General features: G+C 47.2%; 2 protein-coding genes and 1 pseudogene across 3 annotated transcripts in view; 2 read left to right on the top strand and 1 right to left on the bottom strand.

Annotated features, from left to right (window-relative positions):
- Positions 1–9263: 9263 nt before the first annotated feature.
- LOC310635700 (NACHT, LRR and PYD domains-containing protein 3-like) lies at positions 9264–20997 on the bottom strand. The gene is given in 7 exon segments (XM_083354925.1): positions 9264–12258; positions 13767–13784; positions 13786–13932; positions 17144–17314; positions 17628–17798; positions 19080–19322; positions 19324–20997. Coding segments are annotated over 7 exon segments (2037 nt in total). The 5' UTR covers positions 20481–20997; the 3' UTR covers positions 9264–12128.
- A 15656-nt stretch (positions 20998–36653) lies between these two features.
- Positions 36654–38757, top strand: LOC310635686 (ribonuclease P protein subunit p25-like protein; annotated as a pseudogene). Its single transcript, XR_014494483.1, has 2 exons — positions 36654–36994; positions 37084–38757. The product of XR_014494483.1 is annotated as a ribonuclease P protein subunit p25-like protein (transcript).
- A 10868-nt stretch (positions 38758–49625) lies between these two features.
- Positions 49626–71388, top strand: part of LOC310635662 (ribonuclease inhibitor-like) — an 80012-nt gene continuing 58249 nt past the window's right edge. Inside the window, 5 exon segments of the mRNA XM_083354859.1 lie at positions 49626–49853; positions 51469–51639; positions 51916–52086; positions 55285–55455; positions 58560–58675. Coding sequence (XP_083210985.1) covers positions 49672–49853; positions 51469–51639; positions 51916–52086; positions 55285–55455; positions 58560–58675 — 811 coding nt within the window. The 5' untranslated portion in view covers positions 49626–49671.

The following is a 71388-nucleotide window of genomic DNA, read 5'->3' on the forward strand; positions in this document are numbered from 1 at the left end:
GTCAGTGGCCCCGGGGCCCGTGGGCGATAATCAATACGAGATACAGGAGATTCTAGATTCTAGAATACGGAGAGGGCGACTGCAATACTTGGTGCTGTGGAAGGGATACCCGGTTACTGAGGCATCCTGGGTGGCAGAGCCGAACGTCCAGGCCCCTAAGTTAGTTAAAGCATTTCATCGAAGGCATCCTGGCAGGCCCTCGGGTGGGAGACGAAGGGAAACTACTGCTCTCGTTAGTGCATGCCTAACTCCTGTATCTTGCCTTCCAGGAGGAGCCGTGGTGAGGGGGGCCGACTGTCAAGCCCTACGGGCTCGACACTTCACGGGGAGCCAGGGGAGCACGGTCGCGGTTACCCACGCTGCACCGGGAGCCCAGCCACGCCCACACCTACCAGCTGTCCAGCGGGCGGGCGTCGGATCCACGGGCGTGCTGCAAGCTGTGCGGCGGGCGAAGGCAGACGCCCGCGCTGCACCAGGAGCCCAGCCACGCCCACACCTATCAGCTGTCCAGCGGGCGAGCGTCGGATCCACGGCGGCGCCGCGGGAGGCCGCGCCGGTGCTGGCGGCCGGGGGACAGTCCGTCTCGGCTCAATCAGCTGGGAGGCGGATGGAGGCTGTTGCCGGGGCCCGTGGAGTTCGATTGGCTGGGAGGCAGCTGCAAGCTGAGCGGCGGCTTGAAACGGCTACGGCTGTGACTGCAGACACGCTGGCAGCGACGCGGGGCACTCAACAGCTGCGCCCGGACTTTGGGGACCACCAGGGGCCCGTGGGTGTGACGCAGGGGCTTGCAGTGGTGGAGGGGAGCACGGCCGGGACTTTGGGGGGGTGGACTTGTGTTTTTTCCGCGCTGGGAATCATGGTGGCGGTGGAGGGAGTTGGGCGTGGGGTGATGTAGTAGGGGGGTGGAGTATTTATGCAGGCCAGGCGGATGCTGGTCTGCATGGGGGAGGGGTGGGGCCTAAGGGTGGGGCTGCTGCCTTGTTACAGGCATAGAATAAAAGGCGCGTTGGAGAGTGTGACTCTCAACGCTGACTTTACTAATGCTTGGAGATCCTGACATTAAAGGTGCTCTTTGCAGTCATCCGTACTTCGTCGTGGTTTTTCCTGAGTGCCTGTTATTCCCGGCGGAGACGAGGGTTTGACACCGGTATTGTTTAAGCCAGAGCAGAAGACTTTAGAAAAGCCCAAGAGCAAAGTTGGCAATAACAGACGGAGAGCAACAGGCAAGTCTAGGCAAACTAAAGTCCAGATTTGCTCTGGTACCAAGACAGGGCTCTCTTTCCTCCCAGAGAGCAGCCGGAACCTTCTGGAATTCCACATCCAGTGGAAGAGAATCCAGAGTGCATGGGGCTTGCCATCAACAGTGCTAAAATCGTTGCAAGCTTTCGCCCCACCTCTCTTTAAAGCAGAGAAGATCACCGCAGACACTGTGACCAAGATTCCCCCACGTGATAGAGGAGAAGTGCAAATCCTCAGTCAAGGCCTCGATTTTCTCAGCGTTGAGGAAAAGGAACTCTTGGAGGCCCATCTGAGACATCGTACATCAGAGCACAGATGGGGTCTTCCAGAAAGAGTTCGGCAATCTCTGAGGGCCTTCCTACCACCCAGATCTCCTTCTCATCCTGGGATGACTGGATTCCAGCCTCTCTTGCCTTTACCACCCAAATCCTTACGGAAAAGTGGACCTGATTTGCAAACCACAGACATCTATGAACCGGTATTGTTTAAGCCAGAGCAGAAGACTTTAGAAAAGCCCAAGAGCAAAGTTGGCAATAAGAGACGGAGAGCAACAGGCAAGTCTAGGCAAACTAAAGTCCAGATTTGCTCTGGTACCAAGACAGGGCTCTCTTTCCTCCCAGAGAGCAGCCGGAACCTTCTGGAATTCCACATCCAGTGGAAGAGAATCCAGCATGCATGGGGCTTGCCATCAACAGTGCTAAAATCGTTGCAAGCTTTCGCCCCACCTCTCTTTAAAGCAGAGAAGATCACTGCAGACACTGTGACCAAGATTCCCCCACGTGATAGAGGAGAAGTGCAAATCCTCAGTCAAGACCTCGATTTTCTCAGCGTTGAGGAAAAGGAACTCTTGGAGGCCCATTTGAGACATCGTACATCAGAGCACAGATGGGGTCTTCCAGAAAGAGTTCGGCAATCTCTGAGGGCCTTCCTACCACCCAGATCTCCTTCTCATCCTGGGATGACTGGATTCCAGCCTCTCTTGCCTTTACCACCCAAATCCTTACGGAAAAGTGGACCTGATTTGCAAACCACAGACATCTATGAACCGGTATTGTTTAAGCCAGAGCAGAAGACTTTAGAAAAGCTCAAGAGCAAAGTTGGCAATAAGAGACGGAGAGCAACAGGCAGGTCTAGGCAAACTAAAGTCCAGATTTGCTCTGGTACCAAGACAGGGCTCTCTTTCCTCCCAGAGGGCAGCCGGAACCTTCTGGAATTCCACATCCAGTGGAAGAGAATCCAGCATGCATGGGGCTTGCCATCAACAGTGCTAAAATCATTGCAAGCTTTCGCCCCACCTCTCTTTAAAGCAGAGAAGATCACCGCAGACACTGTGACCAAGATTCCCCCACGTGATAGAGGAGAAGTGCAAATCCTCAGTCAAGGCCTCGATTTTCTCAGCGTTGAGGAAAAGGAACTCTTGGAGGCCCATCTGAGACATCGTACATCAGAGCACAGATGGGGTCTTCCAGAAAGAGTTCGGCAATCTCTGAGGGCCTTCCTACCACCCAGATCTCCTTCTCATCCTGGGATGACTGGATTCCAGCCTCTCTTGCCTTTACCACCCAAATCCTTACGGAAAAGTGGACCTGATTTGCAAACCACAGACATCTATGAACCGGTATTGTTTAAGCCAGAGCAGAAGACTTTAGAAAAGCCCAAGAGCAAAGTTGGCAATAAGAGACGGAGAGCAACAGGCAAGTCTAGGCAAACTAAAGTCCAGATTTGCTCTGGTACCAAGACAGGGCTCTCTTTCCTCCCAGAGAGCAGCCGGAACCTTCTGGAATTCCACATCCAGTGGAAGAGAATCCAGCATGCATGGGGCTTGCCATCAACAGTGCTAAAATCGTTGCAAGCTTTCGCCCCACCTCTCTTTAAAGCAGAGAAGATCACTGCAGACACTGTGACCAAGATTCCCCCACGTGATAGAGGAGAAGTGCAAATCCTCAGTCAAGACCTCGATTTTCTCAGCGTTGAGGAAAAGGAACTCTTGGAGGCCCATTTGAGACATCGTACATCAGAGCACAGATGGGGTCTTCCAGAAAGAGTTCGGCAATCTCTGAGGGCCTTCCTACCACCCAGATCTCCTTCTCATCCTGGGATGACTGGATTCCAGCCTCTCTTGCCTTTACCACCCAAATCCTTACGGAAAAGTGGACCTGATTTGCAAACCACAGACATCTATGAACCGGTATTGTTTAAGCCAGAGCAGAAGACTTTAGAAAAGCCCAAGAGCAAAGTTGGCAATAAGAGACGGAGAGCAACAGGCAAGTCTAGGCAAACTAAAGTCCAGATTTGCTCTGGTACCAAGACAGGGCTCTCTTTCCTCCCAGAGAGCAGCCGGAACCTTCTGGAATTCCACATCCAGTGGAAGAGAATCCAGCATGCATGGGGCTTGCCATCAACAGTGCTAAAATCGTTGCAAGCTTTCGCCCCACCTCTCTTTAAAGCAGAGAAGATCACCGCAGACACTGTGACCAAGATTCCCCCACGTGATAGAGGAGAAGTGCAAATCCTCAGTCAAGACCTCGATTTTCTCAGCGTTGAGGAAAAGGAACTCTTGGAGGCCCATTTGAGACATCGTACATCAGAGCACAGATGGGGTCTTCCAGAAAGAGTTCGGCAATCTCTGAGGGCCTTCCTACCACCCAGATCTCCTTCTCATCCTGGGATGACTGGATTCCAGCCTCTCTTGCCTTTACCACCCAAATCCTTACGGAAAAGTGGACCTGATTTGCAAACCACAGACATCTATGAACCGGTATTGTTTAAGCCAGAGCAGAAGACTTTAGAAAAGCCCAAGAGCAAAGTTGGCAATAAGAGACGGAGAGCAACAGGCAAGTCTAGGCAAACTAAAGTCCAGATTTGCTCTGGTACCAAGACAGGGCTCTCTTTCCTCCCAGAGAGCAGCCGGAACCTTCTGGAATTCCACATCCAGTGGAAGAGAATCCAGCATGCATGGGGCTTGCCATCAACAGTGCTAAAATCGTTGCAAGCTTTCGCCCCACCTCTCTTTAAAGCAGAGAAGATCACCGCAGACACTGTGACCAAGATTCCCCCACGTGATAGAGGAGAAGTGCAAATCCTCAGTCAAGGCCTCGATTTTCTCAGCGTTGAGGAAAAGGAACTCTTGGAGGCCCATCTGAGACATCGTACATCAGAGCACAGATGGGGTCTTCCAGAAAGAGTTCGGCAATCTCTGAGGGCCTTCCTACCACCCAGATCTCCTCATCCTGGGATGACTGGATTCCAGCCTCTCTTGCCTTTACCACCCAAATCCTTACGGAAAAGTGGACCTGATTTGCAAACCACAGACATCTATGAACCGGTATTGTTTAAGCCAGAGCAGAAGACTTCAGAAAAGCCCAAGAGCAAAGTTGGCAATAAGAGACGGAGAGCAACAGGCAAGTCTAGGCAAACTAAAGTCCAGATTTGCTCTGGTACCAAGACAGGGCTCTCTTTCCTCCCAGAGAGCAGCCGGAACCTTCTGGAATTCCACATCCAGTGGAAGAGAATCCAGCATGCATGGGGCTTGCCATCAACAGTGCTAAAATCGTTGCAAGCTTTCGCCCCACCTCTCTTTAAAGCAGAGAAGATCACCGCAGACACTGTGACCAAGATTCCCCCACGTGATAGAGGAGAAGTGCAAATCCTCAGTCAAGGCCTCGATTTTCTCAGCGTTGAGGAAAAGGAACTCTTGGAGGCCCATCTGAGACATCGTACATCAGAGCACAGATGGGGTCTTCCAGAAAGAGTTCGGCAATCTCTGAGGGCCTTCCTACCACCCAGATCTCCTTCTCATCCTGGGATGACTGGATTCCAGCCTCTCTTGCCTTTACCACCCAAATCCTTACGGAAAAGTGGACCTGATTTGCAAACCACAGACATCTATGAACCGGTATTGTTTAAGCCAGAGCAGAAGACTTTAGAAAAGCCCAAGAGCAAAGTTGGCAATAAGAGACGGAGAGCAACAGGCAAGTCTAGGCAAACTAAAGTCCAGATTTGCTCTGGTACCAAGACAGGGCTCTCTTTCCTCCCAGAGAGCAGCCGGAACCTTCTGGAATTCCACATCCAGTGGAAGAGAATCCAGCATGCATGGGGCTTGCCATCAACAGTGCTAAAATCGTTGCAAGCTTTCGCCCCACCTCTCTTTAAAGCAGAGAAGATCACCGCAGACACTGTGACCAAGATTCCCCCACGTGATAGAGGAGAAGTGCAAATCCTCAGTCAAGGCCTCGATTTTCTCAGCGTTGAGGAAAAGGAACTCTTGGAGGCCCATCTGAGACATCGTACATCAGAGCACAGATGGGGTCTTCCAGAAAGAGTTCGGCAATCTCTGAGGGCCTTCCTACCACCCAGATCTCCTTCTCATCCTGGGATGACTGGATTCCAGCCTCTCTTGCCTTTACCACCCAAATCCTTACGGAAAAGTGGACCTGATTTGCAAACCACAGACATCTATGAACCGGTATTGTTTAAGCCAGAGCAGAAGACTTTAGAAAAGCCCAAGAGCAAAGTTGGCAATAAGAGACGGAGAGCAACAGGCAAGTCTAGGCAAACTAAAGTCCAGATTTGCTCTGGTACCAAGACAGGGCTCTCTTTCCTCCCAGAGAGCAGCCGGAACCTTCTGGAATTCCACATCCAGTGGAAGAGAATCCAGCATGCATGGCCCTTGCCATCAACAGTGCTAAAATCATTGCAAGCTTTCGCCCCACCTCTCTTTAAAGCAGAGAAGATCACCGCAGACACTGTGACCAAGATTCCCCCACGTGATAGAGGAGAAGTGCAAATCCTCAGTCAAGGCCTCGATTTTCTCAGCGTTGAGGAAAAGGAACTCTTGGAGGCCCATCTGAGACATCGTACATCAGAGCACCGATGGGGTCTTCCAGAAAGAGTTCGGCAATCTCTGAGGGCCTTCCTACCACCCAGATCTCCTTCTCATCCTGGGATGACTGGATTCCAGCCTCTCTTGCCTTTACCACCCAAATCCTTACGGAAAAGTGGACCTGATTTGCAAACCACAGACATCTATGAACCGGTATTGTTTAAGCCAGAGCAGAAGACTTTAGAAAAGCCCAAGAGCAAAGTTGGCAATAAGAGACGGAGAGCAACAGGCAAGTCTAGGCAAACTAAAGTCCAGATTTGCTCTGGTACCAAGACAGGGCTCTCTTTCCTCCCAGAGAGCAGCCGGAACCTTCTGGAATTCCACATCCAGTGGAAGAGAATCCAGCATGCATGGGCCTTGCCATCAACAGTGCTAAAATCGTTGCAAGCTTTCGCCCCACCTCTCTTTAAAGCAGAGAAGATCACCGCAGACACTGTGACCAAGATTCCCCCACGTGATAGAGGAGAAGTGCAAATCCTCAGTCAAGACCTCGATTTTCTCAGCGTTGAGGAAAAGGAACTCTTGGAGGCCCATCTGAGACATCGTACATCAGAGCACAGATGGGGTCTTCCAGAAAGGGTTCGGCGATCTCTGAGTGTGTTCTTGCCACCTAGATCTCCTTCTTGCTTTGAGATGACTGGATCCCAGCCTCTCTTGCCATATCCACCCATAGCTAGAGCGCAAGCTAGAGCGCAAGCGCGATAGCTGAGAGCGGAGCACAAGGACTCTAGCTTTCAAAACGCCGACACAGCCGATTGGCCCAGCTTCCCGGCGGGAGAAGCCGAACCGCTGATTGGAGGAACCAACTTCCAGCTGGCTATATAAAGAACTCAAACTGGCAGAGTTTTGCCAGGTGTACCTCAATAAACCTGCAACCCGAGCCTGCTGTCTCTGCGTAATCCTTGCACCCGCGAGCCACTTCACAGGCCACAGCCCACTACCAGGCTGTGGTTTATTCGGAACTGAGCCATGTGAGCAGTGGGCTGGCATGTACATGCGCATGCAGCTCAACTCATGCAAACAGCAGGCTAGCGCACACTTGAAGTCAAGTTGAGCTGTGCACAAGCATCGGCCCATTGCTCGTATGGCCTGGTTCCTGTCTCCCCCACCCCTAGCCGTGCCACCAAGCCGCAAAGGTTGGGGACCGCTTGTCAACTGTCCAGTTGGCATTTCCAGAAAAAGAAACTCCTCAGACATGATTTTACCAAGAGTCTAATACTTTACTGAAATTTTACATTGGCGCAGAAGAAGCAAAACCAGCTCTTGATTTTCCGGCTCAGGCTTGCTTAGCTAAACAATAAATTCCCTCATCCCCACCCACCAGGTGTTCATACTGTCCAATAGTAACATTTGTTCTTATTATGGAAACAGTCCACTTCCCTGCTGAGCACCTGCATTAGTGACCTTGGCTCTCAGAAGCCTCGGTTGCCTAGAAACCACTCCTCCCAGTTCTGCATCCCATCCCACTGTAAAGCTATAAGCGAGGGTAAAAGGGCGAATCAGTCTTGACACTACTGCTGTAGTCCAATCCCCTGCTCAAGCAGAAGACATTATACCATTCTGGGCAACTGACTGTGCACTCTCTTCTTGAAAGCCTCGAGGGATGAAGCACCACAGACTGGTCACTCATGTGCTCCTCAAAGAGGAGGGGTCATTTTATTACTGCTGGCTAAGTCCTCGATTTATGACCACAACTGGGTCCAGAATTTAGTTGCTAAGCAAGTTAGTGGTTAAGGAAGCTACACCCAATGGTCAAGTGAACCATTGCGGTTGTTAAGGGAATCATGTGATCGTTAAACGAATCGGCTTCTCCCCCTTGACTTTGCTTGTTCGAAGCCAGCTGGGAAGGTTGCAAATGGGGCTCACCTGACCCTGGGATGCTCAGTTGTGGTTGTAAGTCGAGGACTACCTATACAACAATCCTGCAAGTCATGAGTAGGACCAATTTGGTTGCTGGTCAGCATCCCAGTCCAGTTCAAAATGCTGGTCATCCCACCTCCCCCCCCCGAAGCTCTTTATGCTTGTTGAAATAATTTTACAATTTAAGTAATTTTATTCATGCACTCCCTGTGAACTTCGTTAATCATATACGTGCCTGTAGCCAGAAGACAGTATGTTAATAAATATTAATAAAGGAGAATATTTGTAGCTCAGAGTTGAAGTGTAGGGTCCTTGGTGCTCTCCGAGCTTGGTTGTTTTCTTGCAGACATTTCAGGACCCAACTAGGTAACATCATCAGTGCTAGAAGGGAGGAGGAGGAGGAATGTGGGGTCTTTGGTGCTCTCTGAAGTGGGTTGTTTTCTTGCAGACATTTCAGGACCCAACTAGGTATTTTTTATTTTATTTTTTATTTTAATTCCATTTATATCCCGCCCTTCTCCAAAGACTCAGGGCGGCTTACAAACTTAGCAGTAGCCTTCATTCTATGTATATGCCTGCTTATTAGGGCTTTCACATACCCCCCCCCCCAAGCGGCATTATTACAAAGTCAGCTTAATTGCCCCCAAGAATCTGGGTCCTCATTTTACCTACCTCGGAAGGATGGAAGGCTGAGTCAATCTTGAGCCTGGTGGGATGCGAACCTGCACTAATTGCAGGCAGCTGGTGTTACTTAAGGAGGCATTAGCCCACTGCTCCACCAAGGTAACATCATCAGTGCTAGAAGGGAGGAGGAGGAGGAGGAGGAGGAGGAGGAGTCTTTGGTGCTCTCTGAAGTGGGTTGTTTTCTTGCAGATGTTTCATGACCCAACTAGTTAACATCATCAGTCCTAGTAGTCCTAGTCTGGGTTGTGAAACATCTGCAAGAAAACAACCAAGCTCAGAGAATACCGTCTCCTCAGAAACTATATTGCAAAGACAATATAAGGTTGCAAATACTCTTCAACTAGTTTTAGCCGATAATTGACAGCCAGGCTGAAGTTGATTAAATCAAGCAAATAATAGCAAACAGGGAATATCCCTTATAATACAAACTTCCCTGAGCATATAGATGTGGCATTCCAGAATCAGCACATAGACACTTGCCAAAGAAAAGATGTACACACTCAGCAAAATAAGATAAGGCCATCCCTACTGGAACTGCATGTCCACCAAATTAAACATTACAAAGGGCATATTCGCGTACACCTCACAATGGACCATCTTTCTTATAAGTATTACCAGCCTGTATATCCAAAATTGTAGCTACTCCAAGGGCTGTTTCTATGCTCTTGAAAAACAGAACAATAGAATTGGAAAGGACCTTGGGGGTCTTCTAGTCCAATCCCCTACTCAAGCAGGAAACCCTATACCAGTGGTGGCAAACCTATGGCACGGTTGCCAGAGGAGGCACTCGGAGCTCTCTCTGTGAGCATGCGCACCTCACTCTTTGGCTAAGTTTTTGCAGGAAAAAGCCATTTCTCAAGCCCCTTCCTAGCCAAAACAAGCCTCTGGAGCAAGCACACTGTTTTTAGCTTTGAATTATATCAAATCTGACACCAGAAACAGATTAACAAATGACCTGAGTGCTGCACGTGTTGCTCTCAAACTTACAAAGTATAAGCCAAGGTTAGACAAATTATCAGCATGCATACAACAGAAAAAATCACATTAATTGTTCAAAAGCATGCCAAAGGCAAACTTTTACCTTTCAGTAAAAAGTTGTTTGAATCGAAAGCTTTGTTATTGTGTTTTTTCTTTTAAGACAAAAGATGTTAATGTATGAGTTGTTTTTTTATAAACGAAAACCTCAGTATTCAGATTAAATTGCCGTGTTGGCACTTTGCGATAAATAAGTGGGTTTTGGGTTGCAGTTTGGGCACTCGGTCTCTAAAAGTTTTGCCATCACTGCCCTATACTATTCAGGACAAATGGCTGCCCAATCTTTTCTTGAAAACCTCCAGTGGTGGAGTAACCAGAACTTCTGGAGGCAAGTCGTTCCACTGATTACCGTATTTATCGGACCATAAAACGCACTTTTCCCCCCCCCCAAAAGTGGGTGGAAAAATGAGGTGCGTCTTATGGTCCGAAGGTAAGCGAAAACTCTTGTCTCCCGTTCAGTCAACGCCATCCATCAGCTCCATTGGAGAGACATGATTGAATGAAGACATGGAATTCTCCGCCCCTCCCCGCGCGCGCCCATTTTCTTTCTTTTACTTCACCGCTAAAGAAAGTTTTTGCTAAACTAAACCTCATAGGCCAAATCCCAATAATTCTCTGGTTTCGTATTGCTGGCGACTTGCCCCAGCAAAGCTGTGAGGAGTTGTCCCTGCAGGTTTCTCGGCGAAGTTTATCGGAAGTGATTTCCCATTTGCAAGAGTAATAATTGTTTGAAATTGCTTCGGCATCTTAGAAAACCTATTCAGGGAAAAGAAACTATCGGTACCTTAAATTTTGGCCGGCAGCTGAAGTGTGTTCAAAACCCTGCAAGAAAGCAGCTTCTCATCCTGGCTGGGTGGAGGAAGGGCGGCAAATACTTTTCTAATGCATCTTTTCTTCCTTTCTCCCCCCCCAGCACTTCGCCCCCCCTCCCCACACATTCCTTGCCTCTCCTCCTTCCTCGGCTCTCAACGCAGCCCTGCTGTGTATACACGTGCACAGAGACACGCAACCTAACTGGGTGGAGGGTGAGGGTGGGGAAGCCGGCATGCTGAGCTGCTGATCAGCCAATAGAAATGCAGGTTCCCGACGCGGCGAGGGCGGGGTGCGTAGAGAAAGAATTGTGAAGGTTGTTCTTGTGTGGCGGGAGAACTGGTCATTCGAGGAGAGCTGCTGGTAATTCACACGTTTGCAGGCTCCCAGTGGAAAAGAGCAGGAGGGGCGGTGGACGGATCGCGTCTGCTGCTATCTTTCCAGCTGCAACTTGTGGAGACCTGGCCTTTTTTTTTTGTATCCCCATGTATTAAGGGGTGTCCTCCATCTTGACTTTATTTTACCTCAGCTGCAGAGCCCATTGTTATACGCAAAACACAGACTACCGGTAAATTTGCTGCTACACTGGCCACCAGTCCTGTGATGTTCTCTATGAGTGCAAGTGTCTTTCTTTCTTTTTGTTTCTTTTTCTTTCTTTATTTCTTTCTTTCTTTCTCTTCTTTCTTTCTTTCTTTCTTTCTTCCTTCCTTCCACTCTCTCTCTCTTCCTTCCTTTCTTCCTTCCTTCCTTTCTCTCTTTTTTCTTCTATCCTTTCCTTCCTTCCTTCCTTTCACTTTCTCTCTCTCTTCCTTCCTTTCTTCCTTCCTTCCTTTCACTCTCTCTCTCCCTTCCTTCCTTCCCTCCTTCTCTCTCTCTCTCCCCTCCTTCCTTCCTAGTATACCGGTACTATTTGGTTCAGAATATTTTTTTTCTTGTTTTCCTGCTCTAAAAACTGGGTGCGTCTTATGGTCAGGTGCGTCTTATGGTCCGAAAAATACGGTAATTGTTCTCACTGTCAAGAAATTCCTCTTTAGTTCTAGGTTGAATCTCTCCTTGATTGGTTTCCATCCCTTGGTTTTGTGTTGCCTTCTGGTGCGTTGGGGAATAGGTTGAACCCCTCATCTTTGTGGCAACCTCTCAAACACTGGAATACGGCTATCATGTTGCTCCAGGTCCTTCTTTTCATTAAACTAGGCATACCCAATTCCCGCAACTTTTTCTTCATATGTTTTAACTCGTCCTCCAGTCATCTTTGTTGAATATACTACTTCTTCTTCAAGCAGTGACTCCGGTGTCATTCTTATGCAAATCCTGGCTCAAACCGGAGCAGGATATTCTTCTGACATGCTAGTTGGGGATTATGGAAGGGATGGATCCCTGAAGGGGATCCCAGTTGAAAAGATCTTCCACATGGCCAAGTCCCACTTGCTCTAAGTCCAGAGGGCTACCATAAGCCTCATAGCCAGGCATGTGAATCAGATGTATGACTGCGATGCAACAGGTAATGCAAAAGCTGAGCTGAGCTGAGCTGGCCTTTGAAGGTTTCCAGATCTACTACCCATCGCGCCAACCTTCCAATCCTTGAGGGGCCCAAGGAAAGCAGGTGTGAACTCCACCTTTACTCTTCATCACCTGGGAAGCGGGGAAAATCCGGAGGATAGTAGGAAGTCAGAACTAAGCCAGGATTCTTCTCACAAACTACCTTCAATTTCCACTTCGTGTTTTGGTTTAACAATTTCATGGTAAGTCTGGAAGGAGGAGAAACAAAGCAAAGCATCAGAATTGGGACACTCTCAAGAACACCAATTGGCTTGCAAATCTCTGCTCATCAGCAGCTCTGCAGGGAGTTGAGGGTCAAGCTATTCTCCAAAGCACCTGAAGGCAGGACAAGAAGCAACGGAATGAAACGAATCAAGGAGAAAAACATCTTGGAACTAAGAAGTTTCCTGACAGGGAGGACAATTAATCAGTGGAACTACTTGCCTCCAGAAGTTGTGAGTGCTCCATCACTCGAGGTTTTCAAAAAGAGATTGGACAGCCATTTGTCTGGAAAGGTATAGGGCTTATTCCTGAGGAGAGGGTTAGACTAGAAGAGCTCCAAGGTCCCTTCCAACTCTATTAGTCTGTTAGTCTGTTTCTGTTCTGTTATTCTGTCACTCTGTTGCTCATCTTCCTTCCTCTGTCCTGACCACTTTCTACAGGGGGAACGATCGAGAGCATCCTTTCATGCAGCATCACAGTCTGGTTTGGAAGCCTCACTGCTTCAGACAGGAAGGCGGTGCAGAGAGTGGTGAGGATGGCCAAAAAGATCATTGGCAGTTCCCTCCCTCCCATCCAGGACATAGCACAGAAGCGTTGTTTGAGCACGGCCCGTAAGATTATCTGGGACACTACTCATCCTCTTCGCGACCTGTTTTCCTTGTTACCTTCTAGGAGGAGACTTTGTGGTATCCGCAGCAGAACATCCAGATTCAGCCATAGTTTCATTCCGTACAGCATTAACCTTGTGAACTCTCAAGCTTCCTCCTTCCGTTATATATTCAAGATGGATAGTATTTAATATCTTATTGTTCTGTATATGTAGGGGTGTAGGTCGTATATAGTATGGTTTAGGTGTGTGTCATGTATGTGTTTGACTTTGAGAGCGGGCAACTAAATTTTATTTTTGATGTGTGCCGTTATGCCCACAGTAAAAAAAATGACAATAAAGATTATCTTATCTATTCTGCTGAGAGATATGTCGAAAGAGGTCAGCCTTTTGAGCAAATTATGGCATAAATTCATGAGCCACATGGCCTTGTTTTGGAAGCTGATATGGGTGTTGCCCACCGGCCAGGTGGTTGGGAGACCTCTTGACAAAACATTATGTAGAGATTAAATCATCTTTATTTTTCACAGCAGCTTTTGGCAGACTGGGAAATTCAACGAATCTGGGCTGGAAGATGACAGTCAACTTAAGATGGCAAGGATGTCACCTCTGTTCCCACTCAAAGCTCAAAGGACTTTATTTTGGTCGTTGACCAAGATCCACTCAAAAAAAGAAAATAAAAAGAAAGACAAGCTAAATGTACCATTCCCAATGATAACAGAGTTGGAAGGGACCTTGGGAGCCCCTTCCAGCTCTATTATTTTTTTATAATTATTTATTATTTATCATATGGATAGCAATATTCCAATATTTGAGGGGCCGCTACAAAGACGAGGGGGGGGGGTGTCAAACTATTTTCACAGGTCCCTGGACAAACTGTACACTTACGTCAACTTTTGAAGCTTGCCTTTGTATCAACTTCTGGCACAGCTGCCTGATTCCTTTATCTCCCAGGCTGTTATCGCCCAGGTTCAGCTCCAAGAGGGTCTGGCTGGTCTCCAAAACAGAGGCCAGGTTTTCACAGGCAAGGGCTGTCATGCCACAGGAGTGTAAACTGCAAGAGAAGAAAGACAAGGACACCTGTGACCCCATCATGCTTGGGAGATCAGAAAAGCCTTCCTCGCTACAGATAGTCCTTGACTTACAACAGCTCATTTAGTGACCGTTCAAAGTTACAACGGCACTGAAAACAGTGACTTAGGACCGTTTTTTTCACACTTAAGACCATTGCAACATCCACATGGTCATGTGAACAAAATACGGATGCTTGGCAACCGGTTCATACTTAGGACAATTGCAATGTCTCGGGTCATGTGATCCCCTTTTGTGACCTTTTGACAAGCAAAGTCCATGGGGAAGCAAGATTCGCTTAACCACCATGTTCCTAACTTAACAACTGCCGTGATTCGCTTAACAAATAATGCAAGAGAAGTCGTAAAATCAGGCAAAATTCACTTAACAAATGTCTCACTTAGCAACAGAAATTTTGTTGTCATAAGTCGTGGACTGCCTGTTCTGGTTCTCAACCTACAAACATTTGTTTAGCGACGGTCCCAAGTTAGGATGGTGCTGAATGGATGGTGGTTAGGAGTGGCCCTCAGAGTTCCAGCCATTCCAGAAACCCAGATTGTGATCTTAGTCAAGCTATTTTCCAAAGCACCTGAAGGCAGGACAAGGAGCAACGGATGGAAACTTATCAAGGAGAGAAGCAGCCTGGAACTAAAGAGAAATATCCTGACAGAACAATTAACCAGTGGAATGGCTTGCCACCAGAAGTTGTGGTTGCTCCATCACTGGAGGTTTTCAAGAAGAGATTGGATAACCATGTTGTTTAAAATGTAAATTATCACAGCCTTTTTCTCATTTTCTTCTTGTGATAACACGGGAGCACAAATATCTGACAGTGGTTTGTTCAAAGAATTGTGGTGTAATATATAACATGAAACAACAACATTCAGGGAGCATACAGAATACAAGATAGTTATCCAGGGGTGGACAACCTTGGCTTTTTTATGACTCATGGACTTCAACTCCCAGAATTCCTGAGCCAGCTATGCTGAGGGGAAAGGGAAAGGTTTCCAAGCTGAGCCATGCTGGCTCAGGAATTCTGGGAGTTGAAGTCCACGAGTCATAAAAGAGCCAAGGTGGCCTAACTCCTGTTATATACAAACCGCTCAAGATTCCAACTGCAATTCTCCTCAGACACTGTCTCTTAAAGGGATACTACCCCCAAATACTCTGCTGACTCACTCTACTGTATATAACACTTCTGCTGGTCAGCTGCTAAATTATAATTACCTTGACAAGCCACTTGTCTGAAATGGTATAGAGCAGGGGTGTCAGACTAGCCACATCACACAATGTGTCACGACGTATCGTGATCTTTTTTCCATTGCTGATAGTGGGGTGGGCGCGGTTTCTGTATGATGAAACCGGCCCGCGGGCTGGCAGTTTGACACCCCTGGTATCGAGTTTCCTGCCTGAACAGGGGTTGGACTAGAAGACCTCCAAGGTCCCTTCCAAGTCTGTTATGAATTAAACAGTGGAAGGGCTTGCCTTCAGAAGTTGTGGGTGCTCCATCACTCGAAGCTTTCAAGAAGAGACTGGACAGTCATTTGTCTGGAATGGTATAAGATCTCCTGCTTGAGCAGTGGGTTGGAGTAGAAGACCTCCAAGGTCCCTTCCAACTCTGTTATTCTGCTGAGTGCTCTGGCAATCAGCTTGTATTTATGGCTGGTTACCAAACACACCGTGATCGCATGATCGTTTTTTTTGCCACTTTCCCCACTGCAAACAGAAAGAAGGGAATTGCTGGTGATATCTGAGGGCAAGGGTGCCTGTTTGGGTGTTTTCCTACTTCCGACTCATGCAAAGGTCTCCAAGAAGCACAACTGTGACATTCACACAACCAGCTACATGCTCTGTAGGATGGTTATTATAAGTCTAGTTGAGACAGCAGCGAAGGACCAAGGATGAAGGCATTGCCAGAGGGCGTCTGCAGGATGCAAATATTGTAAGCTGCCCAGAGTCATCTTGGACAGTGAGATGGGCAGCATATAAATTTGATTAAAAATAGTTATTTAGTTTTGCTTCTCACCTTTATTAATTTTACAAATAAGGCAGTGAGCATATGCAACATACCTTCCTCCTCCTATTTTCCCAAAGTCATCCAGCTGGCTCTTGTGCCCAAGGCAGGACTAGAACTCGCCATCTCCTGGTGGCTGGTCTAAAGTTACCCAGCTGCCTGTCATGCTTAAGGTGGGCTAGAAGTCTCAATCTCCTGCTGATTGGCCCAAAATCACCCAACCGGCTTTCATGGGTGTGGGAAGTAAGCCCCCCACAGAAGGAAATATTCAAAGGGCAGAAAAAATATATTTCCTCAAAGGATCTTAAAGAGGCAGAAAAGAATGCCCAGTTTTTCTCTTAATAGCCTCAAGTCTCCCTCCCCCAAGCAGAAACCAGCTCTGTAGAAATGCAGGTGTAAGCCATTCAGGAAGGTTGGAGCTAGAAGATTAAGAAGACAAAGACACCTAAAATCTACATACCCCACCCAAACTCTAAGACAGGACATAATAGGATTAACTCACAGAGGCCAAAGGGACACAGGTCAAAATACATGACACAGGAAATGCAAAGCCTCAAAACAGGAACAGGAAACAACTCCAAACAAAAGGCTCCAGAGGGTATAAAAACCCACTCCCTACATGTGCTCACCCCTTTTTTCTCTTTTCTGCCAGAGCCATCTTTCTGTCTGGCTCTCCTCTTCAATAAACTGCAACCTTCTTTCTAAAGCAGTCGCCATGTTGTTTATTCCCGGCTTGGACTGAACCACGTTGAAGACTTTTCCTTCAACATGGATAAGGTGGGACTAGAACTCACTGTCTCCTGGCGATTGGCCCAAAGTCAGCCAGTGACTTTGCCATTTGCTCAGGGGATCCAACCAGGAGGCAAATCTTCCCCCAACCTTTTAATCTTCTAATAAATTTCTTTTCATTTTCAGAATTAAAATTCAGGATGCTTTTTTTTCTTTTCATTTCCGTTTCTGCTCTGGAATGAACCTTTTCCTTCTGAAACAAGCTTGAGAAATTTCCTGGGAGAAGAATGTCCTGGTCACTTCCCTACTCCCTCTGCTGCTCTTGGTGGTGGCTGAAGGAGAAATTGGGGGTGGGGTGTAAACTGGCCTCCCCGTGCCCAGCTGCCAACCGGTTCCAAAAGCTGTGGGGAAAACCAGGGGCTCAGATCAGGAAATCCCTCACCCCACTTACATGAGTCTCTGCAGCCCAGAAGAGGGGTGCTTTAGCCCTTGGCACAGCAGCTTTGCTCCCCCATCACCCAGGGGGTTCGCCCCCAGATTGAGCTCCAGAAGAGAATGTCTGGATTCCAGGACCTGTGAAAGGAGCTGGCAGATGGCGGCCATGAGGTTGCAGGAGTAGAGCCTGTAGGAGACAGAGAAAGGGGGGGGGGATTTGTACCGGGGTTATAGAATCATAGAATCCTAGGGCTTGAAGGGATCCTGGAGGTCTACTCCACCCTTTGCCCAAGTCCTTGTACCAGGGGTCTTCAAACTTGGCCCTTTCTTATTTTATTTATTTTTATTTATTTTAATTCCATTTATATCCCGCCCTTCTCCAAAGACTCAGGGCGGCTTACAAGCTTAGCCTGGCTGAGGAATTCTGGGAGTTGAAGTCCACAAGTCACAAAAGGGTCATGTTTGAAGACCCCCGCTTTATACCATCCCAGGCTGCTCACCTGAGACTTTGAAGTTGGCAGGTGGGCTGAAGAAGCCATTCACACAAGTAGGAGACCCCTGCCTCCTCCAAGGGATTCTCACCCAAGTCCAGACTGGTCAGCCTTGTGTTGGTCATTGCGATGGGTGTCAAGTCTTTGCAGGCAGTGGGGGAGAGGCCACAGTGGTTCAACCTGTGGAAATCAGGAGGCACATAAACATAATTATGGAGGAAATTGGTAGACACACAATCTGCAGGCAGAACTAGAAGCAACAGATGGAAACTAATCAAGGAGAGAAGATAGTCAGAACTAAGGATAAACTTCCTAACAGTGAGAACAGTTAACTAGCGGAATGACTTACCACTAGAACAGTGATGGCGAACCTTTTAGAGACTGAGTGCCCAAACTGCAACCCAAAGCCCATTTATGTTATCGTCGGGTGCCGGGTGGGCGTGGCCCATTGGATGGGCGTGGCCCATTGGATGGGCGTGGCCCATTGGATGGGCGTGGCTGTGGTGGTAATGGCAGACTGGGTGGGACTAAAAAGTTCAATCAATTCCAACTTTGCGAGATCTTTTTTTCCCCGCAAGAAGTTGAAATTGATTGATTGATTGACTGAACCTTTTTTTTTGCACACGGTAGCAGAGCTGAAGGCCTAGGACTAGGGCGATGGCATGCGTGCCCACAGAGAGGGCTCTGCGTGCTAGGTGTGGCACGCATGCCATAGGTTCGCCACCACAGCACTAGATGTTGTGCATGCTCAATCAATGGAGGTTTTAAAAAAGAAATTGGTCAACCATTTATCTGAAATGGTAGGGTCTCCTGCCTGAGCAGGGGGTTGGACTAGAACAGGGGTCGGCAACCTAAAAAAGGAAAAGAGCCACTGGGAACCGGTTCCATCACAAATTAAAAAAAGTGGGAGCCGCGTGCGTGTGTCCATGCACGCGCATGCGCAAAAAATGTTTTGTGCATGCGCAAAACGGTTTTTTGCGCATGCGCGGACGCACGCGGCTGCCATTTTTTTAAAAGTGAGATGGAACCGGTTCCCGGTTGCCCGACGGCGACGGCCCGTCTGCAAAGCTGCCGCTTTCGGCAGCTTTGCAGACGGGCCGCGGCAGCCTCCTCAAAGAGCGGCGCCCCTGCCCATTCCGAGAGGTGCGCGCGCACCTCTCCGAACGACCAGAGGTGCGCGCGCACCTCCCCAAACCTTTGGGGAGGTGCGCACGTACCTCCGCGCGAACGGGCAGCGGTGCCGCTCTTTGAGGAAGCTGCCGCGGCCCGTCTGCAAAGCTGCCGCTTTCGGCAGCTTTGCAGACGGGCCGCGGCAGCTTCCTCAAAGAGCGGTGCCCCTGCCCATTCCGAGAGGTGCGCGTGCACCTCCCCAAACCTTTGGAGAGATGCGCGTGGACCTCCGCGCGAAGGGGCAGCAGTGCCGCTCTTTGAGGAAGCTGCCCATTCCGAGTGCGCGCGCACCTCCCCAAACCTTTCTGGATCTCTGAAGATTTCAAGAATCCTGGTAAAAGTTGTTGGAATCTTTGAGGTCTAAACTCATAGCCAGAGAGCTGACCTGAATTCAAAGTCTCAGCAGCTGACAGGCAAAATGATAAAGCTTCAAAGTCCAGCTTGGTCAAAAGTTGTGTTCTGAGATCCATATTGTGGATATGTTTCATTGTTCTCTGGGCAAAGACGGTGTCCTTCATTTCATAAATACAATGAGTGAGCCTTGGCTTCTTGATCCACCCACCTTAGCAATTCTGGACAAACCTTAGTGGTGGATATCTTGAAGGACCACGATTCTTGAAGGACACTCATCCTTTCCACATTGGACAAGCCGTAGAGAAAATGGATCAACATGAGGTATCTGTTGCTGTTCTTCTTATCACCAAATATCTCACTCAAGTCTTGGTAAGGTGTTCTGGTGGTCTCTTCAGTGTCCAACAAGTAGAACAAGGCAGCAAGGAACTCCTGAAAACTCAAGTGGGTGAACCTGTACAAGGTTCCCACCTGAACATCTTGGAGGAAAACTTTCTTATTTGCAGAAGGAGAGTCTGAAGTCAAGTAATCCAAGACACGTTCCTTTAGCTCTTCTTCACGGAAGACCATTGTTCCGCAGATCATCCCATCTTTTGCTAGACAGCACAGGTCTTCCAGGTGACTTTGCCTGGAAAAGGTACCCAAGAAACTCAGGAGGAGATGCAGGTGAATTTCGGTGAGTGTTGCAGTTTCTGGGATACCTTGAAGAAGTTCTGTCTGTGGGTTTTGTTGAAAAATGGAGCCAATGACCCAACAGGTTGCAGGGAGAAAGCACAGACTGAAAAGAGTTTCATTTCTTTGAACCAGTTCAAAGATCTGGTTGGCTTGTTCCATGTTTTGAAAGAAGCGATGAAAATATTCTTTCCTGTGCACAGGAGGAAAACCCAACACCTCCACCAAGAGTGGTGAGCTCAGATACTTCAACATTGAGCGTACACCCATGGGCCTTGTGGTCACCAGGAGGTGACCCTTCGGAAAGATCTTTTTCTTGAGCAGACCCATCAACAGCTTCACCACCTCTTGCTTTTGATGGGGATCCTTGTCCAGCCCATCAACTGGGACATGAGAGAGCTTCAGGTCCTCCAAACCATCATCAATGAGGAGGAGGTTGTCTTGGTTGGCCAAAACATCCTCCATGGATACCATTCCTGAAGGACAATTGTTGAGGATCATCTCCGTTGCACTCATAAACTTGGTGACACAGCGGAGCGCATCGCAAGAGATATAAAAGGCGTAATCAAACTTGGTCTGCCATAGATAATCTGATGCCCAGTCCAACATGAACTTCCACGTGGCTGTGGTTTTTCCTACCCCAGAAGGTCCAAGCAACATGTTAGGCATATGGTGCTAGCCTACAATGTTGGGTTGAAAATATATTAACCATAATGCTATGTCTTTAAGAATTAATTGGCCAATGGGTGTGTAAGTGTTCTCATGGCCATAAGAGGAAGCTAGGAATGTAGCTTCTCTCTCTCTCTGAATTCACTGATCTCTACTGTTACTATTTTTTGCTCTGCTGTTGGTTTACTACTGTTGTAACCTGAACTGTGTATTGACCTCTGGACCGGTAAGAAGACTTTGTAGTTTGGATTACTCATTGGACTGTTGCTATTGTTTATGACTTGGACTGTTTATTTTTGACTGTGCATTTTTGTTTTTACACCACCTCAAAAGTAAACTACTTTTTGTTTTTATAACTCAGTGCATTCTTGTGTGACTTTTACTGCTCTCAGTACCCTTCCTTGTCTGTGCAACTCTTTGGTAGCACAAGGAGACCTCTGCACAACAAATTCCTTATCAAAAGAGTTTTGGAGTTTTCTCCTTCAGGATCTGGATGAAATAAAATTCTCCAGATCAACGTTCGGGCCACCTTCTAGATGGCTCTTCATCTCCCAGTACTTTCTCTGCACAGCCATAATCTCATGACCTGTTTGGGGCAGATCTGGTCTCCTCTTCAGAAGAAGATCTACATAGGTCTCTTGCAAGGTCACTCTTGGATTGGGGTGTGGGCCCAGTTTAGGAAGATTTTGAAAAACCTGTTGGATGTGCCTCTTATATTTCTTCTTGCGATCTAAAGAAACACATCAAAAGAAAGCATTTGTAGTTCAGTGGCAGAAATAAAAGAGGTTCCCCTGAGGACCCAGATTGTTGGGGGCAATAAGCTGACTTTGTAATAATGCCGCTTGTGGGGTGTGTGAAAACCCTAATAAGCAGGCATATACATAGAATGAAGGCTACTGCTAAGCTTGTAAGCCGCCCTGAGTCTTCAGAGAAGGGCGGGATATAAATGGAATTAAAATAAAAAATAAATAAATAAATTTTACAACAGTTCATTTAGTGACCATTGAAGTTATAACGGCACTGGGAACAATGACTTATGACCATTTTCCACACTTTCACAACCATTGCAGCATCCCCATGGTCATGTGATCAAAATTCAGATGCTTGGCAGCTGATTCATAAGTACTGTCCCAGGGTCAGGTGATCCCCTTTTGTGACTTTCTGACAACTTTGTCACTAACATAACAACCAAAATAATTCATTTTAACAACTGTGGCAAGGAGGGTTGTAAAATGGGGCAAAACTCACTTGAGAAATGTCTCACTTAACAACAGAGGTGTTGGACTCAGTCGGCTGTAAGTCGAGGACTACCTGTACTTTCTAAGCTAAGGTCCAAATTGTTTCGACAGGGGGTGGGGAAAGGGAAAACCAGGTCAGATAATCTGGGTAGTTGGTTTGTTTAAAAGAGACTTGTAAGTCCAATCTTGGAAAAACACAGCTAGTCCTCAACTTACGACCATTTGTTTAGCGACTGTTTAAATTTACAACGGCACTGAAAAAAGTGGTTTATGGCCATTTTTCACATGACCACTGTAGCAGCCCCAGGGTTATGATGGTGTCCCGGGGTCATGTGATCCCCTTTTGCGAAGTTAATGGGGAAGCAGTGTTGGCTAGGGAATTCTGGGAGTTGAAGTTCAAACATCTTCAGGTTGCCAAGTTTGAGAAACATTGGCCCATGCTGGCTCAGAAATAAATCTATTTTTTTAATTTGTTAGCTTACCGTGGTGGCCTTTTGATGCTCGACTTTATTGCATGTGTAAGGCATCGAGAGATCCCAGATTGCATAGGATGGGAAACCAATTTTAAAAATGCTTTTTTACATGGTTGGGTCTTGGAGTTAGGATTTGCTATTTTTCAATTGCATGTACCACTGCAAGCGGGATCAACTCAAACTCACTACCTCCCACGACCTGGGAAAACAACTCTGAAGCTTATTTCCAGGGGAAAGGCTCTCCTAATCTTGAGCTTCCACAGTTTTCTGGTCCACCTCAACCCAGAAAACCCCGCAAATAAATTCTAGTCTTCAACCTACGACCACAATTGAGCGAATCACTGCAGCTGTTAAGCTAGTAACACAATTCTTTTTTTTTTTTATTGAAAAGTTTTACAATACAATTTTCCATTAAAAACCCCCATCCCCCTCCACCCTCCCCTCCCTACCTCCCCCCTCCCTCTTCCCTCCCCCCTTACCTCCCCCCTTCTCCCCTCCCTCTTCCCTCCCCTACCTCCCCCCCACCCCCCTCCCCCCCCGGACTTCCCAGAGCTAAATACAAGGTATATATATATAAAAGCAATCATAAGCAACCATATACTAACAACCATAAATTCTAAAATCCATCACTCTCTAACTTATATAAGAACAAACAAAACTTAACATTATTAAATATATATAAAAAAGAAAATAGGAAAAGAAAAGAAAAAACACGAAAGAAGACTTATTCGAATGCTAGATAAAACTTCTTAACCCTATACTTATTCTGGATAAACTCAATCCACTTTCTCCATTCCATAATATAACGTTCTTGCGAATAATCTTTCAAATAAGCCGATATCTTCGCCATCTCTGCCAGGTCGGAAACCTTTAAAGTCCATTCTTCTATGGTCGGCAGCTCCTCTTTCTTCCAATATTGTCCTATCAAAAGTCTTGCTGCCGTAACTAAATTCAGCATCAACTTAGAGTCCACCACTGTAGCATCAACAATTATTCCCAACAAAAAAAATTGCGGACAAAACTTTATCCTCCTTTTAAAAATCTTCTGTATATTCCACCAGATTTTAATCCAAAAGGCCTTAACCTTTTTACATGTCCACCATATGTGAAAATATGTTGCATCTTCAACCCCGCACCTCCAACACTTAGGCTGATAATTCGGGTACATACTTGCAAGCTTTTTAGGATCTAAATGCCATCTATAAAACATCTTATAAAAATTCTCTCTTAAATTTTGAGCTTGAGTAAATTTCACATTCCTCACCCAAATCTTCTCCCACATGTCCATTGTAATAACTTCCTGGATATTTTGGGCCCATTTTATCATACAGTCCTTAACAAGCTCTGTTTCTGAATCAATCTCTATCAATGCAAGATATATCCGTTTAATGTGTGCAGGTCCCTGATTTCTAATTTGCTTTATCAAATTTTCATCAATCGTTGCAAATCCAATTTTCTGGTCTTCTTTCCACCTGGCCCGTAACTGAGTATATTGAAACCATGTTTGAACAACCTTCTCTTCTCGCAAGAAGCTATATGATTTCAAGCACCAAACATTCCTTTCCAGGGTTATGATGGTGTCCCGGGGTCATGTGATCCCCTTTTGCGAAGTTAATGGGAAAGCAGTGTTGGCTAGGGAATTCTGGGAGTTGAAGTTCAAACATCTTCAGGTTGCCAAGTTTGAGAAACATTGGCCCATGCTGGCTCAGAAATAAATCTATTTTTTTAATTTGTTAGCTTACCGTGGTGGCCTTTTGATGCTCGACTTTATTGCATGTGTAAGGCATCGAGAGATCCCAGATTGCATAGGATGGGAAACCAATTTTAAAAATGCTTTTTTACATGGTTGGGTCTTGGAGTTAGGATTTGCTATTTTTCAATTGCATGTACCACTGCAAGCGGGATCAACTCAAACTCACTACCTCCCACGACCTGGGAAAACAACTCTGAAGCTTATTTCCAGGGGAAAGGCTCTCCTAATCTTGAGCTTCCACAGTTTTCTGGTCCACCTCAACCCAGAAAACCCCGCAAATAAATTCTAGTCTTCAACCTACGACCACAATTGAGCGAATCACTGCAGCTGTTAAGCTAGTAACACAATTCTTAAGTGAATCTGGCTTCCCCATTCTTTGCTGGTCAGATGGGGGTCACATGACCCCGGGACACCGCAGCCGTCATAAGTACGAGTCAGTCGCCAAGCGTCTGAATTTTGATCACATGACCCCCGGGACACCGCAGCCATCATAAGTACGAGTCAGTCGCCAAGCGTCTGTATTTTGATCCCGTGAGCACGGGGATGCTGCAACGGTCATAAGCGTGAAACTGGTCATAAGTCACTTTCTTCAGTGCTGTTGTGACTGAATGGTCACTAAACGAATGATTGTTACGTCAGGGACTAGCTATATTTCCAGTACAACTGCACAGACTTTCTACTAAGCTGCTCCAGCAGATCTCACAAAAGACACATACAGAAAGACACACACACACACACACAGAGTGGCACTTGTGGCATCCACCAAGGATAGTTCAGCCCCTCCCCCATCGCACGACAACCATATGGGGTACATTTGAGCGCTATCAGGGTAGGAAATGATGGGAGCCAGGACTCTTGCTTTGCCCGCCTCATCCAGAATGCAACCTGTAACTTTAAGGAAACAAAAGAGGTGTGTGTTGTGTCTGTAGACTAATTAATTGGGCCTTCCTAGAAGCGGGAAACTCTGAGTGCAATTATTGGCTGATGCAATTTAGGCGGGAGTTTCCGGGCTGGGGATTGGCCACTGTTTGAATGTAGCAGACTATATAAAGGGGAGTTAAACGGTTAATTGCCAGTTGACTTATGCGTGTGTTAATAAACGTTCTTGCATTAAACCTCACGGTGTGGATCGTCTATTCGAACCTAACAATTGGCGACGAAGGTGGGATAGACGGCGGATCAGTGAAGGAACGGCGAAATCAGCTGTGCGCAAGGCGGGAAGATTTGAACGCAGTCAACCAAAGTACGACGCTGCCGAATAAATCTAATAATGGCACAAGTCGGCTCGCTGAAAGAGTTTGATCCGCGATTTCCAGAAGACTGGGAAGAATATGTTGGCCAGGTTGAAGGGTTCCTGTTAGTAAACGGCATTACGGACGACAGAAAGAAAGCCGCGGCTCTTTTGACCATTAGCGGTACGCCTGTGTATCGGATTGCCGTTGGCCTGTGTCAACCGCTGCCGGTGTCCAGCGTCTCGTATGCAGACTTATTGGCAAAATTGAAGGTTCACTTCACGCCAAAAAGGTCTGAATTATTTTGGAGACGGATTTTTTGAAAAAAGGAATCAAAGACCTGGCGAATCGATTACACAGTTCGTGGCAGCGGTGAGAGAGGCGGCTTTGAGGTGCAAATATGACAACCTCGAAATCAGGATCCGAGATTGAGTGGTGCTCGGCTTGCGGGACGAGAATCTACAAAATCGAATCATCGCTAAGCCCACGGGAGATCTGCAGGAAGTCCTCGATGAGTTATTGACTTATGAATCAACGGGAACGCGAGACCCCCCCCAAAACAGCATGGGCTCTGCAGCCGAAATCAATCTTGAAAGCCATGTGGACAGCGGGGAGGTGGACCAGCAATGGGAGGCCGACATAGCTGAGATCTCCAGACGACTCGGTAAAATGGCAGCCAGACCACAGCGCACCGAAGTACCAGACCAGGCCCGAAGACAACAGCCACAAGCAGCACAAAGATTACCACGGGACAGCCAGCCCAGACCGAGAGACTTGGACACTAGATGTGGTAGCTGTGGGGGTAACCACCCCAGATCAACTTGCAGATTCCGCACAGCAAAATGCAGATCGTGTGGAAAGACCGGCCACATCCAGGCCATTTGCTGCAACCGGACGCGAGACAACCGAATCCACGAAATGGACGTCTGGGCCGAAGGTAACGTAACCCCCTGGGATCGTGGCATAGAGACCCCTAGACCTAGGGCACGACAATCCAACCGCGGGGTGGGGGCGAGAGTCAACCACATAGTACAACAAAAAATAAATCACATACTGAGGCCTAAATTAAAAATTGTAGTTCAATTGCAAGGAATACCCTGCAAAATGGAGGTAGATTCAGGGGCCTCAGTATCAATAATTTCATGCGAAACCTTGAAGTACATTGAACGGAAAAGTGGTCACAAAATTCCACTTAAACCGACCGGAATCCAGTTAGCCGATTTCCAAAAATCCCCCATAAACATTAAGGGAAAAATCACCATTAGGGTTATTTATAAGGGGTTCAATGGGTCATTGGACCTGTTAGTGACCGAGGGCCAAAGAACTAGTTTAGTAGGCCTTAATTGGTTCCCTGCTTTAGGAATTTGGGTAGGGGGAATAAATACAATTCAAAGTAAGACCCTCAAATCTGTTTGCGACGAATTCGCAGACGTATTTGATGGATCTTTAGGTAAATATAAAGCCCCCCCCCATCAATTTTAATTTGGACCCCGCAGTAAAGCCTATTAGATTGAAGGCCCGGAGGGTGCCTTTTGCCCTTAAACAAAAAATCGAGGCCGAGCTTGATAAGCTTGTAGGCCAAGGCGTGCTAGAACCAGTCGAGGGAGGCCTGTGGGAGACACCAATCGTCACACCCCTTAAACCTAATGGGCATGTGAGGATTTGTGCCAATTATAAAGCCACTCTAAATTTAGGAATGAAAAACACGCTTACCCGGTCCCAACAGTGAAGCAGGTCCTCGCGACGATCCAGGACGGCGCCATCTTTGCCAAGCTCGACTTGGCGCAGGCGTATTTACAGCTTACCGTGTCTAAGGAAGCCGCCGAGGCCCAAACGATTGTTACCCACAAGGGGGCGTTTTGAGTTCACAGGCTTCAATTTGGAATTGCAGCAGCTCCAGGCATCTTTCAGGAGGTGATGGAGAGGACCTTAAAGGGCATACCTGGTGTATGCCCTTACTTTGATGATGTCCTGATTGCTGGAAAAACTGAAGAAATCTTAGCTGACCGGTTGGAACAGGTATTGGGGAAATTTAGAGCTGCAGGACTTAAATTAAAAAGGGAAAAATGTTTTACTGGAGTTAAATCAACAGAATTTTTGGGGTTTACAATTGATGAGAAGGGCATTCACCCAACAACTGAAAAAATTAAAGCAATTAAATTGGCACCTGAACCAAAGAACAAGGCTGAATTACAAACCTTTTTAGGATTAGTTAATTTTTATCATACATTTTTACCACATAAAGCTGCTATTGCTGAACCATTACATAGGCTTTTAGACAAGAAAACCCCTTGGCAATGGCAGGAAAAACATAGAATCAGTTTTCAAACGTTAAAGGACATTTTGTCTAGCCATTCCACTGTTACACACTTTATTGAAAATAAGCCAATTTATTTAGCGTGTGATGCTTCACCTTATGGTGTTGGGGCTGTCATCAGCCATATGGATGACAAGGGTCAACAAAAGCCAATTGCATATTATTCTAGAACGCTTACAAAAGCTGAAAGAAATTATGCCCAAATTGACAGGGAAGCCTTAGCAATAGTGGCAGGTGTAAAAAAGTTCCATGATTACCTTTATGGTAGGAACTTTACCATTTACACTGACCATAAACCCTTATTGGGATTGTTTACTACTGATAAGCAGACACCTCAGATCATGTCCCCTAGGATGCTTAGGTGGTCTATATTCCTGTCAGCATACTCGTTCTCCCTAAAACATAGACCAGGCAAGGAAATGGGCCATGCAGATGCTTTAAGCAGATTGCCCCTAACTGACACTGAGGGGGATCCTGCTCCAGCGGGCCAGATTTTGTCATTACACGAAATACCTGAGTGCCCATTAACTGCAAAGGACATTGCAGTGGCCACTAAGAAAGATCTAATACTTAACAGAATTGCAGCATGGGTTCAGGGGGGATGGCCCAATAAAAATCCAGACCCTAAATTCACACCTTATTTTAGGAGAAAAGATGAATTATCATCTCATTTGGGATGCTTGTTGTGGGGCAGCCGAGTGGTGATCCCTGAGACTCATAGAAAGTCAGTATTAGCTGAATTACACGAAGGTCACCCGGGTATTGTACACATGAAGGCTCTAGCTAGAAGCCATTTGTGGTGGCCTGGGTTTGCAAGAAAGCAAAATGGCTGTCTGAGGAAGCTTTGCAAATAGCTGAGGAAAGGAGGAAAGCAAAAGGCAAGGGAGAAAAACATAGATATGCCCAATTGAATGCAGAATTCCAGAGAATAGCTAGAAGAGATAAGAATGCCTTCTTAAATGAACAGTGCAAAGAAATAGAAGAAAACAATAGAATAGGGAGGACCAGAGATCTTTTCAAGAAAATTGGAGAGATGAAGGGAACATTCCATGCAAAAATGGGCATGATAAAGGACCAAAATGGCAGGGACCTAACAGAGGCAGAAGAGATTAAGAAGAGGTGGCAAAATTACACAGAAGAACTATACAAGAATGAGCTTAACGTCCCTGATAATCACAATGAGGTGGTCACTGACCTCGAGCCAGACATCCTAGAATGTGAAGTGAAGTGGGCCTTAGAAAAGCTGAGCAACAACAAAGCTAGTGGAGGTGACAGTATTCCAGCTGAGCTATTCAAAATCTTAAAAGACAGTGCAGTAAAAGTGCTACACTCAATTTGCCAGCAAATTTGGAAAACTCAACAGTGGCCACAGGATTGGAAAAGATCAGTTTACATTCCAATTCCAAAGAAAGGCAGTGCCAAAGAATGTTCAAACTATCGCACCATTGCACTCATTTCTCATGCTAGTAAAGTCATGCTTAAAATCCTACAAGCTAGACTTCAGCAGTATGTGGATCGAGAACTACCAGAAGTACAGGCAGGATTTCGAAGAGGCAGAGGAACTAGAGATCAAATTGCTAACATACGCTGGATCATGGAGAAAGCTAGGGAGTTCCAGAAAAACATCTACTTCTGCTTCATTGACTATGCTAAAGCCTTTGATTGTGTGGATCATAACAAACTGTGCAAGTTCTTAAAGAGATGGGAGTACCAGACCATCTTATTTGTCTCTTGAGAAACCTATATGCGGGTCAAGAAGCAACAGTGAGAACTGGACACGGAACCACTGATTGGTTCAAAATTGGGAAAGGAGTCCGGCAAGGCTGTATACTGTCGCCCTGCCTATTTAACTTATATGCAGAGCACATCATGAGAAAGGTAGGGCTAGATGAATCAAAAATTGGAATTAAGATTGCTGGAAGAAATATCAACAACCTAAGATACGCAGATGATACCACTCTAATGGCAGAAAGTGAAGAAGAACTAAAGAGCCTCTTGTTGCGGGTGAAGAAGGAGAGTGCAAAAGTTGGGTTGAAACTTAACATTAAGAAAACCAAGATCATGGCATCTGGCCCTCTCAATTCCTGGCAAATAGATGGGGAAGAAATGGAGGTAGTGACAGATTTTGTTTTCCTGGGCTCCAAGATCACTGCAGATGGGGACTGTAGCCAAGAAATTAAAAGACGCTTGCTCCTGGGGAGGAAAGCCATGGCAAATCTAGACAGCACACTAAAAAGCAGAGACATCACCCTGTCAACAAAAGTGCGTATAGTCAAGGCTATGGTCTTCCCAGTTGCAATGTATGGCAGTGAAAGTTGGACCATAAGAAAGGCTGAGCACCAAAGAATTGAGGCCTTTGAACTGTGGTGCTGGAGAAGACTCCTGCGAGTCCCTTGGACTGCAAGGCGATCAAACCGGTCAGTCCTAGAAGAGATCAACCCTGACTGCTCTTTAGAAGGCCAGATCCTGAAGTTAAAACTCAAATACTTTGGCCACCTAATGAGAAAGAAGGACTCACTGGAGAAGAGCCTAATGCTGGGAAAGATCGAGGGCAATAGAAGAAGGGGACGACAGAGAATGAGGTGGCTGGATGGAGTCACTGAAGCAGTAGGCGTGAGCTTAAATGGACTCCAGAAGATGGTGGAAGACAGGAAGGCCTGGAGGAACGTTGTCAATAGGGTCGCGATGAGTCGGACACGACTTCGCAGCTAACAACAATGGGTTAGACACAGCAATTGAAGAGTGCGTAGCTGGGTGTTATCTACGTCAACCATCTAGGCCGGAACAGGCTCACACAACAACTCACAAGTGGGAGGCGGCTAGGAATCCATGGTCACGCATTCATATTTACTTCGCAGGGCCATTTCAAGGCCTAACATTCCTAGTTGTGGTGGACAGCTTTTTCCGGTGGTTGGAGGTTGTGCCTGTCAAATCTATGTCTTCAGCTAAAACAATTCAGGATTTAAGGGGCCTCTTTGCCACCCACGGGTTACCTGACGTGATTGTCTCTGACAATGGGCCCCAATTCACCTCTGCTGAATTTCAGGATTTCCTCAAGGCCAATTGGATTAGGCACACGACTTCGGCACCCTTTCACCCGTCCACCAATGGCTTGGCTGAACGCAACGTCCGAACAACAAAAGACGCTCTGAAACGAATCATCCGCGGCAACTGGCAACAGAGATTGGCACAATTCCTTCTGTCACAGCATACTACACCGTGCACAGCTACAGGAAAGAGCCCGGCTGAAATGAGGTGGGGAAGAAGATTAACAACAAAGCTGGACAGACTTCACCCTGATAGACTACCCACAGAAGCTGAGGCGACTATACCAACCCGGTCTCTCAACATTGGGGACTTAGTTTGGGCCAGAAACTATGGTCCGGGAGACAAATGGGTACCGGGAGCGGTCATTGATGTCACGGGGCCGTTATCTTACACTATTGAGGGGGAAGGGAATAGAGTAATTAAGAGACATATCGACCAATTAAGGAAAAGGGCCCCAGAAATTGTGCAAAATGATGTGGGTCAATACACACAGGCTCAGGATGTCACATTCAATCCTGACCACACTAGCTCAACAACTACTGGGTACGGAGAGGTAGGAGTAGAAACGCAAACCAGGCTACCAAACACTGTGCCTCAGCAGGGAAACGATGATTGGGAGTTGTTTCCAGTGGGTAGCTCAAGTGTAGCTCATAGAGGTCCAGTACAACAACAACAAACTCAACAACAACAACAAAACACTAACATTGTGTCATCAGAGACCATGGCCCAAACACCTGGGTCAATTGCCAATGGCCAGACAGCAAATGAGACTGTTGCCAACAAGAGTAATAGATACCCTGCCAGAGTTCACAAGCCACCATTATATTTAAAAGACTATGTTAATAAATAACATTAGTGGGGGGGAAGGGGTGTTGTGTCTGTAGACTAATTAATTGGGCCTTCCTAGAAGCGGGGAAACTCTGAGTGCAATTATTGGCTGATGCAATTTAGGCGGGAGTTTCCGGGCTGGGGATTGGCCACTGTTTGAATGTAGCAGACTATATAAAGGGGAGTTAAACGGTTAATTGCCAGTTGACTTATGCCTGTGTTAATAAACGTTCTTGCATTAAACCTCACGGTGTGGATCGTCTATTCGAACCTAACAGTGTGTGTAGGGGTGTGTGTGTGTGTGAGAGAGAGAGAGAGAGAGATGTAGGAGGATTGCTTGTGGACTAGTAACTTCAAGAGGAGTTCTAGAAAAGCCTAAAGCCTCAAAAGGCCCCTTTGCCATCTCTGTGATACCTGCAAGTCTTCTACATGTGTGAAGTACTGCCAGGGGACTCCTTCTAGGATGCGATTTGGGGCAGAATTTCCGAAATGTTCCCGGGGCAGGCGGGGCCCCTTGGCGCCGGGATCAGAAGGGCTGTGCCACCCCTACCTCGCTTCCTTCTCCCAGCCTCAGGCCAGCGAGGGATGGGAGACCACGAGGAAATCCCAGCTGGAAGCATTGTGGAAGAAGCCGCTGACCCCCTCCCCTCTCCAAAGGGTCCCGAGGAAACAACCCGTGTTGGGGGGGGGGGGGTGTCCCGAAATCCCAGAGTGGATCTAGGCGCAAAGAGGAACCGCCACCCCTTCTCTTCCTTCCTTCCTTTTTTTTAACAGCTGAGAAACTTGGCACAACTTTGAGCCCCGATTCGCTTTCCGGCCCGAAGCGAAGCGTCCCGGCCCGGCTCGACCTTGCAGGAGGGACACCCCGAGGTCCAGAAGTCGTGCCCCGCCAGGGCACCGGGACCCTCCCGCAGTCGCGACTGCAATGCGAGCCCCACTCCACGCCGAGGCTTCCCAGCCAGCACCTTTCCCCCCTCCCCCGCCCCCGGGAAGGGGCCGAGCGAGCCTCCAGCAGCAGGGATAGTCTATCTGCGAGGCTCCCCCCCCCCGGGAAAGAGCGCCGCTTCGGGGCTCGGCAGCTGCGGGTTCCGGCCGAGAAAGGGTCCGATCCTCCGCCCCGCGCCCTCTGCACTGGCTCAGAGGCACGCTCGCCACTCTCCGCGTCCCCGCCCCGCCTACTTACGGGAGCCACCGGCCGCCGACTCGGGAAGCCGCCGCCGCCTCGGCTCGCCTGGCCAGGCTGGGCCGGGTCTGGGGCGCCGCCGCTGATCCCCGCCCCTGCGTGCCATTGGCTGCGGGCGGGCCCGGGGAGCGCTGATTGGCCGCCCGCGCCGGCTCCCCCTTTCTGCACGTGAGCCGCCGCTGGTCGTGTGAACGCGCCTGGGAAGCCGCCCCGCGCCGGGGATGCGATCGCAGGCCAGCCTTCCGACCCAGGCCGGCCCGAGCCGGAGGATGCGTAGCGTAGCGATGTCCGCTTCGCTGCTCGTGTCCCCCGGGAGCTGGCTTTGCAGGGCAGGGTGTTTTGGAGCATGTGCAGAGCTCTGGCGGGCCCGGAGGAGGAGGGAGGGGGGTGGAGGAGGAGGAGGAGGAGAACTATGGGTGCTCTCTGAGCTGGGTTGCAGACGTTTCATGGCCCAACTAGGTAACATCATCAAGGTCAGAAGGGAGTGGGGTTTGCTGAGGAGGAGGAGGAAGAGGAGAAGAGGAGGAGGAAGAGGAAGAGAGGGGGAGGAGGAGAAGAAGAAGGAGAAGAGGAGGAGGAGGAGAAGAAGAAGAGGAGGAGAAGAGATGGAGCATCCAGGACTCTTGGCCCATTTGCCTGCGAAGGGGCCCAGCTGTGGAACATGGGTTGCCTTTGCCTAGCCCTGCAAAGAGGCCACTTGGCCCTGGAGGTCCCCCTTGAGCGAAGCCCCCCCCCCCGCGGAACCCGCTCAGCCCTCTGGGGATCCCCTGTAAGGCCGAGCGGCCATCTTGACTTCTTTGACCACAGGAGGGAGGGGAAGGGCGTGCCTTGGGACAAGGGACAAAGTTGGCTGGAGCAGGAAGGCCCGGTTGGGTCGAGCAAGCCAGTTCTGAAAGAGGCTCATCCGGTTACAGAAGTGACCCCTTGTCTGGGTCTGGGCCGGACCTTGAACCCCGGACTGCCGATGGCTGTAGCCTTCACCCGGCACTCAGGCTAAGCCCTGACGTGGGTAGGAGGGCAAGGGAGATGGCTGCTGGGTGAAGAAGCCGGGGGGGGCAGGGGGGAAGGCCAGATTTTTCTGGGGGGGGGGAGCGATGCCAGGTGTTCCCTGCGGGGTCCAGCCGAAGATGGCTGACCTTTGTCTCTGGAGGGAGATGCCAAAAGGCAGCCAGGAGCTGTTTGCCCGGTTGAGTGCCAGGGCTGGGGTCATGCCAGGAGGAGCAGCATGGAAGGTGCCAGGTAGTGCCTGATAAAAGTGGGTGCCAGAAAAGATATTGCCCCCCTCCTCCCTCCTTCCTAGCACTGGTGTTATCTCAATGGGATATGAAATGTCTGCAAGGAAACAGCCAAGCTCGGTGCTAAGGATCTTCCCTTTCCCAGTGGAACAGCCGCCCTTTTCTTCCTATTGGCCAGAGCTGCTGTGGGCGGAACTCTCTCTTCCCCTTACTTAAAGCATCCTGGCTGAGGAATTCTGGGAGTTGAAGTCCACAAGACATAAAAGGGCCAATCTAAAGCCACGCGACGGGGGCGTTCCGGAAGAGAGAGTTCCGCCCACAGCAGCTCTGGCCAATAGGAAGAAAAGGGCGTCCCTCCCTCTTTGCGCAGGCGCTTGCGTGGTCCATCATTCGCGCTGAGGAAGCCGGTTGGGCGCCATTTTGGTTGCGGCCCGGCGGCGCCGTTGGCGGCGGCAATTGGTGAGCGGAGGAAGGTGTGGGCTGGGGATGATGGGAGTGAGTGCCCGAAGCCTAGGGAGACCAGTGGTGAGGAGAAAAAAGTCCGGGGCCGCGTTCACATGTTTCTGGGTCTGTCCGGGTTGGTTCCTCAGCAGTTCTGAGGGGAATCCGCGGCTCGGCGCTTTGCCGTGAGGTGCGTTTTTATTTAATTTATTAATTTTTATTTCGCCTTGATGGAATTTTTATCCTGCTTTTTATGTATTTGGGATAACTCAAGGTAGCAAATTTGCCTGATCCTATTTTCCCCACAACAACCTTGCGAGGTGGGCCTGCCTGGCCTGAGAGAAAAACCGAGCCAACATTCCCCCCACCCCCATAAAGACCATTTATACAGTACACTGCAAAAGAGGGGGATCCAGTTCAAACAAACCAAAATATCTGCTATATTATTTCATTATCAGCAATTGATTAATATTGGTGAGTTACTTCACCACAATAATTCGCTAATATATTCAGGAATATTACTGAATGGTCTCTGTAATCCAGATAATAAGCACAGAGTGATAGTCTTAAATAATATTACTTTGCTACAGTAATTCAGGAATATTAGTGAATTGTTTCGCTGCAGCCCAAATAATATACGTAAAAGGTAGCCATCTAATTAATATTTCACAAGCATAATTTACTAATATAACCCTCGACTTACGACCACAATTGAGCCCAAAATCTACCTTGCTAAGCAAGACAGCTGTTGTGAGCTTTGCCCCATTTTACAACCTACCTTGCCACCGTTGCTAAGCAAATCAAACGGGTTGTTCAATTAGTCGCCCGGTCGTTAAGTGAATCTGGCTTCCCCGTTGACTTTGCTTGTCAGAAGGTTACAAAAGGATCACGTGACCCTGCAACTGTCATAAATGTGAGACAGTTGCCAAGCATCTGGATTTTGGGGAGGCTGCAGTGTGAAAAATGATCTTGTCATTTTTTCCCCCACTGCCCTTGTAACTTCAAATGATCACTGAATAAATGGTTATAAGTCAAAGATTACCTGTGGTACAAGGCTTTCTCTAATATTCCATTTAAAAGTACATCAGCAACTCGTCCTCTCTTTCAAAGGAAATGAGAGGATGGAGTTGTGTGATTAATTGAATACTGATTGCATCAACTGATTAAAATTGATGGCTTAAATGACAGAACATTTTCTTCTAGATTTGCATAGCACTGATTGTTGAACATGAGATATTAATGAAGAACGCTTAAAGGTAAACCAGCACACGCTTGTTTGCCTGCTCTGCTTAATAAAACATTTATTTTTTATGACATTTATATTCTGCCCATCTCAATCCGCAAAGTGTCTTTGGGTGGCTTAAAATTCACTTGCTGCACATAAGCAACATTACATAGAATAACAGAGTTGGAAGGGATTTTGGAGGTCTTGTAGTCCAAACTCCTTCTCAAGCACTTATACCAGAGGTCCCCACCTTTTGGGCACCAGGGACCGGTTCCGTGGAGAGAGGTTTTTCCACGGACCGGAAGGTGCATGGTTTTGTGTGCTGCCTGCATCCCACAGATGGGGCTTTGCTTGTTTGTGCGGACCGGTTGCTGGAATGCCACAGCCTGGTACTGGTCCACGGACTGGGGTCTGGGGACCCCTGACATACCATTTCAGACAAGTGACTGTCTAATCTCTTCTTAAAAGCCTCCAGTGTTGGAACACCCACAACTTCTGGAGGCAAGTTGTTCCACTGATTAACTGTTCTCATTGTTAGGAAGTTTCTCCTTAATTCCAGGTTGCTTTGCTCCTTGAATAGTTTCCATCCATTGTTTCTTGTCTTGCCTTCAGGTCCTTTGGAGAATAGGTTGACCCCCTCTTTTTTGTGGCAGCCCCTCAAATCCTGGAATACTGCTCTCATGTCACCCCTGGTCCTTCTTTTCTCTAAACTGGCCATACCCAATTCCTGCAGCCTTTCCACTGGGACTCCCAAGGTCCCATTTCTCTTTCTTGTTCTTCTTGAAATCCTCCAGTGATGCGGCACCCACAACTTTTGAAAGCAAGCCTAAAGCATTAGTTATATATGGGTGGCTGAAGCTTCCCCTTATGCATTATTAACGAGGGTGTGAATAAGAGCAGGAATAAGGATGCTTTAATGTGACGAAGGCACCTTGGAGTGAGTTGAAACATTGATCTGGCTTGTCTTTGCTAAACAGTGTTTTCGGTAATTATTGTTTCATTGTACAGTTATCTCCTTCCCTTTTTTCCTTTTATTCTTATTATTTATTGGGCTTACATGCCACCCATCTAGCCTAGAGCCGACCCTAAGCAGCTTACAATAAAAAAAAGCTCAAGATGAAACATTTAAGCGTAATAACCATAAATATTAACACTAGAATTAAGTTGAAATTGCAAGCTGGGAAGAAAGGGAAAAAGATGCAGAAAAAGAGGAGGTGGGGTCTTAGCACATTAACCACCTCCAGAGTGAGATGCCCCAGTTGGGGGCCCAGGCCAGCTGGCAGAGCCAGATCTTCAGGCCCTTTCAGGACGTGTGCAAATCTCACCTGCGGGGTGGTGGATGATATTTCAAAGGGCAGAAGCCACAGCAGAAAACGCTCTTCTCCTGGCCCCCACCAGCTGGAATGTCTTGAGTGCCATGGTCTGCAGTAGACCTCTTCTGCTAGCACAATAAGGATAACCTGGGCCCATGCCTGAAGGGTTTTTATCACCCTTGAAGATGGAACAAGGGACTGGGGATAAACCTCGTCGTGTTCAGCGGGGTAAATTCCCAGATTTCTAAGACTTTGCATCCGTAATCCTATAGCATAATTGGATCCTGAAATGCCATTTCTGTCCTTGTTCCTTACAGCACTGCAAACCATGGAGAATTACCAGAAGTCCAAGGTAGTGGAGAAGCCTTCTCCTCTCCCTTTCACCAGCTTGCCCTCAGACATCATTGAAATGAAAGTGAAGGATGGAAGCAAGATCCGGAATCTGATGGGCTATGCCATTGGCAAGATGGAGCAAGAGACGACGAGACAGATGCTCTTCAGCGGGGTTGGCAAAGCCATCAACAAGACCATCACCTGCGTGGAGATTATGAAGCGGCGGCTCAAGGATCTTCATCAGATCACAAAAGTGTTCTTTCATCAAATAGAGGAGATCTGGGAACCCATTGTGCCAGAGGCTGGCCTGGATCCCTTGACTGTGAAACGAAATATCCCTGCCATTTGCGTTTTGCTGAGCAAAGAGCCCCTAGATCATCAGGAGCCAGGTTATCAGGCTCCGGGATCTTTTGATGCTTTCTGGTTGGAAACGCTGAATTCGGAGTCCCAAAGTCAGCCGAAAAGGAAGAAGGGGGCGGGAGAGGGGCAAGCCATGCAGGAAAGCACCCTTCCTCTGCCTTATGATAAGAATCCCAAAACAAGCCTCAGTCGAGCTGAAAGAATTACTTAACCTACAGAGCAAAAGAAAGCCGGACAGTTTTTCGTGTTGAGAGAGAAAAAGGGAGAACCTTGGAATGGAAAGAGGCTGATTTAAAGGAAGCGGAAGAAAAGAGGCTGAGATTTCAGAACTGCCTGGGTCGGGTTGATCATCGGCATCTAGCAAAAGGGCTCTTTTCTTCCTTTCAGAGGGAAACAAATGCTCTGGTGGATTGTTCTAGTGGTCGAAACAATAATGATTAAAAAAAGCCTTCCTGGTTGGAGGAGATATGTAAAATCTGTGCCTATTTACCAAGAAGGTAGCTATGACGTTTGCCTGATTTCCTCAGTGGATGACTTGGATGTTACCTTAGGATCTAATTCTGTGAAAGGGCAGGTATTTCCTGGTTCCAAAATTGGATGGTGACAGGGGAAGGAGGCCCTGTTTTTCGTGGTATTCTTTGGCTTTAGCACAGGGCTCTCCAAACTTGGCGACTGTAAAACTAGTGGATTTCAACTCCCAGACCGCATGCTGGCTGGGGGATTCTGGGAGCTGAAGTCCACAAGTTGTCAAGTTTGGAGACCACACACACACACACACACACACACACTCAACCGTTGTAACCTAAGCATCTGCCTTCCTGTATAGTCAAGATTATCATGTTTGATTCAGCGTAAAGATGAGGCGGTCTCGATTGCCCAACATGCAGAGGGTGCAGCTTAGTATGTCTAAAGACAGTTGGGAAAATGCTGAGGTTATTTGATTGTTAAAAAAACGTAAGATTGCACATCAATACTATTTTATTTTTTAAATTTTTAATTATTATTTTTTTCAATGTTTGAAAAATGTTGATCTATGAAAGGGTTGTTGCTACTTGCTGATACTTATCTCCAGTAATTCTGTTTCCCTCCATAAGTGTTTCCTGAGGAAATGTAAAATGTTATGAAGAGCATTTTCCCTTTGTAGCTGATGTAACTTCATGTATCTCTGAAAGCACTGATGCTCGAGTGGGCAGGGGCAGAAATTTTATCCGTTTGACTGCAATGACAATACTGATGGATTATTTGTATTCAATCAAACCATTAAAAAAATCACATTCTTATTAACAACATAACAAAAACCTAGGAGCCTAAAGCCTTAGCTGTCTAGCATTCTGTTTTCAGTGTCCAACCACAATTTTCTGAGTTGAAACAAGGAGATTTGATCTTCTTTTCTTGGCCGCCATTCAAAAATAATTTGTAGGATGTGTGTTCCAAGTTTCCAGTTAGGCCTACAGCCCTCCTGGAATATTCTAGTGGTCTTCCATTCACTTTCCAGACATTTTGCTGCTTAACTGTTTCAAGATCAGTCAGAGCAGCTAACAGGTTGAGCTAAGAAAGCTGAGTTTGTAATGTCATCTCTGCTCATAAAGTGACTTTTATCTCACAGATCTGAGATAAAAATTCACAACTGAAACACATTTCAGATGAGAATTGGGAAGTTGCTGCTGAAAGAAGAAAAAGTTTGCCTGTTTCCAGAACATTATGATTGGCACAAAATGAATGATAGTAAGTCCACTTAGCAAGTTTAGGATGGTGGTGGAACTGCAGAACTGACCTAGTTAAGCATGTTGTAAAATTCTGTCAGTGTGAATGTTCTTGAATGCCCAAGCAGTAAATACTTCCAATTATTAGAATCCAGCTTATAGGTAATCTCTGCTAACCAAAACAGTCTTGCTCTTTTTCTAGATTTCCTTGATAATGTTCTACAGTTCATGACATTGGATTTTCAAATATACTGTGCCAAAGATTTAGCAGTCATAGATTGACAACATGTAGCTAAAAACTAAGAGAACAGAAAGAATCGAGAAATAAGAATTACAGATATTCCTTGACTTACAACCACATCTGAGCCAAAAAATTATGTTGCTAAGCAAGACAGTTAAGTGACTTGCCTCATTTTACAACCTTTCTTCGCACAGTTGTTGAGTAAATGACTCCAGCATTAGTATCACGGTTGTAAAGCGAATCAGGCGTCCCCATTGACTTAGCTAGTCGGAAGGTCTCAATGGGGATCACATGACATTGCAACCATCAAAAAGACATGCCAGTTGCCAAGCTGCTCTTTGCCCACAATGATTGTTCTTAATCCCCCAGTGCCCTCCGACATCTAACATTTCCTTTCCACTGAAATTATGGCCTGATGGATTATCTTGATTTTTTAAAAAAAAAATCCAGTTCATTGCTTGCTCTATCTCTTGCTGAACTTGATGCTTTCCTGAATCTAGTATATTTGGATTTAATGCAGTCAAATTGCAGAATTGGGAACATTTATTTCTGCTTCTACAATCATAGCTTGAGACTGGGCTTGAATTTAGGCTGAAAGTGCAGGAGAGATCAGAGCGAGGCTATTTGCTGCAACCATATGCACGGATGCAAAAGCATTCTGCACTTGAGTGAACTCATGAAGAATTTTAGTAAATCTTGATAAGAGATTAGAAAAGAATTTCAGCAAAGCATTTGATATAGTTCCACATAACAAGCTCATTAAAAAGTTGTACAGGCCAGGTTTTAGCCACTGTGTGTTTCAATTGATAAGAAATTGACCCAGGGATAAATCCCAGCGTGTGATTGTTAATGGACCAGGACCAGTCACAAGTGATGTACCACAAGGCTCAGTCCTAGGTCCTGTTCGGTGTGTTTGTAAGTGATAAAACAGAAGGATTGCTAAGTAAGGTTTGCTTGTTTTTTGCTGAGGACACGAAGGTGTGTAGTAGAGTTGATGGGGTACTTATAACATGGGAAATGATTTGACGTTGCTGAAAAATTGGTCAGAAATGTGGAAATTGTAGTTCACGGTTTCTAAATGTAAGATCACACACTTGGGGAAAAACAAGCGCTGGGGGCACAGTGTTAGAATAATAGAAGAAAAAGATTTAGGAGCACTCATTGCAGACAACAGAATAACAGTTGGAATGGACCTTGGAGGTTGTCTAGTCCAACCCCGAGGAGGCCTTAGACAATTCCGGACAAATGGCTGCCCAGTCTCTTCTTAAAAACCTCCAGTGATGGAGCACCCACAACTGGAGGGAAGCCTTTCCACCAGTTAATTGTTGTCACTGTCAGAAAAGCTTGCGTCAACACGCCCATGCAGGAAAATGTAGGCCAGTGTCACATCGAATTATTGACAGGGGGACTTGCTGGCATTTTATCCCATGTTTTTTCCCCTCTACAGGGAGTGCAGAATTATTAGGCAAATGAGTATTTTGACCACATCATCCTCTTTATGCATGTTGTCTTACTCCAAGCTGTATAGGCTCGAAAGCCTACTACCAATTAAGCATATTAGGTGATATGCATCTCTGTAATGAGAAGGGGTGTGGTCTAATGACATCAACACCCTGTATCAGGTGTGCATAATTATTAGGCAACTTCCTTTCCTTTGGCAAAATGGGTCAAAAGAAGGACTTGACAGGCTCAGAAAAGTAAAAAATAGTGAGATATCTTGCAGAGGGATGCAGCACTCTTAAAATTGCAAAGCTTCTGAAGCGTGATCATCGAACAATCAAGCGTTTCATTCAAAATAGTCAACAGGGTCGCAAGAAGCGTGTGGAGAAACCAAGGCGCAAAATAACTGCCCATGAACTGAGAAAAGTCAAGCGTGCAGCTGCCAAGATGCCACTTGCCACCAGTTTGGCCATATTTCAGAGCTGCAACATCACTGGAGTGCCCAAAAGCACAAGGTGTGCAATACTCAGAGACATGGCCAAGGTAAGAAAGGCTGAAAGACGACCACCACTGAACAAGACACACAAGCTGAAACGTCAAGACTGGGCCAAGAAATATCTCAAGACTGATTTTTCTAAGGTTTTATGGACTGATGAAATGAGAGTGAGTCTTGATGGGCCAGATGGATGGGCCCGTGGCTGGATTGGTAAAGGGCAGAGAGCTCCAGTCCGACTCAGACGCCAGCAAGGTGGAGGTGGAGTACTGGTTTGGGCTGGTATCATCAAAGATGAGCTTGTGGGGCCTTTTCGGGTTGAGGATGGAGTCAAGCTCAACTCCCAGTCCTACTGCCAGTTTCTGGAAGACACCTTCTTCAAGCAGTGGTACAGGAAGAAGTCTGCATCCTTCAAGAAAAACATGATTTTCATGCAGGACAATGCTCCATCACACGCGTCCAAGTACTCCACAGCGTGGCTGGCAAGAAAGGGTATAAAAGAAGGAAATCTAATGACATGGCCTCCTTGTTCACCTGATCTGAACCCCATTGAGAACCTGTGGTCCATCATCAAATGTGAGATTTACAAGGAGGGAAAACAGTACACCTCTCTGAACAGTGTCTGGGAGGCTGTGGTTGCTGCTGCACGCAATGTTGATGGTGAACAGATCAAAACACTGACAGAATCCATGGATGGCAGGCTTTTGAGTGTCCTTGCAAAGAAAGGTGGCTATATTGGTCACTGATTTGTTTTTGTTATGTTTTTGAATGTCAGAAATGTATATTTGTGAATGTTGAGATGTTATATTGGTTTCACTGGTAAAAATAAATAATTGAAATGGGTATATATTTGTTTTTTGTTAAGTTGCCTAATAATTATGCACAGTAATAGTCACCTGCACACACAGATATCCCCCTAAAATAGCTATAACTAAAAACAAACTAAAACTACTTCCAAAAATATTCAGCTTTGATATTAATGAGTTTTTTGGGTTCATTGAGAACATGGTTGTTGTTCAATAATAAAATTAATCCTCAAAAATACAACTTGCCTAATAATTCTGCACTCCCTGTAGTCAGAGATGTCTTCCAGACGCCTTGGCCATCAAAGTTTTTCCTGTGGCCTGGAAAGCCAAGGACATTTTTTTCAGGAAAACCCTCTATTTTGCAATTTCTTAATGGAATGCCTCCTTTTTATACAGCTCCTGGAGGGTGAGCGAAGAAGGCAGACAGTTAAGTTAGGGTAATGCTTGCCCAATCTTGTTATCCAAAGCTTTTAAAGGAAGTGGGAGGGAGGGAGATGGCCAGTTTAAAAATGGGATAAATAAATTAAAATAAGCAAAGAAGACCAAAGCCTCCTTCTCATGGTTTCCCTTTGTTTTTCTAACATTTCCTGGTTAGAGTCTTCCATTTTAGGACGATGTTTGGGAAAGAGAAGGGACGCGGTGGCTCAGTGGCCTAGGACGCTGAGCTTGTCGATCAGAAGGTTGGCAGTTTGGGGGGTCGAATCCCGAGTGCCGCGTAAACAGAGTGAGCGCCTGTTACTCGTCCCAGCTTCTGCCAACCTAGCAGTTCGAAAGCACGTAAAAAGGCAAGTAGAAAAATAGGGACCACTACGGTGGGAAGGTAACAGAATTTCGTGCGCCTTTGGCGTCTAGTCATGCCGGCCACGTGACCACGGAGACGTCCTCGGACAAGCGCTGGCTCTTCGGCTTTGAAACGGAGATTAGCACCGGCCCCTAGAGTCAGAAACGACTAGCACGCATGTGTGGGGGAACCTTTACCTTTACCTTTACCTTGGGAAAGAGGGCAAATGCCATTTTATTTAATGATGTATTCACATCAGGAAAACCGAATAACAGAGTTGGAAGGGACCTTGGAGGTCCTCTAGTCCAGCCCCCTGCTTGAGGAGGAGACTCTATGCCATTTCAGACAAAGGGTTGTCTAATTTCTTCTTAAAAACCTCCAGCGGTGGAGCACCCACGAAATCTGAAGGCAAGTCGTTTCCCTGATAATTTGTTCTCACTGCCAGGAAATTTCTCCTTAGTTCCAGGTTGGTTCCTCCTTGACCATCTTGACTTTCTGACTCCCTTCCTGCAGACAGACGACACCCCCTGTCCCGAAGGCTGCTTGTCTGACACCAACACCCTTCTGAGAGACTGAGAATCAGACACTTCCAACATTTCCAGAATCTTGCTATAAAGAATAGTGGGAGTCAGAGAGAGTCGCTCTCCTCGCTGGCTCTGTGGTCTGGGACCCTCATCTGCTCGGAAGGAAGGAAGGGAGGGAGGAAGGAAGGAAGGGAGGGAGGGAGGAAGGAAGGGAGGAAGGAAGGAAGGGAGGGAGGAAGGAAGGGAGGGAGGAAAAGAAAGAAAGGAGGAAGGGAGGGAGGAAGGAAAAGAAAGAAAGAAAGGAGGGAGGGAGGGAGGGAAAAGAGAAAGAAAGAAAGAAAGAAAGAAAGAAAGAAAGAAAGAAAGAAAGAGAAAGAAAGGAGGGAGGGAGGAAGGAAAAGAAAGAAAGAAAGGAAAGAGGAAGGAAGGGAGGGAGGAAGGAAAAGAAAGAAAGAGAAAGAAAGAAAGAAAAAGGAAAGAGGGAGGGAGGGAGGAAAGAAAGAAAGAAAGAAAAAGAAAGAGAAAAAGAAAGAAGGGAAAGGAGATAGGAAGGAAGGAAGGAAATGGAATGGAATCTAAAAGGGACCTCGGAGGTCTTCTAGTCCAGCCCCCTTGCTCAAGTAGGAGAACGTATATCATTTCAAATAGCTGTCCACTCTCTTCTTAAACTCCTCCAGTGATGGAGCACCCACAATTTCTGAAGGGCGGCTGTTCCACTGGGAAAGGGAAGATCCTTAGCACCGAGCTTGGCTGTTTCCTTGCAGACATTTCATATCCCATTGAGATAACACCAGTGCTAGGAAGGAGGGAGGAGGGGGGGGCAGTATCTTTTCTGGCACCCACTTTTATCAGGCACTACCTGGCACCTTCCATGCTGCTCCTCCTGGCATGACCCCAGCCCTGGCACTCAACCGGGCAAACAGCTCCTGGCTGCCTTTTGGCATCTCCCTCCAGAGACAAAGGTCAGCCATCTTCAGCTGGACCCCGCAGGGAACACCTGGCATCGCTCCGCCCCCCCCCCCCCCCGACTTCTTCACCCAGCAGCCATCTCCCTTGCCCTCCTACCCACGTCAGGGCTTAGCCTGAGTGCCGGGTGAAGGCTACAGCCATCGGCAGTCCGGGGTTCAAGGTCCGGCCCAGACCCAGACAAGGGGTCAGTTCTGTAACCGGATGAGCCTCTTTCAGAACTGGCTTGCTCGACCCAACCGGGCCTTCCTGCTCCAGCCAACTTTGTCCCTTGTCCCAAGGCACGCCCTTCCCCTCCCTCCTGTGGTCAAAGAAGTCAAGATGGCCGCTCGGCCTTACAGGGGATCCCCAGAGGGCTGAGCGGGTTCCACGGGGGGGGCTTCGCTCAAGGGGGACCTCCAGGGCCAAGTGGCCTCTTTGCAGGGCTAGGCAAAGGCAACCCATGTTCCACAGCTGGGCCCCTTCGCAGGCAAATGGGCCAAGAGTCCTGGATGCTCCATCTCTTCTCCTCCTCTTCTTCTTCTCCTCCTCCTCCTCTTCTCCTTCTTCTTCTCCTCCTCCCCCTCTCTTCCTCCTCCTCTTCTCCTCTTCCTCCTCCTCAGCAAACCCCACTCCCTTCTGACCTTGATGATGTTACCTAGTTGGGCCATGAAACGTCTGCAACCCAGCTCAGAGAGCACCCATAGTTCTCCTCCTCCACCCCCCTCCCTCCTCCTCCGGGCCCGCCAGAGCTCTGCACATGCTCCAAAACACCCTGCCCTGCAAAGCCAGCTCCCGGGGGACACGAGCAGCGAAGCGGACACCGCTACGCTACGCATCCTCCGGCTCGGGCCGGCCTGGGTCGGAAGGCTGGCCTGCGATCGCATCCCCGGCGCGGGGCGGCTTCCCAGGCGCGTTCACACGACCAGCGGCGGCTCACGTGCAGAGAGGGGGAGCCGGCGCGGGCGGCCAATCAGCGCTCCCCGGGCCCGCCCGCAGCCAATGGCACGCAGGGGCGGGGATCAGCGGCGGCGCCCCAGACCCGGCCCAGCCTGGCCAGGCGAGCCGAGGCGGCGGCGGCGGCGGCGGCTTCCCGAGTCGGCGGCCGGTGGCTCCCGTAAGTAGGCGGGGCGGGGACGCGGAGAGTGGCGAGCGTGCCTCTGAGCCAGTGCAGAGGGCGCGGGGCGGAGGATCGGGCCCTTTCTCGGCCGGAACCCGCAGCTGCCGAGCCCCGAAGCGGCGCTCTTTCCCGGGGGGGGGAGCCTCGCAGATAGACTATCCCTGCTGCTGGAGGCTCGCTCGGCCCCTTCCCGGGGGCGGGGGAGGGGGAAAAGGTGCTGGCTGGGAAGCCTCGGCGTGGAGTGGGGCTCGCATTGCAGTCGCGACTGCGGGAGGGTCCCGGTGCCCTGGCGGGGCACGACTTCTGGACCTCGGGGTGTGCCTCCTGCAAGGTCGAGCCGGGCCGGGACGCTTCGCTTCGGGCCGGAAAGCGAATCGGGGCTCAAAGTTGTCCCAAGTTTCTCAGCTGTTAAAAAAAAGGAAGGAAGGAAGAAAAGGGGGGCGGTTCCTCTTTGCGCCTAGATCCACTCTGGGATTTCGGGACACCCCCCCCCCCAACCCGGGTTGTTTCCTCGGGACCCTTTGGAGAGGGGAGGGGGTCAGCGGCTTCTTCCACAATGCTTCCAGCTGGGATTTCCTCGTGGTCTCCCATCCCTCGCTGGCCTGAGGCTGGGAGAAGGAAGCGAGGTAGGGGTGGCACAGCCCTTCTGATCCCGGCGCCAAGGGGCCCCGCCTGCCCCGGGAACATTTCGGAAATTCTGCCCCAAATCGCATCCTAGAAGGAGTCCCCTGGCAGTACTTCACACATGTAGAAGACTTGCAGGTATCACAGAGATGGCAAAGGGGCCTTTTGAGGCTTTAGGCTTTTCTAGAACTCCTTTTGAAGTTACTAGTCCACAAGCAATCCTCCTACATCTCTCTCTCTCTCTCTCTCTCTCTCTCTCTCTCTCTCTCTCTCACACACACACACACACACACACAAACACAGACACCTCTTTTGTTTCCTTAAAGTTACAGGTTGCATTCTGGGTGAGGCGGGCAAAGCAAGAGTCCCGGCTCCCGTCATTTCCTACCCTGAGAGCGCTCAAATGTACCCCATATGGTTGTCGTGCGATGGGGGAGGGGCTGAACTATCCTTGGTGGATGCCACAAGTGCCACTCTGTGTGTGTGTGTGTGTGTGTCTTTCTGTATGTGTCTTTTGTGAGATCTGCTGGAGCAGCTTAGTAGAAAATCTGTGCAGTTGTACTGGAAATATAGCTAGTCCCTGACGTAACAATCATTCGTTTAGTGACCATTCAGTCACAACAGCACTGAAGAAAGTGACTTATGACCAGTTTCACGCTTATGACCGTTGCAGCATCCCCGCGCTCACGGGATCAAAATACAGACGCTTGGCGACTGACTCGTACTTATGACGGCTGCGGTGTCCCGGGGTCATGTGATCCCCATCAGACCAGCAAAGAATGGGGAAGCCAGATTCACTTAAGAATTGTGTTACTAGCTTAACAGCTGCAGTGATTCGCTTAACAACCGTGGCAAGAGAGGTCGTAAAAAGGGGCAAAACTCACTTAACGACTGTTATCAGAAATGTTGGGCTCAATTGTGGTCGTAGGTTGAAGACTAGAATTTATTTGCGGGGTTTTCTGGGTTGAGGTGGACCAGAAAACTGTGGAAGCTCAAGATTAGGAGAGCCTTTCCCCTGGAAATAAGCTTCAGAGTTGTTTTCCCAGGTCGTGGGAGGTAGTGAGTTCGAGTTGATCCCGCTTGCAGTGGTACATGCAATTGAAAAATAGCAAATCCTAACTCCAAGACCCAACCACGTAAAAAAGCATTTTTAAAATTGCTTTCCCATTCCCTGCAATCTGGGATCTCTCGATGCCTTACACATGCAATAAAGTCGAGCATCAAAAGGCCACCACGGTAAGCTAACAAATTAAAAAAATAGATTTATTTCTGAGCCAGCATGGGCCAATGTTCTCAAACTTGGCAACCTGAAGATGTTTGAACTTCAACTCCCAGAATTCCCTAGCCAACACTGCTTCCCCATTAACTTCGCAAAAGGGGATCACATGACCCCGGGACACCATCATAACCCTGGGGCTGCTACAGTGGTCATGTCAAAAATGGTCATAAACCACTTTTTTCAGTGCCCTTGTAAATTCGAACAGTCGCTAAACAAATGGTCGTAAGTTGAGGACTAGCTGTGTTTTTCCGAGATTGGACTTACAAGTCTCTTTTAAACAAACCAACTACCCAGATTATCTGACCTGGTTTTCCCTTTGCCCACCCCCTGTCGAAACAATTTGGACCTTAGCTTAGAAAGTACAGGTAGTCCTCGACTTACAGCCAACTGAGTCCAACACCTCTGTTGTTAAGTGAGACATTTGTCAAGTGAGTTTTGCCCCATTTTACAACCCTCCTTGCCACAGTTGTTAAAATGAATTATTTTGGTTGTTAAGTTAGTGACACAGTTGTCAGAAAGTCACAAAAGGGGATCACCTGACCCTGGGACAGTACTTATGAATCAGCTGCCAAGCATCTGAATTTTGATCACATGACCATGGGGATGCTGCAATGGTTGTGAAAGTGTGGAAAATGGTCATAAGTCATGGTTCCCAGTGCCGTTATAACTTCAATGGTCACTAAATGAACTGTTGTAAAATGAGGGGAACCTCTTTTATTTCTGCCACTGAACTACAAATGCTTTCTTTTGATGTGTTTCTTTAGATCGCAAGAAGAAATATAAGAGGCACATCCAACAGGTTTTTCAAAATCTTCCTCAACTGGGCCCACACCCCAATCCAAGAGTGACCCTGCAAGAGACCTATGTAGATCTTCTGAAGAGGAGACCAGATCTGCCCCAAACAGGTCATGAGATTATGGCTGTGCAGAGAAAGTACTGGGAGATGAAGACCCATCTAGAAGGTGGCCCGAACGTTGATCTGGAGAGTTTATTTCATCCAGATCCTGAAGGAGAAAACTCCAAAACTCTTTTGTTGCTTGGACCTTCTGGGGTAGGAAAAACCACAGCCACGTGGAAGTTCATGTTGGACTGGGCATCAGATAAACTATGGCAGACCAAGTTTGATTACGCCTTTTATATCTCTTGCGATGCACTCCGCTGTGGCACCAAGTTTATGAGTGCAACGGAGATGATCCTCAACAATTGTCCTTCAGGAATGGTATCCATGGAGGATGTTTTGGCCAACCAAGACAACCTCCTCATTGTTGATGGTTTGGAGGACCTGAAGCTCTCTCATGTCCCAATTGATGGGCTGGACAAGGATCCCCATCAAAAGCAAGAGGTGGTGAAGTTGTTGATGGGTCTGCTCAAGAAAAAGATCTTTCCGAAGTGTCACCTCCTGGTGACCACGAGGCCCATGGGTGTACGCTCAATGTTGAAGTATCTGAGATCACCACTCTTGGTGGAGGTGTTGGGTTTTCCTCCTGTGCACAGGAAAGAATATTTTCATCGCTTCTTTCAAAACATGGAACAAGCCAACCAGATCTTTGAACTGGTTCAAAGAAATGAAACTCTTTTCAGTCTGTGCTTTCTCCCTGCAACCTGTTGGGTCATTGGCTCCATTTTTCAACAAAACCCACAGACAGAACTTCTTCAAGGTATCACAGAAACTGCAACACTCACCGAAATTCACCTGCATCTCCTCCTGAGTTTCTTGGGTGCCTTTTCCAGGCAAAGTCACCTGGAAGACCTGTGCTGTCTAGCAAAAGATGGGATGATCCGCGGAACAATGGTCTTCCGTGAAGAAGAGCTAAAGGAACGTGGCTTGGATTACTTGACTTCAGACTCTCCTTCTGCAAATAAGAAAGTTTTCCTCCAAGATGTTCAGGTGGGAACCTTGTACAGGTTCACCCACTTGAGTTTTCAGGAGTTCCTTGCTGCCTTGTTCTACTTGCTGGACACTGAAGAGACCACCAGAACACCTTACCAAGACTTGAGTGAGATATTTGGTGATAAGAAGAACAGCAACAGATACCTCATGTTGATCCATTTTCTCTATGGCTTGTCCAATGTGGAAAGGATGAGTGTCCTTCAAAAATCGTGGTACTTCAAGATATCCACCACTAAGGTTTGTCCAGAATTGCTAAGGTGGGTGGATCAAGAAGCCAAGGCTCACTCCTTTAGAAGACAGGAGGATCTGCTGGAATTGTGTCATTATATTTATGAAATGAAGGACACCGTCTTTCCCAGAGAACAATGAAACATATCCACAATATGGATCTCAGAACACAACTTTTGACCAAGCTGGACTTTGAAGCTTTATCATTTTGCCTGTCAGCTGCTGAGACTTTGAATTCAGTTCAGCTCTCTGGCTATGAGTTTGGACCTCAAAGATTCCAACAACTTTTACCAGGATTCTTGAAATCTTCAGAGATCCAGTAAGTAGAAAGAGACCCAAGGAATAGTTGAGTTGGCAATGGGTTCAAAACTTAACATTTGATTGTCCAGGATCCCAATCAATACAGATAGTTCTTCACTTACAACTCGGTTGTTAAGTGAATCTGGTTTCCCCACTGCTTTTCAGAAGGTGGCAAAAGGGATCACACAACATAGCACTGGTCATAGGTATGAACCAACTGCCAAGCATCTGAATTTTGATCACATGATCGAGGATGCAACAAAGGTTGCAACTATGAAGAATGGTCATAAGTCACGTTTTTCAGCGCTGTTGTAACTTTGAATGGTCACTAAATGAACTGTTGTATGTTGAGAACTCTCAGTATTATACCACAAAAACCCTGTAAAAATATCTGGTGTAGTGTTGTTCAACTTTGTGCACTTGAAGATGGATGGATTTCCAACTCCCAGAATTCTCCAGCCAGCATTCCTCAGCCAGCCAACTCCCAGAATTTCTTATGGCTGGCTGGGGAATTCTGGGAATCGAAGTTTACCCATCTTCAAATTAAGAAATATTGATCCTGTGGGTGATAGAGTATGACGTATGAGAGAATAAAAGAATAACTGAGTTGGAAGGGACCTTGAAGGTCTTCTAGTCCAACCCCCTGCTAAAACAGGAGACCCCGTACCATTTCAGACAAATGGCTGTCCACTCTCTCCTTAAAATCCTCCAGTGTTGGAGCACCCACAACTTCTGAAGGCAAGCTGCTCCACTGGTTGATTGTTCTCTCAGGAAATTTCTTCTTAATTCTGGGTTGCTTCTCTCCTTGATTAGTTTCCATCTGTTGCTTCTTGTCTTTTGGTGCTTTGGAGAATAGGGTGACCCCTCCTCTTCTTTGAAGGCAAGGCTACACTCAGAATCACAGGGCTGGAAGGGAACTTGGAGATCTTCTAGTCCAACCCCCTGCTCAGGCAGGAGACCCTACCATTTCAGATAAATGGTTGACCAATTTCTTTTTTAAAACCTCCGTTGATTGAGCATGCACAACTTCTAGTGCTGTGGTGGCGAACCTATGGCACGCGTGCCACAGCTGGCACGCAGAGCCCTCTCTGTGGGCACGCATGCCATCGCCCTAGTCCTAGGCCTTCAGCTGGGTTTTATAAAACCTTTTCGCTTTAGACCTCTGCTGCCGTGTGCAAAAAAAAAGGTTCAGTCAATCAATCAATCAATTTCAACTTCTTGCGGGGAAAAAAAAGATCTTGCAAAGTTGGAATTGATTGAACTTTTTAGTCCCACCCAGTCTGCCTTTACCACCACAGCCACGCCCATCCAATGGGCCACGCCCATCCAATGGGCCACGCCCATCCAATGGGCCACGCCCATCCAATGGGCCACGCCCACTCGGCACCCGACAATAACATAAATGGGCTTTGGGTTGCAGTTTGGGCACTCAGTCTCTAAAAGGTTCGCCATCACTGTTCTAGTGGTAAGTCATTCCGCTGGTTAACTGTACTCACTGTTAGGAAGTTTATCCTTAGTTCTAACTATCTTCTCTCCTTGATTAGTTTCCATCTGTTGCTTCTAGTTCTGCCTGCAGATTGTGTATCTACCAATTTCCTCAATAATTATGTTTATGTGCCTCCTGATTTCCACAGGTTGAACCACTGTGGCCTCTCCCCCACTGCCTGCAAAGACTTGACAACCATCGCAATGACCAACACAAGGCTGACCAGTCTGGACTTGGGTGAGAATCCCCTGGAGGAGGCAGGGGTCTCCTACTTGTGTGAATGGCTTCTTCAGCCCACCTGCCAACTTCAAAGTCTCAGGTGAGCAGCCTGGGATGGTATAAAGCAGGGGTCTTCAAACTTGGCCCTTTTGTGACTTGTGGACTTCAACTCCCAGAATTCCTCAGCCAGGCATGCTGGCTCAGGAATTCTGGGAGTTGAAGTCCACAAGTCATAAAAGGGCCAAGTTTGAAGACCCCTGGTACAAGGACTTGGGCAAAGGGTGGAGTAGACCTCCAGGATCCCTTCAAGCCCTAGGATTCTATGATTCTATAACCCCGGTACAAATTCCCCCCCCCCATTCTCTGTCTCCTACAGGCTGTACTCCTGCAACCTCACGGCCGCCATCTGCCAGCTCCTTTCACAGGTCCTGGAATCCAGACATTCTCTTCTGGAGCTCAATCTGGGGGCGAACCCCCTGGGTGATGGGGGAGCAAAGCTGCTGTGCCAAGGGCTAAAGCACCCCTCTTCTGGGCTGCAGAGACTCATGTAAGTGGGGTGAGGGATTTCCTGATCAGAGCCCCTGGTTTTCCCCACAGCGTTTGGAGCCGGTTGGCAGCTGGGCACGGGGAGGCCAGTTTACACCCCACCCCCAATTTCTCCTTCAGCCACCACCAAGAGTAGCAGAGGGAGTAGGGAAGTGACCAGGACATTCTTCTCCCAGGAAATTTCTCAAGCTTGTTTCAGAAGGAAAAGGTTCATTCCAGAGCAGAAACGGAAATGAAAAGAAAAAAAAGCATCCTGAATTATAATTCTGAAAATGAAAAGAAATTTATTAGAAGATTAAAAGGTTGGGGGAAGATTTGCCTCCTGGTTGGATCCCCTGAGCAAATGGCAAAGTCACTGGGTGACTTTGGGCCAATCGCCAGGAGACAGTGAGTTCTAGTCCCACCTTATCCATGTTGAAGGAAAAGTCTTCAACGTGGTTCAGTCCAAGCCGGGAATAAACAACATGGCGACTGCTTTAGAAAGAAGGTTGCAGTTTATTGAAGAGGAGAGCCAGACAGGAAGATGGCTCTGGCAGAAAAGAGAAAAAGGGGTGAGCACATGTAGGGAGTGGGTTTTTATACCCTCTGGAGCCTTTTGTTTGGAGTTGTTTCCTGTTCCTGTTTTGAGGCTTTGCATTTCCTGTGTCATGTATTTTGACCTGTGTCCCTTTGGCCTCTGTGAGTTGATCCTATTATGTCCTGTCTTAGAGTTTGGGTGGGGTATGTAGATTTTAGGTGTCTTCTTAATCTTCTAGCTCCAACCTTCCTGAATGGCTTACACCTGCATTTCTACAGAGCTGGTTTCTGCTTGGGGGAGGGAGACTTGAGGCTATTAAGAGAAAAACTGGGCATTCTTTTCTGCCTCTTTAAGATCCTTTGAGGAAATATATTTTTTCTGCCCTTTGAATATTTCCTTCTGTGGGGGGCTTACTTCCCACACCCATGAAAGCCGGTTGGGTGATTTTGGGCCAATCAGCAGGAGATTGAGACTTCTAGCCCACCTTAAGCATGACAGGCAGCTGGGTAACTTTAGACCAGCCACCAGGAGATGGCGAGTTCTAGTCCTGCCTTGGGCACAAGAGCCAGCTGGATGACTTTGGGAAAATAGGAGGAGGAAGGTATGTTGCATATGCTCACTGCCTTATTTGTAAAATTAATAAAGGTGAGAAGCAAAACTAAATAACTATTTTTAATCAAATTTATATGCTGCCCATCTCACTGTCCAAGATGACTCTGGGCAGCTTACAATATTTGCATCCTGCACACGCCCTCTGGCAATGCCTTCATCCTTGGTCCTTCGCTGCTGTCTCAACTAGACTTATAATAACCATCCTACAGAGCATGTAGCTGGTTGTGTGAATGTCACAGTTGTGCTTCTTGCAGACCTTTGCATGAGTCAGAAGTAGGAAAACACCCAAACAGGCACCCTTGCCCTCAGATATCACCAGCAATTCCCTTCTTTGTTTTTGCAGTGGGGAAAGTGGCAAAAAAAACGATCATGCGATCACGGTGTGTTTGGTAACCAGCCATAAATACAAGCTGATTGCCAGAGCACTCAGCAGAATAACAGAGTTGGAAGGGACCTTGGAGGTCTTCTACTCCAACCCACTGCTCAAGCAGGAGATCTTATACCATTCCAGACAAATGACTGTCCAGTCTCTTCTTGAAAGCTTCGAGTGATGGAGCACCATAACTTCTGAAGGCAAGCCCTTCCACTGATTAATTCATAACAGACTTGGAAGGGACCTTGGAGGTCTTCTAGTCCAACCCCTGTTGAGGCAGGAAACTCTATACCAGGGGTGTCAAACTGCCAGCCCGCGGGCCGGTTTCATCATACAGAAACCGCGCCCACCCCACTATCAGCAATGGAAAAAAGATCACGATACGTCGTGACACATTGTGTGATGTGGTGAGTCTGACACCCCTGCTCTATACCATTTCCGACAAGTGGCTTGTCAAGGTAATTATAATTTAGCAGCTGACCAGCAGAAGTGTTATATAGAGAATGAGTCAGCAGAGTATTTGGGGATAGTATCCCTTTAAGAGACAGTGTCTGAGGAGAATTGCAGTTGGAATCTTGAGCGGTTTGTATATAACAGGAGTTAGGCCACCTTGGCTCTTTTATGACTCGTGGACTTCAACTCCCAGAATTCCTGAGCCAGCATGGCTCAGCTTGGAAACCTTTCCCTTTCCCCTCAGCATAGCTGGCTCAGGAATTCTGGGAGTTGAAGTCCATGAGTCATAAAAAAGCCAAGGTTGTCCACCCCTGGATAACTATCTTGTATTCTGTATGCTCCCTGAATGTTGTTGTTTCATGTTATATATTACACCACAATTCTTTGAACAAACCACTGTCAGATATTTGTGCTCCCGTGTTATCACAAGAAGAAAATGAGAAAAAGGCTGTGATAATTTACATTTTAAACAACATGGTTATCCAATCTCTTCTTGAAAACCTCCAGTGATGGAGCAACCACAACTTCTGGTGGCAAGCCATTCCACTGGTTAATTCTTCTGTCATGATATTTCTCTTTAGTTCCAGGCTGCTTCTCTCCTTGATAAGTTTCCATCTGTTGCTCCTTGTCCTGCCTTCAGGTGCTTTGGAGAATAGCTTGACTAAGATCACAATCTGGGTTTCTGGAATGGCTGGAACTCTGAGGGCCACTCCTAACCACCATCCATTCAGCACCATCCTAACTTGGGACCGTCGCTAAACAAATGTTTGTAGGTTGAGAACCAGAACAGGCAGTCCACGACTTATGACAACAAAATTTCTGTTGCTAAGTGAGACATTTGTTAAGTGAATTTTGCCTGATTTGATGACTTCTCTTGCATTATATGTTAAGCGAATCATTGCAGTTGTTAAGTTAGGAACATGGTGGTTAAGCGAATCTTGCTTCCCCATGGACTTTGCTTGTCAAAAGGTCACAAAAGGGGATCACGACCCCAGACATTGCAATTGTCCTAAGTATGAACCGGTTGCCAAGCATCCGTATTTTGTTCACATGACCATGGGGATGTTGCAATGGTCTTAAGTGTGAAAAAAACGGTCCTAAGTGACTGTTTTCAGTGCCGTTGTAACTTTGAACGGTCACTAAATGAGCTGTTGTAAGTCAAGGACTATCTGTAGCGAGCAAGGCTTTTCTGATCTCCCAAGCATGATGGGGTCACAGGTGTCCTTGTCTTTCTTCTCTTGCAGTTTACACTCCTGTGGCATGACAGCCCTTGCCTGTGAAAACCTGGCCTCTGTTTTGGAGACCAGCCAGACCCTCTTGGAGCTGAACCTGGGCGATAACAGCCTGGGAGATAAAGGAATCAGGCAGCTATGCCAGAAGTTGATACAAAGGCGCTGCAAGCTTCAAAAGTTGACGTAAGTGTACAGTTTGTCCAGGGACCTGTGAAAATAGTTTGACACAAACACACACCTCGTCTTTGTAGCGGCCCCTCAAATATTGGAATATTGCTATCCATATGATAAATAATAAATAATTATAAAAAAATAATAGAGCTGGAAGGGGCTCCCAAGGTCCCTTCCAACTCTGTTATCATTGGGAATGGTACATTTAGCTTGTCTTTCTTTTATTTTCTTTTTTTGAGTGGATCTTGGTCAATGACCAAAATAAAGTCCTTTGAGCTTTGAGTGGGAACAGAGGTGACATCCTTGCCATCTTAAGTTGACTGTCATCTTCCAGCCCAGATTCGTTGAATTTTCCAGTCTGCCAAAAGCTGCTATGAAAAATAAAGATGATTTAATCTCTGCATAATGTTTTGTCAAGAGGTCTCCCAACCACCTGGCTGGTGGGCAACACCCATATCAGCTTCCAAAACAAGGCCATGTGGCTCATGAATTTATGCCATAATTTGCTCAAAAGGCTGACCTCTTTCAACATATCTCTCAGCAGAATAGATAAGATAACCTTTATTGTCATTTTTTTTACTGTGGGCATAACGGCACACATTAAAAATGAAATTTAGTTGCCCGCTCTCAAAGTCAAACACATACATGACACACACCTAAACCATACTATATACAACATATGTATAGACCTACACCCCTACATACTGCTAAGCTTGTAAGCCGCCCTGAGTCTTCGGAGAAGGGTGGGATATAAATGAAATTAAAATAAAAAATAAATATACAGAACAATAAAATATGAAATACTGTCCATCTTGAATATATAACAGAAGGAGGAAGCTTGAGAGTTCACAAGGTTAATGCTGTACGGAATGAAACTATGGCTGAATCTGGATGTTCTGCTGCGGATACCACAAAGTCTCCTCCTAGAAGGTAACAAGGAAAACAGGTCGCGAAGAGGATGAGTAGTGTCCCAGATAATCTTACGGGCCGTGCTCAAACAACGCTTCTGTGCTATGTCCTGGATGGGAGGGAGGGAACTGCCAATGATCTTTTCGGCCATCCTCACCACTCTCTGCACCGCCTTCCTGTCTGAAGCAGTGAGGCTTCCAAACCAGACTGTGATGCTGCATGAAAGGATGCTCTCGATCGTTCCCCCTGTAGAAAGTGGTCAGGACAGAGGAAGGAAGATGAGCAACAGAGTGACAGAATAACAGAACAGAAACAGACTAACAGACTAACAGAGTTGGAAGGGACCTTGGAGCTCTTCTAGTCTAACCCTCTCCTCAGGAATAAGCCCTATACCTTTCCAGACAAATGGCTGTCCAATCTCTTTTTGAAAACCTCGAGTGATGGAGCACTCACAACTTCTGGAGGCAAGTAGTTCCACTGATTAATTGTCCTCCCTGTCAGGAAACTTCTTAGTTCCAAGATGTTTTTCTCCTTGATTCGTTTCATTCCGTTGCTTCTTGTCCTGCCTTCAGGTGCTTTGGAGACTAGCTTGACCCTCAACTCCCTGCAGAGCTGCTGATGAGCAGAGATTTGCAAGCCAATTGGTGTTCTTTTTTTTTATTGAAAAGTTTTATCATACATTTTATTCTTAACAATCCCCCCTACCCCTCCCCTATCCCTCCCTCCTTTCCCCTCCCCCCCTCCCCCCCCCCCCGACTTCCCAGAGCTAAGTACAAGGTATAAAAAACAAAAAAAAAGAATCATATACAACCATATGCTAACAACCGTAAATTCTAAAATCTATCACTCTCTAGCTCATATAGGATAACTACAAACACTATTAATATAAAATATATAAAATAAGAAAAAAGAAAAAGAAAAAAGAAGGGAAGACTTATTCAAATACTACATAAAACTTTTTAGTCCCATATTTGTTCTGGATATACTCAATCCATTTGTCCCATATTTATTCTAGATATACTCAAACCATTCCTCTTAACAGTTTAATAGCCTCCTTAAACTTCACATCCTCTGGATTCAAAATCAAAGCCTTTTCTTTTTCCTTTAATTCATTCTCCAATTCTTTCCTCCTAGCTTCCACAGCACAACTAAATTTATTATTCATATATATCAACACCCCTCTCATATAGGCCTTGCTAGCATCCCAAACCATGTCCATAGAGGTGCCCTTATTCATAATAATTTAAAAAAAAAACCCTTTATCCGCTGTTTACATTCATCCTTAAAAAAAAGTCATTAATCAACAAAATAAAATGGATCCTGAAAAAAAAAATTGATATCTATCAGAAAAAAAAAGTATAATCCGTTTCTTGCAAATGTCTTTCACGCCAAATATCTCACAGTTCCAAGTCATCCTTCATTTCAAAAAAGGATTTAGGCAGTCTAACATAACTTGGGACACGCTTAAAAGCTCCAACCTTGTCCATCTGTACATCCAAAACACCATTCCAATCACTCATAAAAATAAAAAATTTTATAATCCAACTGGGCAAACTTCGTATAAAGTAAACTAAAAAAGTCAGCTTGTTATTGATCATTAATATTGAAAAACTTTCTTCCTCTTCTGTGATGAATTTAGTCCATTAACATTCCAAGTTAAAAATTTAATTGCCATGCATATCATCCCAAAGCTCTTGAAGCACTGCTTAAATAGGACTATCTTTTTTAGGCCGTACTCCTCCCACTGCTTGGCTGTAAGTACATTTTTCTTTTATTTTTCTTTGATCGTTTTAAAGCAGCACACGTCTCCCTCTGCTCTCCAGAATCATCCAAAGAGGTTATAGCTTGATCTCCTCCAGCACCATTCTCCTCTGTCTGTCCATCTTCAGCCTCTTGGTGTTCTCCTTCTCCAGATCCCTTTGCAGCTTCCAGAAGTGATAGAGGGGTTGCTTTTAAAACATTATTGTAAAAATCACGCGCCTGCATCACAGTGGCCAAACGGTGCCTTTTACCTTCATACATCACCATCAACCCAACTGGGATCTCCCATCTGAACCTTATATCTCGTTGCTTGAGCTCTTGCACTAAAAATGTAAAATCCTTCCTTCTCCTTAAAATCTTTGGAGGAATTTCTTTTAGAACCAAAACATCTTGATCAGCAATCACAACTTTAGTACCATAGGCAGCTTTGTTTCTCCTCCTTCCAGACTTACCATGAAATCGTTAAACCAAAACACGAAGTGGAAATTGAAGGTAGTTTGTGAGAAGAATCCTGGCTTAGTTCTGACTTCCTACTATCCTCCGGATTTTCCCCGCTTCCCAGGTGATGAAGAGTAAAGGTGGAGTTCACACCTGCTTTCCTTGGGCCCCTCAAGGATTGGAAGGTTGGCGCGATGGGTAGTAGATCTGGAAACCTTCAAAGGCCAGCTCAGCTCAGCTCAGCTTTTGCATTACATGTTGCATCGCAGTCATACATCTGATTCACATGCCTGGCTATGAGGCTTATGGTAGCCCTCTGGACTTAGAGCAAGTGGGACTTGGCCATGTGGAAGATCTTTTCAACTGGGATCCCCTTCAGGGATCCATCCCTTCCATAATCCCCAACTAGCATGTCAGAAGAATATCCTGCTCCGGTTTGAGCCAGGATTTGCATAAGAATGACACCGGAGTCACAGCTTGAAGAAGAAGTAGTATATTCAACAAAGATGACTGGAGGACTGGAGTTAAAACATATGAAGAAAAAGTTGCGGGAATTGGGTATGCCTAGTTTAATGAAAAGAAGGACCTGGAGCAACATGATAGCAGTATTCCAGTGTTTGAGAGGTTGCCACAAAGATGAGGGGTTCAACCTATTCCCCAACGCACCAGAAGGCAACACAAAACCAAGGGATGGAAACCAATCAAGGAGAGATTCAACCTAGAACTAAAGAGGAATTTCTTGACAGTGAGAACAATTAATCAGTGGAACGACTTGCCTCCAGAAGTTCTGGTTACTCCACCACTGGAGGTTTTCAAGAAAAGATTGGGCAGCCATTTGTCCTGAATAGTATAGGGCAGTGATGGCGAAACTTTTAGAGACGAGTGCCCAAACTGCAACCCAAAACCCACTTATTTATCGCAAAGTGCCAACACGGCAATTTAATCCGAATACTGAGGTTTTCGTTTATGAAAAAACAACTCATACATTAACATCTTTTGTCTTAAAAGAAAAAACACAATAACAAAGCTTTCGATTCAAACAACTTTTTACTGAAAGGTAAAAGTTTGCCTTTGGCATGCTTTTGAACAATTAATGTGATTTTTGCTGTTGTATGCATGCTGATAATTTGTCTAACCTTGGCTTATACTTTGTAAGTTTGAGAGCAACACATGCAGCACTCAGGTCATTTGTTAATCTGTTTCTAGTATCAGATTTGATATAATTCAAAGCTAAAAACAGTGTGCTTGCTCCAGAGGCTTGTTTTGGCTAGGAAGGGGCTTGAGAAATGGCTTTTTCCTGCAAAAACTTAGCCAAAGAGTGAGGTGCGCATGCTCACAGACAGAGCTCCGAGTGCCTCCTCTGGCAACCGTGCCATAGGTTCGCCACCACTGGTATAGGGTTTCCTGCTTGAGTAGAGGATTGGACTAGAAGACCCCCAAGGTCCTTTCCAATTCTATTGTTCTGTTTTCAAGAGCATACAAACAGCCCTTGGAGTAGCTACAATTTTGGATATACAGGCTGGTAATACTTATAAGAAAGATGGTCCATTGTGAGGTGTGCGCGAATATGCCCTTTGTAATGTTTAATTTGGTGGACATGCAGTTCCAGTAGGGATGGCCTTATCTTATTTTGCTGAGTGTGTAGATCTTTTCTTTGGCAGGTGTCTATGTGCTGATTCTGGAATGCCACATCTATATGCTCAGGGAAGTTTCTATTATTTGCTTGATTTAATCAATTTCAGCCTGGCTCTCAATTATCACCTAAACTAGTTGAAGAGTATGTGCAACCTTATATTGTCTTTGCAATTTAGTTTCTGAGGAGACAGTATTCTCTGAGCTTGGTTGTTTTCTTGCAGATGTTTCATAACCCAGACTAGGACTACTAGGACTGATGATGTTAACTAGTTGGGTCATGAAACATCTGCAAGAAAACAACCCACTTCAGAGAGCACCAAAGACTCCTCCTCCTCCTCCTCCCTTCTAGCACTGATGATGTTACCTAGTTGGGTCCTGAAATGTCTGCAAGAAAACAACCCATTTCAGAGAGTACCAAAGACCCCACATTCCTCCTCCTCCTCCTCCTCCCTTCTAGCACTGATTATGTTACCTAGTTGGGTCCTGAAATGTCTGCAAGAAAACAACCAAGCTTGGAGAGCACCAAGGACCCTACACTTCAACTCTGAGCTACAAATATTCTCCTTTATTAATATTTATTAATATACTGTCTTCTGGCTACAGGCATGTATATGATTAACGAAGTTCACAGGGAGTGCATGAATAAAATTACTTAAATTGTAAAATTATTTCAACAAGCATAAAGAGCTTCAGGGGGGATGACCAGCATTTTGAACTGGACTGGGATGCTGACCAGCAACCAAATTGGTCCTACTCATGACTTGCAGGATTGTTGTATAGGTAATCCTCGACTTACAACCACAACTGAGCATCCCAGGGTCAGGTGAGCCCCATTTGCAACCTTCCCAGCTGGCTTCGAACAAGCAAAGTCAAGGGGGAGAAGCCGATTCGTTTAATGATCACATGATTCCCTTAACAACCGCAATGGTTCACTTGACCATTGGGTGCAGCTTCCTTAACCACTAACTTGCTTAGCAACTAAATTCTGGACCCAGTTGTGGTCATGAGGACTTAGCCAGCAGTAAAAAAATGACCCCTCCTCTTTGAGGAGCACATGAGTGACCAGTCTGTTGTGCTTCATCCCTTGAGGCTTTCAAGAAGAGAGTGGACAGCCAGTTGCCCAGAATGGTATAAGGTCTTCTGCTTGAGCAGGGGATTGGACTACAGCAGTAGTGTCAAGACTGATTCGCCCTTTTACCCTCGCTTATAGCTTTACAGTGGGATGGGATGCAGAACTGGGAGGAGTGGTTTCTAGGCAACCGAGGCTTCTGAGAGCCAAGGTCACTAATGCAGGTGCTCAGCAGGGAAGTGGACTGTTTCCATAATAAGAACAAATGTTACTATTGGACAATATGAACACCTGGTGGGTGGGGATGAGGGAATTTATTGTTTAGCTAAGCAAGCCTTTGAGCCGGAAAATCAAGAGCTGGTTTTGCTTCTTCTGCGCCAATGTAAAATTTCAGTAAAGTATTAGACTCTTGGTAAAATCATGTCTGAGTAGTTTCTTTTTCTGGAAATGCCAACTGGACAGTTGACAAGCGGTCCCCAACCTTTGCGGCTTGGTGGCACGGCTAGGGGTGGGGGAGACAGGAACCAGGCCATACGAGCAATGGGCCGATGCTTGTGCACAGCTCAACTTGACTTCAAGTGTGCGCTAGCCTGGTGTTTGCATGAGTTGAGCTGCATGCGCATGTGCATGCCAGCCCACTGCTCACATGGCTCAGTTCCGAATAAGCGGCAGCCTGGTAGTGGGCCGTGGCCTGGGTGTTGGGAGCCTCTGGACTAAAGGAACTTCAAAGCCCCTTCCAACTCTGTTGTTCAGTGGAAAGGCTTGCCTTCAGAAGTTAGTGGGTGCTCCATCCCTGGAGGTTTTTAAGAAAAGATTGGAAAGCCATTTAGTAGGAATAGTTTGAGTTCTTCTGCTTGAGCAGGAGGTTAGACTAGAAGACCTCCAAGGTCCCTTCCAGCTCTGTTTTTCTGTTAATTAATCAGTGGAAAGCTTGCCTCCAGACATTCTGGATGCTCCATCCCTGGAGTCTTTCAAAAAGAAACTACACAGCTATTTGTCCAGAATGATAGGGTCTCCTGCCTGAGCAGAAGGTTACACTAGAGGACCTCCAAGGTCCCTCCAAGGTGCCTTCCAACCTTATTCTTTGTTCTTTCAGGCACTGCAGACCCTAAACATAACACTGCCAAAAATGAAGGTTCATTGGTGAAAAGGTACTGCAGAATAGAGCCAATTTACTTAACGGTCCCCAATTTTTGTCCCTGCACCCTACCATTTTCCCCAGTTCTCCTGGTTTTGGAAAGTTCCTGGCTTTTCTTCCAGAAGCAGAGCTTTCCTTTTAGGATGTTCCTGCAGAGATGGAGCTTCCCCTGCAGGATGCTGGTGAGGGTGGAGCTCTGCTTGTCCACAGACGTGGATGATGCTGATCTCCCTCCCTTTCCCCTTGTGCCTTCCCTTTTGTCTCTCTTTCGGCCTCTTCCTTCCTCTTCCTTCTGTCTGGGGCTCTGCCTCCAAATGAACAGCCCCTGTTGCAAGTTCAATTTCTTCTCCAGGATGTTACCCAACATGGTCATCTTTTCGCTATCCGAAGACTTCTGTTCTTGAGGTCTCTTGTTGGCTCCTTGCCTAGGAACCTCCAAAGTCTGGCTGAGCTTCGGGTCAAAGGCCAGCCTTCTGATGAAAAGACGTTCTTGGTGTGTTTCCTTGGAAGACCAACTTACCTTCACCTGTTTCTTCTTCCTAGCTTTTGGGGGCCTTCCAGGTGAACAACTGATAGGCCTCATCGCTCTAGGGAGAGGATGTTGGACCCCACTCGCCTGCCCCACAGCTCCTGCTTGCATGAGGTCTACTGGAATCTGCCTTTTCTGCCAGATGACCACACCCTCTGAGATTTCACCTGGTTTTAAGACACCATGATCTTTAGGTGATCCCACAACTACTTCTGCTACTCCACTGCAAAGCTGATCACTGATGATGACTCTAGCTTCTTCTGAGAGGGCCACCAAGGAAGGGGCAGAGTCCTCAGCTAAAGGGGGTTGTCTCACTACTGAGGAATTAGCCCATGTCCAGCTGCCCATCTCTTCTCTGAAGGACTCTTCTGCTCCCTTGTTCTGATCTTCCCACTTCACTTCCAGCCTTCTTCCTTGATCCCAGTCATCTATCCTCATGTCTTTACATTCTGTGCTGCCTTGGGACAGGGTCTTTAGGGACAAAAGGCTCTGCTCCTTAGTGATGGAAAAGGTGACTCTCTCCATCCTCCCCTCTTCCTCACTATCTGCCTTTAGGGTCAAGCTACAAGTTTCATGATGGACCTGAAGTTCAACATCTGTCCTTACAAAGTCTTGATTTTGATGGGGGCCCTTTCTACACTCCTTGGGAGGTTGAACAACTTGGTCTTCTGTGGTCTTCTTCTTTCCTCTAGAGGATGAAGGATGTTGCAGGTAGAGGAATCTCTCGCATTCGGAGAACCAATGGTCCAGCAGTTGGGTTCTAAAAAATGTTTGGCACCTGGCTGCTTCTTCCATAGAATGGTCAAGGAACTCTCTCCATGTAAGCCTGCTTCCTCTCCTTTGTAGCCTACTGCTCTGTGTTGCATGATGCCCCCTCCTGACCTGCCTGTAACATCTGGCTACAACATCCTCATAGCAGGAATTGGGAACATGAATATGGTGTGGAAAAAATATGAGACTTGTTGAGAAATAGGAGCATGATATGGTTGAACATGTGCCTCCCACAGCCTGTAATACATCTTGACAGCTTCTGGCTCTTGGAGAGAAGAATGACTCATCTTGTCTCCTGAGGACCCTTCCAACTCTTCCATGTTGTCTCCTGAGGACCAAGGAGAATCCTGGGCTTCGTTGTCTTCTGCTAGTAGAGAGGAATCACCTACTACAGCTTCTCCTCCCTTCCATAAGACTTCCTTCTTTTTCTTCTTTTTCTCTGGCCATTTTGGTTGATGTATGTCTTCTGCTTTGTGCCATGGCTTTGAGGCAGTCTGGAAGAGTCGGTTGTAGGCATGCCATGGGGTTTCGGCTTGACCCTGGTCGCCCTCAACCTGGGAACGAGAAGCAGGGGGCAGAAACATTTTCAGTGACTCCTGGACACGCTTGGGAAGACCCCATCGATGGACTGCAGTTCGGTTCTTCATGTGAGCCTCCAGTAGTTTCTGCGTCAGAAGACCCAAGAAGAACAAGCTGTTGGTTATTTTAATTGTCACTTTTAATACACCCCACGAAGCGGTGATGGCAATGCCAAGTCCCTCCAGCAGCCGTTCTGGTTCTAAAGGGAGTGCAGCAAAGCCCTGAAGAGATTTTTGAACCATGGATGGTAATCCCCATTCATGCTGTAACTTCTTGCGCCGAACGTGCATCTCCAGAAGGTCCAAAATCTCTGTTTGGACAAAACATGGACCTGTCCTTGAGAATCTCAGTTCTTTTGTTCTGGAATCCATTGCATTGGCTGTTTGACTCTCCTGGCCAACATTCTTCTCCAGAGTCCACCTCCTGAGCTTGGACATCTCTAGTGGTGGGCTTTCTACAAGAACATTGCCAAACATCTTGTTTAAGGATTTAGTGTTGATACTGGGAAGACCCCAAAGATGCATTAATTGTTTGCATTTAATGTTCAAGTTCATCTTTTCCACAATGTCCTGTTCCAGAAAATACAAGCAAGATGGCCTGGGTTTGATTTCTGAGGACACAAGGGAACATTTAGGAAGAAAAGCATGTTCGATGGGGCCAGAAAACTTCTTATATCTTATTAACTGGAACTTAATCTCCAGAGATTTTTTTCTTGAGGTGAGTCTCCAGAGTATATCTAAGCAGATCTTCTAGACATCATTTTTATATATTGTATTTTATTGTATTGCCCTGTACACCGCCCTGAGTCCTTCGGGAGAAGGGCGGTAGAAAAATTAAATTATTATTATTATCCCGTGTTATTTGGGAGGAGAATGTTGGTTTCTTCCCACCTTCCACTCTCCACCTGAGTTTCTCCAAATGTGGCTTGAGGTTTCTCCTCTGGAAGTAGTGAGTGAAAAAACTTTACAAACTGATGGACTTTCTGAGGGATGCCCCACTTTCGCTGTAACTTTAGCCGTTGAATGTGGAGCTCCAGGTTTTGTTTGACTTTCTCAGAAAGGAAATGCAACTCTAGATGAAGCAAGGAAATCTGAGTCACCGCCTTTGGAAGATCGCGATGCCACTTGGGTGGTTCTCCAATTAAGCTTCTAAGGGATCTCTGGACCAGGGTAGAATATCCCCACTCATGTTGTAGTCTCTTCTTCTTAACATGCATTTCTAAGTTTTCTCTGACCGCATTTTTGAAAAACAGAGACTTTACTTCTGAAAACTCAACGGGAATCTCTTTGAACCTGACTGAAGACAAAGGTCCTCCAGGACACATAGCTGCCAATGTCTCCACGTACTTTAGCCCCAGGCCCCAGAGGGACACCAAGCGACCCCGTTGCAAAGTTACTTCGATCTGATCCATGGCTGACAAGTCAAAGGAGAGGCAGGGGCTACGAGTCTGGGGGGTCCTGAGACCAGGAAGGATCAGCTTGGGAAGGGGTTGGCTTGTGGACAACCACACACAACGCCATGAGATTCGTGGGAGAGCAGGGAAGGTTTCCAAGCGCACTTCTAAATGTTTCTTAGTCAGGTGGACCTCCAGCTTCTTCAAGGCCTGAAGGCTTAAATTCCGAAGTGACCGAGCTCGACATAATCCAACTCCTCGCATCTTTTGAATGTCCGGTCGAGGTTTTACCAGGTCTGCTGCCCATGTTTTTATACCCAGACCGGGCTTCCGTGGATAGTGTTTCACCAACAGCTTGGTCTTCTCTTTGTCAAAAAGTCCTTGGAACAGGCGTCTGCACGATTCAAGGACTCTTCTGGGCAAGCCCCATCTCTTCTGGAGCTTCATCCTCTGAAGGTGGAACTCTAGGAAGTTGGTGACTTTTGGAGGTAGGAAAAGTAGCTCTCGAGGGAAGACGGAGGCTTGAGTGACAGCCTTTGAAGGACGCAGTGGGGACATGCGGCCACTGAAGTTCCTCAGGGAACTCTGGACCAGGAAAGGAAGACCCCACTGGTGCTGTATCCTTTTCTTCCTAAGGTGCATCTCCAAGACCTCCCTGGCTGATGGCTGGAAGAACGGGGTCTTCCCTTCTGCAAAACGAAAGCCAAACTCCCTGGTCCCATCAGACAGACGTGGCCTCTCTGCATCCTGCTGGATGATGGTGGCCATTTCGGTAACAGTTTCCACGTACTTGAGACCGAGCCCCCAGAGAGAGGCCAGGTGGCCCTGTTGCAACACCGATTCAATCCGACTCATGGCTGCCAAGCCACAGGAGGAGCTGAAGATACGGCTTTGGGGAGTCTTCAGACCCGGAAGGATAAGCTTGGGGAGAGGTTGCCTTTGAGACCACCAACAAGATTTCCAGGAGATTTGTGGGGCAGCAGGGATACAAGCGCATCTCCAAATGTTTCTTCGTCAGGTGGACCTGCAGTTTCTTCAAGACTTTCATTTTTAACACGAGGAGTGGCTGAGCTGGACATAACGGAAGACCCTGATTTTTCCTAATTTTCTCCTCTTCCTTCTTGGGCCTTACAAGGTGCCCTGGTGGTGTTCCTATCCCAAATCTGGGCTGCTGAGAAAAGGGCTTTACTGCCACTCTCTTCTCTTTATAAAGAACATCCGGCAACAGCCGTCGACAGGTTTCGAGGACTCTTCTAGGCAAGCCCCACCTCAGCTGGAGCTTCATCCTCTGAAGATGGAACTCCAGGACGACGCAAGTGTCCTCAGGAAGAAAGGTAAGTTTCCGTGGCAGAGTTTTGACGCAGCTCCTGGTCTTGTAGAGGACGGAAGAACGTGGGGCCATGCTCGGCAGGAAAGCCTTCAGAGATCTCCTGATCACACTTGGGAGACCCCACTCATGGTGCAGTCTCTTTTTTCTCACGTGGGCTTCCAAGGTTTCTCGCCCCCGCTGCGGGAGAAAGGGGGTCTGCGCCCCCGAGAATTCAGAAGCTTCCCTTCTGCATGGGAAGGGCTTGGAGGAAGATGGAGGAGGGGCTATGGCAACTAGGGACTCTACGTACCACTTTCCCAGATCCCAACAGGAACTCAGGCGCCATCTCTGCACAACCATCTCCATCTTCTTAGCCTCCTGGGGGAGCACAAAGGGGAGGAAGACCAGGCGAGTTTGCAAGGGTTTGTCCGCATGAGATACCAGCTTGGGCAGAGGTTGGGCGGTCAAACGCGCCAAGAGTCTCCAGGAGCGAAGGGCCACATCCTCCCAGAGAGCAGCCGGAACCTTCTGGAATTCCACATCCAGTGGAAGAGAATCCAGCATGCATGGGGCTTGCCATCAACAGTGCTAAAATCATTGCAAGCTTTCGCCCCACCTCTCTTTAAAGCAGAGAAGATCACCGCAGACACTGTGACCAAGATTCCCCCACGTGATAGAGGAGAAGTGCAAATCCTCAGTCAAGGCCTCGATTTTCTCAGCGTTGAGGAAAAGGAACTCTTGGAGGCCCATCTGAGACATCGTACATCAGAGCACAGATGGGGTCTTCCAGAAAGAGTTCGGCAATCTCTGAGGGCCTTCCTACCACCCAGATCTCCTTCTCATCCTGGGATGACTGGATTCCAGCCTCTCTTGCCTTTACCACCCAAATCCTTACGGAAAAGTGGACCTGATTTGCAAACCACAGACATCTATGAACCGGTATTGTTTAAGCCAGAGCAGAAGACTTCAGAAAAGCCCAAGAGCAAAGTTGGCAATAAGAGACGGAGAGCAACAGGCAAGTCTAGGCAAACTAAAGTCCAGATTTGCTCTGGTACCAAGACAGGGCTCTCTTTCCTCCCAGAGAGCAGCCGGAACCTTCTGGAATTCCACATCCAGTGGAAGAGAATCCAGAGTGCATGGGGCTTGCCATCAACAGTGCTAAAATCGTTGCAAGCTTTCGCCCCACCTCTCTTTAAAGCAGAGAAGATCACCGCAGACACTGTGACCAAGATTCCCCCACGTGATAGAGGAGAAGTGCAAATCCTCAGTCAAGGCCTCGATTTTCTCAGCGTTGAGGAAAAGGAACTCTTGGAGGCCCATCTGAGACATCGTACATCAGAGCACAGATGGGGTCTTCCAGAAAGAGTTCGGCAATCTCTGAGGGCCTTCCTACCACCCAGATCTCCTTCTCATCCTGGGATGACTGGATTCCAGCCTCTCTTGCCTTTACCACCCAAATCCTTACGGAAAAGTGGACCTGATTTGCAAACCACAGACATCTATGAACCGGTATTGTTTAAGCCAGAGCAGAAGACTTTAGAAAAGCCCAAGAGCAAAGTTGGCAATAAGAGACGGAGAGCAACAGGCAAGTCTAGGCAAACTAAAGTCCAGATTTGCTCTGGTACCAAGACAGGGCTCTCTTTCCTCCCAGAGAGCAGCCGGAACCTTCTGGAATTCCACATCCAGTGGAAGAGAATCCAGCGTGCATGGGGCTTGCCATCAACAGTGCTAAAATCATTGCAAGCTTTCGCCCCACCTCTCTTTAAAGCAGAGAAGATCACCGCAGACACTGTGACCAAGATTCCCCCACGTGATAGAGGAGAAGTGCAAATCCTCAGTCAAGGCCTCGATTTTCTCAGCGTTGAGGAAAAGGAACTCTTGGAGGCCCATCTGAGACATCGTACATCAGAGCACAGATGGGGTCTTCCAGAAAGAGTTCGGCAATCTCTGAGGGCCTTCCTACCACCCAGATCTCCTTCTCATCCTGGGATGACTGGATTCCAGCCTCTCTTGCCTTTACCACCCAAATCCTTACGGAAAAGTGGACCTGATTTGCAAACCACAGACATCTATGAACCGGTATTGTTTAAGCCAGAGCAGAAGACTTCAGAAAAGCCCAAGAGCAAAGTTGGCAATAAGAGACGGAGAGCAACAGGCAAGTCTAGGCAAACTAAAGTCCAGATTTGCTCTGGTACCAAGACAGGGCTCTCTTTCCTCCCAGAGAGCAGCCGGAACCTTCTGGAATTCCACATCCAGTGGAAGAGAATCCAGCATGCATGGGGCTTGCCATCAACAGTGCTAAAATCGTTGCAAGCTTTCGCCCCACCTCTCTTTAAAGCAGAGAAGATCACCGCAGACACTGTGACCAAGATTCCCCCACGTGATAGAGGAGAAGTGCAAATCCTCAGTCAAGGCCTCGATTTTCTCAGCGTTGAGGAAAAGGAACTCTTGGAGGCCCATCTGAGACATCGTACATCAGAGCACAGATGGGGTCTTCCAGAAAGAGTTCGGCAATCTCTGAGGGCCTTCCTACCACCCAGATCTCCTTCTCATCCTGGGATGACTGGATTCCAGCCTCTCTTGCCTTTACCACCCAAATCCTTACGGAAAAGTGGACCTGATTTGCAAACCACAGACATCTATGAACCGGTATTGTTTAAGCCAGAGCAGAAGACTTTAGAAAAGCCCAAGAGCAAAGTTGGCAATAAGAGACGGAGAGCAACAGGCAAGTCTAGGCAAACTAAAGTCCAGATTTGCTCTGGTACCAAGACAGGGCTCTCTTTCCTCCCAGAGAGCAGCCGGAACCTTCTGGAATTCCACATCCAGTGGAAGAGAATCCAGCGTGCATGGGGCTTGCCATCAACAGTGCTAAAATCATTGCAAGCTTTCGCCCCACCTCTCTTTAAAGCCGAGAAGATCACCGCAGACACTGTGACCAAGATTCCCCCACGTGATAGAGGAGAAGTGCAAATCCTCAGTCAAGGCCTCGATTTTCTCAGCGTTGAGGAAAAGGAACTCTTGGAGGCCCATCTGAGACATCGTACATCAGAGCACAGATGGGGTCTTCCAGAAAGAGTTCGGCAATCTCTGAGGGCCTTCCTACCACCCAGATCTCCTTCTCATCCTGGGATGACTGGATTCCAGCCTCTCTTGCCTTTACCACCCAAATCCTTACGGAAAAGTGGACCTGATTTGCAAACCACAGACATCTATGAACCGGTATTGTTTAAGCCAGAGCAGAAGACTTCAGAAAAGCCCAAGAGCAAAGTTGGCAATAAGAGACGGAGAGCAACAGGCAAGTCTAGGCAAACTAAAGTCCAGATTTGCTCTGGTACCAAGACAGGGCTCTCTTTCCTCCCAGAGAGCAGCCGGAACCTTCTGGAATTCCACATCCAGTGGAAGAGAATCCAGAGTGCATGGGGCTTGCCATCAACAGTGCTAAAATCGTTGCAAGCTTTCGCCCCACCTCTCTTTAAAGCAGAGAAGATCACCGCAGACACTGTGACCAAGATTCCCCCACGTGATAGAGGAGAAGTGCAAATCCTCAGTCAAGGCCTCGATTTTCTCAGCGTTGAGGAAAAGGAACTCTTGGAGGCCCATCTGAGACATCGTACATCAGAGCACAGATGGGGTCTTCCAGAAAGAGTTCGGCAATCTCTGAGGGCCTTCCTACCACCCAGATCTCCTTCTCATCCTGGGATGACTGGATTCCAGCCTCTCTTGCCTTTACCACCCAAATCCTTACGGAAAAGTGGACCTGATTTGCAAACCACAGACATCTATGAACCGGTATTGTTTAAGCCAGAGCAGAAGACTTTAGAAAAGCCCAAGAGCAAAGTTGGCAATAAGAGACGGAGAGCAACAGGCAAGTCTAGGCAAACTAAAGTCCAGATTTGCTCTGGTACCAAGACAGGGCTCTCTTTCCTCCCAGAGAGCAGCCGGAACCTTCTGGAATTCCACATCCAGTGGAAGAGAATCCAGCATGCATGGGGCTTGCCATCAACAGTGCTAAAATCGTTGCAAGCTTTCGCCCCACCTCTCTTTAAAGCAGAGAAGATCACCGCAGACACTGTGACCAAGATTCCCCCACGTGATAGAGGAGAAGTGCAAATCCTCAGTCAAGGCCTCGATTTTCTCAGCGTTGAGGAAAAGGAACTCTTGGAGGCCCATCTGAGACATCGTACATCAGAGCACAGATGGGGTCTTCCAGAAAGAGTTCGGCAATCTCTGAGGGCCTTCCTACCACCCAGATCTCCTTCTCATCCTGGGATGACTGGATTCCAGCCTCTCTTGCCTTTACCACCCAAATCCTTACGGAAAAGTGGACCTGATTTGCAAACCACAGACATCTATGAACCGGTATTGTTTAAGCCAGAGCAGAAGACTTTAGAAAAGCCCAAGAGCAAAGTTGGCA

This window comes from Vipera ursinii, assembly GCF_947247035.1.
Source record: "Vipera ursinii genome assembly, chromosome: 2".
NCBI lineage: Eukaryota > Metazoa > Chordata > Lepidosauria > Squamata > Viperidae > Vipera > Vipera ursinii.